Raw genomic sequence first — 72089 nt, 5'->3', positions numbered from 1 at the left:
GAGGGGCTATTGTAAGATGCAATAGACATTTACTTTATACTTAATAAATGGGATGTGTGGGGGCTTGAAAAAATGTTGTGCATAACACATTAATAAATCCATTGTTTTTGCTTGTTCTGTGCTACCCCTGGATAAATCTACTTGTATTTATTGGGTGTGTGGAAACTCAGGTCCTCTTTTGAAGCCCAGTCACAGGGCCCTTTGGGGGTAACAGCAGTGGTAAGAAAGTTAGATACTAACCCTGTTTCCATGTCAGTCTCAAAGCTGCCATAAAAGTATATTAAACCGGGTGTGTGTGATTCTTAAAATGGAAGGACTTTTACTATGGTTGTTATTATGTCAAACAAAATAAATGATTCATGCATTATACATTTAATTCTGGTATAAATGGGGAACTTCAGTTCATCAACTTTGAACAAGGAAGGTTCAGATAATAAGATAAAGTAAGACTATGTCCTGTGTTATCAGGAACAATATAATTACATATACATAAAATATTCTGTTAAATTAGCAACGCCCTAAATGTATAAACACAAGGGCACTTTGATTTTTTCTTTTATTTAGGAGCTGTAATCTTTTGTCTTGCTCTTTCTTTTTTTTTTTAATTCTTCCCCCTTTTCTCTTTTGTCTGGGACCATCATTCTTATCCGTTCTAAAAGACATGAACATATTTAAGCTTTTTGTGTGATTTATTTTAATCCGTTTCTGATAACAGGAAGCTATAATTTCTCGCCTTAGTCACTTGATTGAATCTGGGGTTCTGAACACTTCTTCATCATTTTCCTTAGTGAAAGCTATTAATTTTATGGTCAAGAAAGAAAGAAAATGAGAATGTCATTGCAAGTTGGAGAAAGAAAAACAAAGAATTACTAAAAATGCCTAAAATGGGTTTCCCTGAATTGCCTTAAATACTGCAGCATACCACAAGATTCCTGATCATATGTTATTACAGTCAAATATAATCATTACATATATATAGTAGAGTGTAAGTTAAATCATTGGTAGAGAAAAGTTTTAATTCAAAGGAAAACTATTTCCCCAGAATTAATACCTAACCAACAGTTTATATCATAATTAGTGGCCTATAAAAGTATCTTACCAAAATGGAACATATATATCAGTGAATATTGCCCTTTTATATCTTTTCCCTTGAGCCGCCATTTAGTGATGGGCTGTGTGCTCCCTCAGAGATCAGCTGACAGGAAATATTGCAGCTCTGACTGTAACAGGATGTAGTGTGGGAGTAAAAGGCTGGACTCTGTCCATCAATTGACTCATGGGGCCTAGCATGTGTGTGTGCCCTTGGTGTGTTTGTGTGCACTGTGAATCCTATGATCCCAGGAGGCGGCCCTTAATTTTTAAAATGGCAATTTTCTATTTAGGATTACCCAGTGGCACATACAACTATACTTTTTATGAAAACTGCAATAAAGCAGGGTTTCACAAATGAGCCAAAGTCGCCACCCGTGTAACCCGTGCTTGGCATTCTATACACTATAGCAAACAATGTAACTTTAGAATAAGCTCTCCTTATCTGTCTTATTGCATTGGGACTGGTAGATCCCACTAAAGAGAATATCTGCCCTATTGGATGATTGTAACGATTCCAGGCCATGCCAGGATGTAGGTATACAACTCTCATACACAGTTCCTTTAGGGATTGCAGTATGTCAGTTTTTAGCTTTTTATTTCAGCTTTTCCAAGTTTTTCTTAGAATGTTTATAGTAGCCAGCCTGCCCTTAGGGGTTCTGCCTGTGGGGGATACCAGGGTTGGGCAATGCTTATACTAGTTGCAAGCTGTGTTCAGCTTCAGCTGGACGGCCTTTGTGATCTTCCCTGTATAAAAAGAAAAACAACATGGGTTTCTTGGTAGCCCATTACAGCCTTGAATTGTGATGATACCAATAACAGTTAATTCTAGGATAGGACGTCACCCTGAATGTTTGGGGAGCCCTAAAATAATGTCTTGGTGGAGGCAATAACCCCTAGTTAAAACACTGGTTAGAATTACTTTCAGATTGTACAGAACAGAGATGTTTGTACAGAAATACAAGCAGCTGATTGGTTGCAGTGGCTTCTATGCCTGTGTTTTATTTCATTACCCCATACATTCCCTCAATTGTTTCTATTTTTGTAGAAATAGACAAACCAATATTAATATTATATATGTAACTAAAGGATTCATAATTTGCTTAAAACACCTTTGGCATTTGTCAGTAAAATTTTTTATTAAATAATTTATTGTATAATTTACTGGTTAAACCTGCTAAACTTTCATACCACGGAAACAAGAAAATATATAATTGGGAAAATAAATGTTTTTCGAATTGTCATGTAACTAGCAGGACTACATAGTTATTGGGGGGTTTTAATGGACTTTCTGAACATAATTGGAATCAATTAAAATCAGACACTAATCGTTTTTTACATTGTCATTTAAAATTGGACAGAAGTAGTCTCTAATATGAATAGAGCCGCGGCAATTGCTAGTCCATTCTAAAGAGGCAAGCATGCCCTGATATTGCTTAACTTAACTTAATGGAAAGGATTAATCTTTACTTAATTAATTTGCAGAAAGCCTTGTGCCCAAGGCAAGTATTTTTAATGAAAAAATAAACAAGCCAGAATTGCCAACACACAGGCTTTAAGGTTTTCTGTTCAAGTACCAAACAGGTCCCCTCTTATTAACTTAGGGCTCCCTATGACATTTATACACCACCTGGGTTTTTTAGGGGTGGAACTTAATTACAAACTAAATAGATATCGTCAGGGCCTTTATTTATAATATCAATGGTGACTGCCTCATTGGTTGCTATAGATTTCTGCTACTTGGCAAACAGTTTCTTTTATCACATATGATGAGACCAAAATCAGTTCTGGTCTCCAGTGCTCAAACGGGACATTATTGAGTTAGAGAGGGTCCAGAGAAGGGCAACTAAGCTGGTAAAGGGTATGGAAAGTCTCAGTTAGGAAGAAAGACTGGCCAAGTTGGGTCTGTTTACACTGGACATAAACAGATAAATTACTTAAGGTAATCCCGTAAATTAACTAATGTCTAGAACATTCAAGGGCTACGGCTAAAGGTAATAACCTCACCGAATAAATCGATAAGGTCTGTGTGTACAAACCCCGAACCTGACACAGTGCCTAGTAATTCCAAGAGCCCAGGATATGTTGAAAGCAAGTAGAGATCAAAATCAAGAAAGCTCACCCGAGTCCTAAAATGGCCGGGTGCTCAGGGCCCCGAACCCGTAGCTGAGGGGAAGAAACTGTAGTCAAAACGAAGAAAGCACCGAGTAATCCGGACACCGAAGCTTTGCTAAAACAAAATCTTTATTCGTCCATTTAAAAGCAAGACGCCTAACGCGTACTCATAACTCAAGTTAAAATTGAGTGTTTCGAGTTTTCGAACCATAACTTGAATTTGAGTTTTTTAAGCTCAAAAAACTCGAATCAAGAAAAAAACATCAAACTTGACCCTTGATAAATCACCTCCTAACTGTAGATATCACGATCGCTTAATTCACTAGTTATCACCATAGATATAATATTAGAATTGGGTCGTCTTACTTAATCCCTTCTGCCATTGATACAACTCACCTACACAGCAAGGGGATGCCCTCAAAAGTATGACAAGGTTTGGGGAAGATGGGTTAAAGCTATGGAATAACACCACATGATCCTATCCCTGGGAATAACACCATATGATCCTATCCCTGGGAATAACACCGCAGGATCCCATCCCTGGGAATAACACCACAGGAGCCTATCCCTGGGAATAACACCACAGGAGCTTATCCCTGGGAATAACACCACAGGATCCTATCCCTGGGAATAACACCACAGGATCCTATCCCTGGGAATAACACCACATGATCCTATCCCTGGGAATAACACCACATAATCCTATCCCTGGGAATAACGCCACATTATCCTATCCCTGGGAATAACACCACATGAGCCTATCCCTGGGAATAACGCTACACATGATCCTATCCCTGGGAATTTGAACCTCCACCAGGAATCCCTAAATCCTCCCCTTCTTTAACAGAAGTCTGAACATTATTTCTAGTAGTATATTACTGATTGTCTAAACCAATGAACCGTATATTTCCTGACATGAAAAGAACTACGCTTGTAGAACCAATGTCAAAAGGTTTTATGTTGTTTTATGTTACAAATGCATAAATAAACACCTTTAAAAAAAAAGAATTGGGTCGTCTGTCAGCCGTCTGTCGTGTTAACCAACCCTACAGATACGCTGACTAACCTCATAAAAATATTACAAGAATTTGAAAATATCTCATATTACACAATAAATGAGATCAACAGACCTTAAAACCTCAATTTAAAATTAGATTGGCGAAATAACATATTTCTTATCTAGATATGAGACTAACAAAAGATCCTGCAAAACTATTTCAATGTGATTTCTACCCTTTGTTACAATACATTAGTGAAGAGCTAACTAAATGGAAATCTCTGTATATCTGTATGAATTCAGCTATAAAAATGTTACTATTGCCTAAACGGTTGTATGTTTTTCGCTGCATTCCTATTACTATTCCATCTGGTTTTTTCACAAGATTAAGAATGCACGTAATTAATTTATCTGGAAAAGAAAGGTCCCCAAAGTCTCAAATAATACACTTCAAAGAAATAAAAATGCAGCAGGACTTGGAGCACCGGACATTCAAAAAATAAAGCCAATATATTTAATCAAACACCAGATTTATTAGCTCCACTTCTTCGGAAAAGATGGTAAGAAAGAGAATACTTTAAACAAAACCATTCGGCCGTATGGCGATTATGGCGAGCATATCTGGACACATGGAAAACAAGCTCACCTAATGCTGATATGAGAGTTGACTCTGCCGGACCGCGTCCGTAAAATAATCCTAAGGGCTAAGAATCTATTCAATGATGGTACAAATGCTAGTTAGGCTTTGAAAATATTATAAATTGTGTTTTTTGGTGACTACCCCTTTATTTCCTACTAGACAATCTTCCGTCTAGAACCCTCTCCTCCCTACTTTTCCCTGACATAATAACCCAATCCAACAATCATAAGCAGCTTTGACAACGGACAGTTTTTTATTTCTTTTTCTCTGCATTCTTATGTAAAAGGCAATGGGCGCAACACAAAGCTCCCCAAATCTACCTCGTTATGACTAATATGCCTGTTATTATCTCTGAAATCCTACTTATTTTTACATTCAGTGTAAGTTGGATTGAATATAAAACCCAATAAAAATTTCAAAAATTAAAAAAAAGAAAGAGAATACTTAATTGAAAACACTTTCACCAAACATCATTCTTTGGTCAAAAGAAGAAGTTAAGAAAAACCTTCTCGTGGATTTACCCACAACAGTGAAGACGGCAATAAAAACCTTGGGAGACCATGTAGAAAATGAATTAAACTCTCCTTTTCCTTCAACATTGGCATCTATCTCAGTCTTGGAATCTACATCAAACACAAACCTCACAACATGGGATAAAAAAAGGTTCACTAAGGGGTATATTCATCATGCTGTGTAAAAAGTAGAGTGAAGCATTACTGGTGATGTTGCTCAGGGCAACCAATCAGTAATTAGATTTCAACAGTTAAAAAACCAAAGCAAACATGTGATTGGCTGCTATGTTTCACTCCACTTTTTCCACAGCATGATTCCACAGCATGATAAATATACCCCTTAGATACAAAAATGATCAACTCAAATCAGTTAGGTGTCTCAGAGAAGAAATAAAGATACATAAAAGAGATGTTTGCAAATATTTACATATACGAAACTATCTAACATCTGTTCCACAATATATAATAAGAACATTATCTGAATTTGAAAAGATACTCACAGTTTTAACATTACCAAAGGTCTGGCAAAGTTCTACAATGTTTTAATAGATGCAAAAGATGCATTAATATAACACAATGGCAAAAGGTGATTTTGAGAACACAACAATTTTCCAAATGCATCACAAATCATGAAAATGACTATAAATGTTATATCATTGGTACCTAGCCCCCTCAAAACTATCCAAAATATACCCTGGAACTTCAAATCTTTGTTGGAGATGTGGCAAAGACATAGGAGATATGTTCCATATTTGGTGGACTTGTGGAAGTTGGAAGTATACACATTTGGATTTCTGACTTATCTCTAATTACAGTGTTTATTCAAAACAATTTTCATCTGATTCTAGAAGCAATGATACTAAATATATATATAATAAACAAAAACATTGGAAATACAGATTTGAAATTTGAAATACTTGCAGACTTCTAATTGCCAGAAACTGGAAAAAACAAGATGTACCACATATCACACAAATAATCCAAGTAGTTACCAACAATTTAGAATACAAACTAGCGACAGAAGTTCGCCGTCCGAATGCCAGATTTTACGCCGTTATTTGACATAAGTTCTGGCAGAAGAAAAAATGTGTAAAAAAATTATGCCGTGTAAAAAAATTATGTGTGGCGAATTTAGTTGCCGTTTTTACACAGCATATTAAATCTGCTCCAATAGAAAAAAAGCTATAAGACTAACTTAAAAAACAGTGGGGGTCATTTATAAAGTTTGCATAGTGCATATTTTGTCACATATAGCTGTTTTGCGCATGTTTTCCCCAAATGATCATATTTTGCACAGTCTTTCCTTTCTTTGCGAATCGCTGTGAAATGAGCATTGCTCATAAAAACTTGCAAATTCGTAATTTGGGAATAGTTTTTACCACCACCGAGGTTGTGGAACAGTTCGGACACACATAAATATTGGCACTGAGAACAAAAATTCACAATTATGTTTGCACATTAAATGCACCAATCATGTCCAGGTTTATAAATATAAATAGGCACGGCAGATATGTTCACTGTGCGAATAATTCTGCACTGCGTGAGCTTTATAGATGAGCCCCAGTGATATTAAACTGGCCTGTCTATACTTCTTTAATTTGAAAAGTAGCTACTTTAGAAAGCTTGTTATCCTTTTTCCCTTTATTTACTTTTTATTTGTTATGCTTTTAATGTCATAGTGTATTGTGAAAAATATCTTTTTGTCATGGAAATTGTTTGTTTTTAAAAAACAAAAAGGATTGAACAAAAAAAAGAAGTCTTTATTAGCTGGAGCCTCGGTACACACAGATGAAAGATAACAGTTTAGAGTCTTCGCTTTTTACCCTATTCTCAACAATCGACTCACCTCCCTCTGGTAATATGGGTCTCACCCCTGTTTCTCTACTATTTACAGAAAAAAATATCTTTGAATCCATTTCACTTCTTGCTGCAATGTTCTTTTTATACTCTATTTTAAAGCTTACCAAACATAAAGGTTTTACTTTGTGATGTCTTTCTTGCTTACAAGGGGAATATACTGACATTTTAAAGATGTTCCATTTTCCTTCTGTGTTTAACCCCATGAAAAGCCTTTCCCAGTTGACACATTGCAGAGATGCCCTTATACTGGCAAAGTCTGCACGTCTAAAATTGAGCATTTAAGTTACTCCCTTATAGAGCTGTCTCTGCAGCATTATCTCAAAGGAGACCATGTTATTATCACTGTTCCTAGTAGGTTCTTGAATAAAAAGTTGTCATTTAGTATTTTTACAATATATTGTAAATATATTTTCTGACTCCACCCATTACCCCAGTCAATGTCTGGATCATTGAGGACCCCATAATAACAACTTGACCTAGCTGCGAGGCCACTAATAATAGTAATAGTAGCTGGGCTTCATTAACTGGGAGATCTGCAGCATACACCAATGATAATCTTCTTTGTCACCTTATGTCCAGCTGCAATTTCTACCATAAGGCCCCCCCCACAGGGTCATCTCTGGTCACTTCTTAAGTTCATGGCTTTAATTCTGACTTTACATAAACCCATTGCCTATGTTCCTTCTGAGAAAAGGAATGTAACCATCTAAGTTTACTACCCAGTCACATGTTTCATCCCACCAGGTAATACTGATTTTATCACAATTTTCCATACATACAATCAACACCAGCTCTCCCATTTTACCTGACAAACTCTGTGCATTTGCAAGCAGACAGTGGAAGCTACTACTGTTCCCTCTGATATTTACATTATTCAAGGTAAACTAATAAGTCATATTTGTAATTTCTCTTTATAACAGTGGGTTCTCCTTAACAGGTATACTATATGCACATCCCATGACCCCTTTCTACACTAGCTTTCACCTCCAATAATTTAGGTAGTAGTGGGAAGTAAAATTCAAAGAGGTGAACAGCCTTACTTGTTTCGTGCCTCATGGGGCACTTACTCCTAGGCCTATGAGTAAGTGCCCCACAAGGCATGAAACGCGTTAGGCTGTTTTCCTTGTCTAAATAAATTACTTTTTGAATTTTACTTCCCACTACTGCCCAAATTATTGACTTTTGCATTCTACTCACTCAAATTCTGCTAATAGTATTGGGGGGGGTTTCAGCAAATAGCACCATCTATTATTTATTACAGACTTTACTATTGTTTATTGAATTTTTTGATGTAGAGCATATATACCATTGACATTTCATATGTTTCACCCCTCCCTTGCCTAGTTTAAACACTTCTCCAATCTTAGCCAATCTTTCCCCTAACACAGCACCCCTTCCAAGGTGCAATTCATCATGGCTATATAGATTGCACCCCAGAAAAAATCAGCCCGGTGCCCTAGGAACCCAAATCCAAATCCTACACCAAAACAATGCTATAGAATCAAAATATAAATCTCTTCACTTTGCCAAACTGCGGCTTGAACCAAATAAGTTTGAATACACTAACATTAGCACAGAATTCTCAGAGCTTTACATTTTCTAGACAATTTGTTCCAAGGAGTACAATGATCAGGAGCATATTTTTAAAGGTAACAAAAAAGTCTAAACGTAGAAATAAGCATCATTATTAGAAGTGTATAGGAAATTTTGAATACAAAGTATAAATATTGCCCGTCCCTTATTTTTCACCAATTATTCCTTGACCTTATTTAGCACTGTGGGTTTACTGACAGGTTTATTATTTAAATAATGTAGTATGCTAAACTAATTCATACTTCATCGTATATTTATTATTAGTGACATTTTTTACACTGCATGACTGACAGTCAATTACCATTATACTTATAATGAAGCAGTTCCCAGCCTCGGGCTTTGCTGCAAATCATATTGATTGCTATTAGGTTTACACATTATTTTCCAGGCATAATATACTATGGGAAGGGAGATAGAGGCAGCACAACACTAATTACAATAATTCCTCCCACTTATGGATTATAACTGCATTTTGTGGGTTGCTATAAACTTTGGTACACAAATTCAGAAGAAAAAAACTCAACCAATTGTTTCAGTAATACTAAACTTAATCAGATATTCAGTACAGTAAATAGATAGAAAGGGTTCTTTTGTGAGAAAGGAACTTGCTCCATACAGTATCTATAAAACAAAATGACAAAAAAAAAACTCACTGCACTCACTGCCTGTAAGTGAAAACTAGGAATATTATACCACAATAGATAAGTCCTCTCAGAACAGGTGTCCTGTCAAATACAGTTTCCTTGGACACTGCCTAGGCTATACCCATGGTCTGTCTCTCAGTGCCATAGCTAAGGAAACAAATAAAAGTGCCCATTCATATTAAAAACTGGTATAGGTATAAACACTAGAAAGATAAGAGGAGGCTTTTAAATCTGTTATTGTCCATACACAAACTGAAGGTAGGGTCTGTAATTTATGACAAATTAAAAGCCCAGTGCAGAGTGCCAGTCTTACTGATGCAAGGGAACGCTGAACTTAATGCTTGCAGGGTTGGACTGGATAAAAACATGGTGGGACCTGGTCCTAGTGGGCTCCATGGTCCCACTGCAGTGTGCGCCACATGGCAGCCCAGGAGGGGGTCTAACACCCCAGTCCAACCTTGAACTGTTTTGTAAAGGATACTCTTGCACTTCTGTTGGGCAGGCTTAAAGTGTTCTAGATGATGTCAATATACTGCCAACAGCAGACTGGGCCACGGGGGCACCAGGAGAAAATCCAATGGGACCAGAACTCATGGGCCCCACCACAACCAGGCCACTGCTCACCCTGCAGGGAGATCCAATTACAGCAGCCACAATCAGCATCAAGGGAGTTAGTGGTGCGACTGGTGTGAGAGGTAAGTGCTTGGAGGTATGTATTTGGAAGCGGTGGTGCACGTTGGAGGGAAGTGGTGTGGATTAGGGAATGATTCCTGCTGGAGCCTCCATGGCTTGGGTGGAGGGCCCTTGATCTGGCAGCCACCTTGGGCCCTGGACACCCCAGTCCTACACTTCCTACTGCCTGTGCCTCTTGTGTGCTCTAAAGAGCAACTCCTTATGCAGTCAGCAAATTTCAGTGGGCTGGGGTGTAAAATGAAAAACAATAACATGGCTGCATTTTAGGGCTGATGGTCTAACTGGAGTGCTAGAGCCCCTCTACAGCTACAAAAACCTTTCATGTGCAGTCCTAGCTAAGCTACTGAAATCCTTACATGCATAAATTCCCCCAGAGAACGCTACCTGCAGCACTTAATGTTGTCCATTTCCATAACCAGCAGGCACTCAGATGAACAATAACACTCTATTAGCAAAAAATAGCACATTTACAATTTCGGTGATCTATGGGAGCAACATCTATACTCATAAAATAAAACTGTTTCTAAATGTAAAAAAAAAAAATAACCTTTTGGTTCTAAAATAGAGTATTCCAGCTTTTACAATGTAAGAGTAGTTGGACCCTGTATATATAAATACAACTTTATATACTGATCACTCCATCGGAGTTGTGATAAATCTGGTTGATGTATAGTCATGATATTCCATCTGCTTCCAAGCCATCCTTTCCTTTTTTAACTTTTCTTTCTTTGTTCTTCTCATAGCCAGTAGATGGCAGCATGGATCTGCACGAATATCTGACCTACTAAAGTGCCGAACACTGAATGGAAAAGTTATAGAATGTTCAAACAACTTTTATTAACTCTCTCCAACACACATCCATTCCCAGACGCTTTCAATTTATACTACCCAAGATGCTTCCACTTAATCCCATCATAATACACTCAACTGTAATTTAATTACAGTTCGTCACGTAGTATGCATTGCATTCGAATATGAGAGGTGGATGGCTTAACTATTACAGCTACCACTAAGGTTTCAATGTATTCCAGTTGGTTTTACTATTATAGCATTTTCTAATTCAAATCTTCAATCTGGGTTTGAATGACATGGGCATGACCATGATATGATATGGGCATAACCTGCCAAGGACAACACAGGGCCATAGGCCCATTTTGTTGGGTGGGTAATGTTCTGTGTAACCTTGCAGGCAAGAATTATTTAAGGATGATAGATTATTTAAGGATGGTCTGCCAATCATTCTTTATTATTTTATGCATAGAACGGAACTACATTTTTCTGGTATTTTCCTTTATTTGCCCCTTCTTTTATATCATTCTACATCCTTCCATCCTTTGAACTTTGCAGGTATGGCATTTACTGTATATAAAATTATTCATAACTGCTTTACAGACTTTAGAGATAGGGAAATATAATTTTACACTCTTTTATGTTATTGCTCACTTTTCTGCTGTAAAAAAATAGGCTGCTCTATTATGATATGAGAACACAAAGAGCCACTGACTCTTGGACTTCTGGACTAGTATCACATAAATAAGACTTCACCTCTAGCTGGCTGAGAATGGAAATTATTGTTAATGGTATAAAATATATATACAGGTATGGGGTCTGTTATCAAGAATGTTCCAATGATTTCTTTTTTCTCTGTAATAATAAAACAGTACCTTGTACTTGATCCCAACTAAGATATAATTACCCCTTATTGGGGCAGAACAGCCCTATTGGGTTTATTTAATGGTTAAATGATTCCCTTTTCTCTGTAATAATAAAACAGTACCTGTACTTGATCCCAACTAAGATATAATTACCCCTTATTGGGGGCAGAACAGCCCTATTGGGTTTATTTAATGGTTAAATGATTCCCTTTTCTCTGTAATAATAAAACAGTACCTGTACTTGATCCCAACTAAGATATAATGACCCCTTATTGGGGGCAGAACAGCCCTATTGGGTTTCTTTAATGGTTAAATGATTCCCTTTTCTCTGTAATAATAAAACAGTACCTGTACTTGATCCCAACTAAGATATAATTACCCCTTATTGGGGGCAGAACAGCCCTATTGGGTTTATTTAATGGTTAAATGATTCCCTTTTCTCTGTAATAATAAAACAGTACCTGTACTTGATCCCAACTAAGATATAATTACCCCTTATTGGGGGCAGAACAGCCTTATTGGGTTTATTTAATGGTTAAATGATTCCCTTTTCTCTGTAATAATAAAACAGTACCTGTACTTGGTCCCAACTAAGATATAATTACCCCTTATTGGGGGCAGAACAGCCCTATTGGGTTTATTTAATGGTTAAATGATTCCCTTTTCTCTGTAATAATAAAACAGTACCTGTACTTGATCCCAACTAAGATATAATTACCCCTTATTGGGGGCAGAACAGCCCTATTGGGTTTATTTAATGGTTAAATGATTCCCTTTTCTCTGTAATAATAAAACAGTACCTGTACTTGATCCCAACTAAGATATAATTAATCCTTACTGGGGGCAGAACAATCCTATTGGAGTTAAATTAGCTTTTAGTAGACTTTAGGTATGGAGATCCAAATTACAGAAAGATCCTTTATCTGGAAAAACCCAGATCCCAAGTATTCTGGTTAACAGGTCCCATACCTGTATTATATATATATTAGACACAGCGATCCACCTCGACACTTCTCCCTTGTTTTCGTCGTTTGCTTCTAGCCTCTCCTTATCTCTGCATTATGACTTTTTAACCATTTTTACCCAGGAAATATAGGAACTTTGCTCTCGGCAGCAATGTGTGATAGATTACCAGTGGTTGCAAAAAGCCACCCCTATGTAACTTTAAGGGGCAAATGTATCAATGGTACAATTTGTATTGTTCTGCACCAATAATCCTGATTCTTTTATATAAAAGAAGTGAATTTTTCACTAATTATTATGCACAAATGCTTTCTGAAAGCTTGCAAAATCATGTAGTAAATTGGAGTGACCACATTTTTTGTGGTCCTTTCACTTCGATGTATTCCTTTTTTGACATTTTTTGGGGGGAGCTAATCAGGGTCATCTGGAGTGTCTGGGGCCCACTGGGGCTGTGAGTGTCCCGCTGGCCCAGTCTGACCCTGGACTTACTCAAGCTATTAAAGTGATGTAAAAATCACGATTCGAGGTACAGCGTATTTGTGGTTTGTTTGCACAATTTTGCAGCCATGCTTTTTTAATAGGATTTTTCCCTTTTCCTACTTCTCTCTAACTAATCACTCTCCACCACTTTTTTCAAGACTTTTTTTTGTTTGTCTTCCAACATTTTTGCTTTTCAGCCTCTTTGCCCACTCCCAATAGTTTCTTCCTTTGCCCCCATATCTACACTATGCTCTCATATTCTCTCTTTCTTATCTTTTGCACCCTCTGCCTTCATTCCAGTGGCATCACCTATGGAGATCCAACTCCCTTCCCTCCGCCAGGCAGGACAGCAGAACATGTAGGCAGCAGTCCAAATCATTTAGATGTAAGTCTGTAATTGGGAATAAAATAGAACATTCTGGATAGCTGTCTAGTTAATGAACAAGTGTGTAGTAAAAACATAAAAAATAGAAACATTTTTCATGTAAAGGAAAAATTATTCATATTATTCACTTTTATTATTTTCTCCCAAGCGTATGTCATTATCACTGATACATCTCTGCACAGAGGCAAGATATGTAGAAAATCATGAGCTTAGTGGCACAAGGACCAAGTTATAAAGTATTTTCATTTATGTCCTGACTATATTAAGGTCTATGGTACAAAGGGTAATTTAAATCTTTCCATAGCAAAGCTTAAGAAACACATTGCCCCATTGCTATTTCCCCTCTTGTGCCTGCCATACCATAAGGGCCATTCATCAGATTTTTTTTTTTGGATATTTAGCACTAAAAGACGAAGAAAAGTTGAGACTTTTTCTTGATTTACCATGCCACAAATGGGTAAAAATCTGAATCTGCCAATTTGCCCACTAAAACTTGCCAAGATCATGTAGAAGTCAATGGCACATGTCTCCTCCCTGTTGGATCTTTCTTTTGTTTCAAAACGTTAGAAGTTTCAGATTTTTGACACCGTTTTTTTTGTGTGACAATTCAAAAAAATTGTTTGGTAAGTCAAAAAATTCAGAATTTTTGTGACTTTTCTCCGCCTTTCCCCCCACATGCAGATTTTTTAGTAAATGCCAGACATTTGTGGAAACGAATTTATTCGAATATTAAAATGAGAAAAGTTTTAGTAATTCTGCCTCTAAGCAATTATCAGACTTTCTTATGGGAAATGGTGGCAGTCAATGTCTCAACCAGAACACCCCAGTGGTGAAACCACCTCCTGTTCTGTAGCCCAACTGGTGGCTTAATTCTAATGGGATCATCTCAGCCTCAAATTCAAAGGTGTAAAAAAGCTCCCAAACTCTACAGTTAATTTTTGTCTTCTGCATCACAAATTTATTTCTTCTGTTTGGTCTTTTAGGGATTTAGTTTGACCACTAAGCTATGGTTCCCAATGTAACCTTTCAGCATTTCAGACAGTTTTCCTGTTGGTTGTTGAGTTCAAAAACATATCCTATTGCATGTATTGAAAATTATGATTTAATAGGTATCACTGAGACCTGGTGGGATGATAAATGCGACTGGGCTGCGAATTTAAATGGTTATACACTTTTTAGGAGGGACAGAGAGATTAAAAAGGGTGGAGGGGTTTGTCTTTACGTAAAGTCAGACTTAAAGCCATGTAATAAAGACATTACCAATGAAAACGTTGAATCTCTTTGGGTAGAAATTTCTGTAGGGCTGAAGGTCACAAAGAAAATGATCATTGGTGTATGCTATAAACCACCCCGTATAGATGAGGGGGATGAGGCCCAACTATTGTTGCAAATGGAGGAGGCTTCAAAACTAGGTCAAGTTGTTGTTATGGGGGACTTTAATTATCCGGACATTGACTGGAGTAATGGGGTGGCTAAGTCAGAAAAAGCTAGTAGGTTTGTAAATATGCTAAATGACAACTTTTTATTTCAGGCAGTTCAAGAACCCACTAGGAATGACGCTATTTTGGACCTGGTAATATCTAATAATAATGAACTCATCTCTAACATTTGTGTGGGTGAGCATTTGGGGAACAGTGATCACAACATGGTCTCCTTTGAGATTATGCTGCAGAGACAGCTCTATAAGGGAGTAACTAATACGCTCAATTTTAGACGTGCAGACTTTGCCAGTATAAGGGCATCTCTGCAATGTGTCAACTGGGAAAGGCTTTTCATGGGGTTAGACACAGAAGGAAAATGGAACATCTTTAAAACATTGCTTTGTAGGTATACACAACAGTATATCCCCCTTGTAAGCAAGGAGAGGCAGCTCAAAGCAAAACCTTTATGGCTGAATAAAAGTGTTAGGGTCGAGGTTGGTAAGAAAAAACGTGCTTTTAGGGCATTCAAGTTAGCTGGGACAGCAGAAACTTTCATCAGGTACAAGGAAGCAAATAAAGCATGCAAAAAAGCTATCAAGCAAGCTAAAATAGAAATGGAAAGGGATATTGCAGCTAGGAGTAAAAAGAATCCTAAATTATTTTTTAATTATGTGAATAGTAAAAAAATGAAGCAAGAAGGGGTGGGAACTTTATTATCACGGGGGGGTAAGTTGGTTGATGAGAACGGGGAAAAAGCTGAAATTTTGAACTCTTATTTTTCATCTGTCTATACATCTGAGGAGCCAGATAATGAAGGCTTCCCTTGTAATATGCCCAGTTCTAGTAATTTAGCTACTGGCACATGGGTCACTCGGGAGGAAATTCAAAAGAGACTTGAACATGTAAAGGTAAACAAAGGTCCAGGGCCGGATGGGATTCATCCCAGGGTATTAAATGAGCTGAGCGCTGTGATTGCCAAACCTCTTCACTTAATTTTTCAGGATTCATTGAGGTCTGGCATGGTGCCAAGAGACTGGCGGATTGCTAATGTGGTGCCGTTATTTAAAAAGGGATCCCGTTCTCAGCCTGAAAACTATAGGCCTGTTAGTCTGACATCAGTAGTAGGAAAACTTTTGGAAGGGGTAATAAGGGATAGGGTACTTGAATACATTGCAGTTCACAATACTATTAGTTTGTGCCAGCATGGTTTTATGCGTAACAGATCTTGCCAGACTAATTTAGTCGCCTTTTATGAGGAGGTGAGCAGGAACCTTGATGCTGGAATGGCAGTTGATGTCATCTACTTGGACTTTGCTAAAGCATTTGATACAGTACCTCACAGAAGGTTAATTATCAAATTAAGGAATATTGGCCTAGAACATAATATTTGTAATTGGATAGAGAACTGGCTGAAGGATAGAGTACAAAGAGTGGTTGTAAATGGAACATTTTCTAATTGGACCAGTGTGGTTAGTGGAGTACCGCAGGGGTCAGTCCTTGGGCCTTTGCTTTTTAACTTGTTTATTAATGACCTGGAGGTGGGCATAGACAGTACTGTTTCTATTTTTGCTGATGACACTAAATTGTGCAAAACTATAAGTTCCATGCAGGATGCTGCCGCTTTGCAGAGCGATTTGACAAAATTAGATAACTGGGCAGCAAACTGGAAAATGAGGTTCAATGTTGATAAGTGCAAAGTTATGCACTTTGGTAGAAATAATATAAACGCGAACTATCTACTGAATGGTAGTGTGTTGGGGGTTTCCTTAATGGAGAAGGATCTAGGGGTTTTTGTTGATAACAAGTTGTCTAATGCCAGGCAGTGTCATTCTGTGGCTACTAAAGCAAATAAAGTACTGTCTTGTATAAAAAAGGGCATTGACTCAAGGGATGAGAACATAATTTTGCCCCTTTATAGGTCCCTGGTAAGGCCTCACCTTGAGTATGCAGTGCAGTTTTGGGCTCCAGTCCTTAAGAAGGATATTAATGAGCTGGAGAGAGTGCAGAGATGTGCAACTAAACTGGTTAAGGGGATGGAAGATTTAAACTATGAGGTGAGACTGTCGAGGTTGGGGTTGTTCTCTCTGGAAAAGAGGCGCTTGCGAGGGGACATGATTACTCTGTACAAGTACATTAGAGGGGATTATAGGCAGTTGGGGGATGTTCTTTTTTCCCATAAAAACAATCAGCGCACCAGAGGTCACCCCTTTAGATTAGAGGAAAGGAGCTTCCATTTGAAGCAGCGTAGGTGGTTTTTCACGGTGAGGGCAGTGAGGTTATGGAATGCCCTTCCTAGTGATGTGGTAATGGTAGATTCTGTTAATGCCTTTAAGAGGGGCCTGGATGAGTTCTTGATCAATCAGAATATCCAAGGCTATTGTGATACTAATTTCTACAGTTAGTACTAGTGGTTGTATATATAGTTTATGTATGTGAGTGTATAGATTGGTAGGTGTGGGTTAAGTGTGCTGGGTTTACTTGGATGGGTTGAACTTGATGGACACTGGTCTTTTTTCAACCCTATGTAACTATGTAACTATGTAACTATGACATGAAAACAAGTGAGCTGGTAGCTTGGTCTTGATCTGTATGTTGCTGTTATGTTTCCACCCAAACAAATGCATAGTCTTCATGATTTTGTAAGTAATAATATGGTTTGGAATCGTTCCCTAAGCCCCGCCCCCTGTTCCCCTGCTGATCTGGCTGACTACTTTGAGACTCAAATAACATGTAACAGTAGTCGACTGCCTTCAGCCTGCATCCTCCCAATCCCACACTTCCTTGCACATGTGATGTCAATAAGGAAAGGAACATCACTGTGCAATGCATTGTGGGTTATGTAGTTCCTGCATGCTGTTACAATTTGTAACATCAATGTTTTAGTCCCTCCTCCCCTGCCAATGATGCAGAGAGAAGAACTGTTTTGCAGCTGGATTTCAGAACATAAAAGTGGTATTTATTCATACTCTTTGAAGGAACCAATTATGTGATAGGGATATTAAGGCTGTCTGTGTGGTGCACATTGTGTAGCACGTTGATCTAGACAGAATATAGATTCATGTCCGCTTGTCTTCATAAAATCATTTGATAGCTGTTGGGAGTGGTTGGGTCATTTATAGAAAGGTAAGTTTAACCGAGTCTTGGTTTGTTTCAGTTTCAGTAACTCATAGGAACAAATCAGTTGTAGGCTTTCAATAAAATATGTGATGGAGGCCAATGCAAGGAAATATATTTTTGAATGCACTGAATTATTGAACCACAGTCAACGTTACTCATGTTGATGTCTAACAGTAGTTTAAGGAATAGTGTTTTCCCATCTCAGTTTCTACCTGGTCAGGGCTTCTGTAGCCAATTTCTTTTTTTTTTTTGCACAAATGCATCTACTCTAAAAAGGTAGTGAGTATCTTAATGGATTTTTAGATTTTACTTTCATATTCTGGCATTCCATGTAATGGCATTTCCCAAACATCTAAATATAGTTTTGGCAGCAACCATCTCATTACATAGCAGAGGGTTTTTATTTTATAGTTCTGCAGACAGACTCCAGGAACATTTGACCCCTGATTATCTCAACTTAAGCATAACAATCGCTGCATTCTGAAAAGGTTATCTGTTATCTGCTACCCTCTGTAGGCTCAGTAGCCCAATTGGTATTTATATTGTGGTCTCTGTGGCTATATGGTAGCATATATGTATTTAAAGGAGAAGGAAAGGCTAATAAAGAGTTAATCTTAACCTGCAGGCATACCTTCAGTTCTCTCAATAGTGCCCTTAAGTCTCCCCATAGTTCTCTCAATAGTTCCCTTAAGTCTCCCCATAGTTCTCTCAATAGTGCCCTTAAGTCTCCCCATAGTTCTCTCAATAGTTCCCTTAAGTTTCCCCATAGTTCTCTCAATAGTGCCCTTAAGTCTCCCCATAGTTCTCCCATTCAGATGATCAGAAGCCTGGAAGAAAGAACGCTGAGCTGTGTAATGAAAGTTCCCATAATGCCTCACTCCTACACCAAGAGCAAGACCGGTGTACATGCTCAATTAGTAAGACTATGAGGAAGCTTCCTGTTGATTGGCTTAGATCCACATTCCTAAGGGTGGGGGGAGTGAGTTCTTAGCATTCTTGAGGGAGGGGGGAGCAGCAGAGGGGAGAGAAGAGAGAGCTGCATGTCTCTGGCACAGAAAGATAAAGAGACAACAAATCCTGTTTCTTTTGAAAGAGGACTCAGTACAGCATTTCTGTGAGTGCTTATGGCTGTATTTACATAGACCTTTCTGATAAAGCTTACTTAGTTTTTACCTTTCCTTCTCCTTTAAAGTATATTCTATCCTCTCAAGCAAAGACACCGTTTTTAGCAGGGAAAAGTAAAATTTACATGAAAAACGCTTTTTCATATATCAGGAAGGCAGATTTATTAACATTCTGAGTTTTATGGTTTTAGAAAACAAAAATTTCCGCTGCAAATTTTATTGCCAATGGCGAAGCGCAGATATTCGCAGCAAATCCGTGCCTGCCCAATTATTTTGCCCATCAATTCATCAATGGGTGAAAAGTAGAGTTCACCATTTTATAAATACGCCTCTTAATATCCCAGGATATAGGAATGAATATGAAGTTGGTGAGTTTTTCTGTAGTGAGCTCTTATTTCCAATCTGCCCCTGGGTGAAGCCTATATTCAGCTTTAGCTTCTATTTCAGGAGGCAAGCTGAGAAAGAGAGCTTCAGATTCAGCTGGATTAACCTCAAGCTCACACCATTATAATGTGATTAATTATAGTATGATGTAATTAGTCTTCTAATAGGAAGAAGAAAGTTATCAGCATTCATGCTGCATTTTTCATTTACCCCTCCTACCCCTACTTTGCTGATAATTAAGATGGTCAAGGGCCTTAATGGTTAATAATGAATAAGGAGCAGGAAAGTGCATGTATAGAATTACTTAATTATTGTTAAGGAATTATAGAAATAGGAGACTTTTTTTTTTGGTATTTTAAAATATATTTTTACTTAGTATTATTGGTCCATTAAGCTGATCTTCAGATAAGGACAGATTTGTAAAAGAAAATTTCCCACCTACTCACCATAATGTATATTTATAAGGTATCTTAAAAGTATTTGCCCAATGCTTTTACATTGCCTATCTGATCCCCCATGTTCCTCTATGAGGGGGCGCCCATATTTGTGCAGTAGGGGTCTATTAGCATTAGAAGCTATAACTGACAGGCTGAAAAGGGACAGTCAGGTTTGCAAAACAGTCAGGTTTAGGGACTTCACGTAAGGGTGAAGACACAGATCTACTAGAAGCAGCTACTTTTTCATGGCTACTAAACTCCAGACAATACCCTGCCATAGACAATACTGAGAATTGCCTCTGCTAAAACACACATAGACACAATTATCCACAAATGATCAGCATTGTCTATTTAAGTAGCCACGACAAGTAGCTGCTACTAGTAGCTTCGTGTGTCTTCACCCTAACAATAACTTACTAAAGTAAAGGTCCCCATACACAGGCCGATTGTAGCTGCCGATATCGGTCCCTTGGACCGATTCAGCAGCTTATCGGCCCCTGTAGGGGCAGGAACGAGGGGAATGTCCGACCGATATCTGGCCTGAAATTGGGTTAGTAAATTCAGTCGGATCGGGGACCGCATCGGCTCGTTGATGCGGTCCCCGAACCGACTGCCTCATTGCCGCCAATATAATTAGATTGTTTGGCCCCAGGGCCAAATGATCGAATTATTATTTTTTGGCGATCACTCCAAGCGAGCGAATCTCAGCGTGTATGGGGACCTGAATTTCCCTATGAGTGAAAAACAATCAACATGACCTTTACAGAACTTTTTATGCACATTAATATTTTGAAGAGTAGTTTTTTAGAGTCAGTATCGCTATAAGACAAAATTTATTACAAACAGTAATCCTGCCCTGGGGAACCCACGTGGTCTATCAACCCGGCACAGTCTCTCAAAGTGCCACACTTCACTTTGGATGGACAAAGCAATTGCTCAGTTCAGCCCCTGGCAACACGTCCCTTTTTCAAAGAGCTCTTTTAAACCCAGGTAGAACTACCTGCCCCAAAGTACCTCTGCTTTTGGATAGGCAATTGCTCCCATATAGCAGGCTCACAAAAAACACCTGTCCACAGGGGACACACAAGGATGGCAACAGGCATTCACAGCTGCATTGGATGCAGAACAATCTCTCTCTATGGCTGGAGCTCAAAACTGCCCCACTGCCTCTCTGGTTACTGGCAGCTCCTTAACTTTCCATGCTGCACTTTCACTCTCTCTCTCTGCTGCTCTCTCCTTCTGGGGATCTGTCTGAGACTGGCTGCTGCAACAGAGGCACCTTTATAACCTCTGCTGGCCCGCCCCATGGTTTTGGCTCCAAGGTAAAGAACTCCCTGGGTCCGTCTCTTCTCCCAGAGGTGTACCGGGGCTTCCAGCTAATATGATAGCTCTCCAGCCTGTAACCAGGCTGAATAATGTCACAGCATACTTCCCAACCGTCACAATTTTAACAGCTCAGCCTGCAGTCCTGGATTCTTATTGAAAAGACACTCATTTCCCTTTGATATCCTGCACTGAATGCCAAAAAAATGCAAAGTTTCTCAAACGTAATTAAATAAGTAGGCTTTTAGCAGAGATCCCTGAAAAATCAATAGACAACACCTGCACTTAGATTGTAACTAATAACTAATCTGATCATCTGGTTATTAGCTTCACTTCCTATATCTTTATTTGATTCTACAAAAAATTGTATCAAGTTTGGGTGTGGAGTGACTTTACAGTAGTACCTTGTGTACTGTTGTTAGATTAAGAATCATTTTAACATCCTATTGATTTGAAATATTACAGAAATTATTCACGCCTTGAAGCAGCTAGTTGAGATTTCACAACTGTATGACTAACGTGATATACTCAAATCCAATCAAAATTGACAGCCCCATTCCTTAAATAAAAGATAAGGTCAATATAATGAGCCAAGGAGAACTCAACGGCATTCCAAAGCAAATCAAATTAGGACTATAAGCCGTCAGACCAAGGTCTGCATTAATGGGCCAAAGTGGTCCTCCATCTGATGGGTAAATCAAACCTGCCCAACCGACTTCTTGATGTTGGCAGATAAGCTGCAGAATCAGTCTGAAGGACCCAAATAGGCAGCTTATATCTGCCCGTATATGGCCACCTTAAGATTCTAGACGCACTGTAGTTTGGTCAAAAAAAGTTTTTATTTTTCTGTTTTATTTTTCCTGAAATGTTTGATAATTTTTTTCTTCTGTATGCAAGTCAGATTGAATAGTCAACAGGAATAGGTAAAATGAACAATAGAAGCTTTACCTTGACATTCTTCATATTATAAAATAAAATGACGTGTAAATAGTTTGAGAGAGAAAAGAATAGGAAAATAAAAAAGAGAGCTTGGTGTTGATTTACTTTATTCTAAGTGCCGCCTAGGTGACCTCGGTTATAATTTATGTGCTACAAGCTTTTGGCAGCTGTCAAGTTAATACTAAGGTAACATTCTGTATGAGAATAGAACAATCAGGAAGCTAGTGGAATTATATTTTCCTTTTATGAGTGGAATGTAGGAACACTGGATATAAAGACAAAGCCAATGTGCTCTTCTCCTAGTGAGATTGTTTATATAACCAGACAGCTTTATAGTAATGTTTTGACAATGTAAAGTACAAACCAGTCACATAGACATATGTATAGACAACTGTAGTGGTGAAGAGTTTACATGTTTCTTAACCATCTGTCCAAGGAGGCACCTCAGTGACTTGAAAACCTTTAAAATCTGTTTTTCAGTCAGTCCTTTCAACGACTTTTGTATTTTTTACTTTATCATTGAGATATTGTTTGAATTTTTATCGTCTTTCTTGCCAATAAAGGTCAAAACGCATTCACAAGTTCTTCTTTCTTTCTCTGCCTTTCTCAAGAATGTCAGTGTCCATAAAAATAAACAGTGTGTGGTGCGACATTCTGAAAAGATCAATATCCAGCAGTATGTCTCATTCAGAGGTTTCCTTCTTGGTAGCGCTAATGAATCACTAGTTAGTGTAGGGCTAAGACACCGACTTCAATAGTGATTGGTTAAAGAAATTCAAGGGCAAAGTGCAATGAACACCGTAGGCTATCATCAAGGAAATAATCCTTTACAAGAACAAGATGTACAGCAATGAATACCGTGCAGCCCTAGCTGCAAAAATTACATTAACAAATTGTTGAATTTCGTGTGTCTTTTTCTATCATTAAAAAAGGTTTGTATGTTAATATGTATACTGGTATGGGACTTGTCATCCAGAATGCTCAGGACCTGGGGTTTTCTGTATAGTGATGAGCAAATTTTTAACGTGGGGCATGGATTTGCAGTGAATTTCTGCATTTTGGCATTGGAGAATTGTTTCGCAAAACTTTTGTGAAAATTTTCAGTGGAAAAAATCATCACTCGTCAAAAAAAGTCTCTGTTGCCTCAAAAAAAGTTGTGGTTGTGTTAAAATAGGTGCAGATGCTTCAAAGTTGGGTGCGGTAGCGTCAAAATGGTCGTGGGTACAACAAATTGGCCACGGGCATGTCAAAATGGGCACAGTTGTGTCAATAATGGGCATGGTCGCATAAAGAAATATATATAGAATCGCCGTTTTGTGAATTCTTCTGTCGTTTTGTGAATTTTTCACCGAAGAGACACATAAAAAAATAATTTACACATTAAATAACCCCAATAGGATTGTTTTGCCCCCAATAAGGATTAACTATATCTTAGTTAGGATCAAGTACAGGTACTGTTTTATTATTACAGAGAAAAGGGAATCATTTAACCATTAAATAAACCCAATAGGATTGTTCTGCCCCCAATAAGGGGTAATTATATCTTAGTTGGGATCAAGTACAGGTACTGTTTTATTATTACAGAGAAAAGGGAATCATTTAACCATTAAATAAACCCAATAGGGCTGTTCTGCCCCCAATAAGGGGTAATTATATCTTAGTTGGGATCAAGTACAGGTACTGTTTTATTATTACAGAGAAAAGGGAATCATTTAACCATTAAATAACCCCAATAGGATTGTTCTGCCCCCAATAAGGGGTAATTATATCTTAGTTGGGATCAAGTACAGGTACTGTTTTATTATTACAGAGAAAAGGGAATCATTTAACCATTAAATAAACCCAATAGGGCTGTTCTGCCCCCAATAAGGGGTAATTATATCTTAGTTGGGATCAAGTACAAGGCACTGTTTTATTATTACAGAGAAAAGGGAATCATTTAACCATTAAATAAACCCAATAGGGCTGTTCTGCCCCCAATAAGGGGTAATTATATCTTAGTTGGGATCAAGTACAGCTACTGTTTTATTATTACAGAGAAAAGGGAATCATTTAACCATTAAATAAACCCAATAGGGCTGTTCTGCCCCCAATAAGGGGTAATTATATCTTAGTTGGGATCAAGTACAGGTACTGTTTTATTATTACAGAGAAAAGGGAATCATTTAACCATTAAATAAACCCAATAGGGCTGTTCTGCCCCAATAAGGGGTAATTATATCTTAGTTGGGATCAAGTACAGGTACTGTTTTATTATTACAGAGAAAAGGGAATCATTTAACCATTGAATAAACCCAATAGGACTGTTCTGGCCCCAATAAGGGGTAATTATATCTTAGTTGGGATCAAGTACAGGTACTGTTTTATTATTACAGAGAAAAGGGAATCATTTAACCATTAAATAAACCCAATAGGGCTGTTCTGCCCCTAATAAGGATTAACTATCGTTGGGATCAAGTACAAAAAACTGTTTGAAAAAAAGGAAATCATTTTTTTTTTTATTTGAATTTTCATGATTAAAATGGAGTTTATAGGAGATGACCTCTCTGTAATACAGAGATTTCTGGATAATGAGTTTCCACATAACAGACCCCATACCTGCGTGAATAAAATTGACAGAATCATTATGAAAATAGGCAATAGGCATTAACTGTTAGAAGGCAAGATAAAATGCATTCTAATTAATGGGCATGTTCTGACATTTTTTTAATTATGGCCCTCAAGAGAGAAAAGGGATTATTTACAACTGTTGAGTGTAGAAGTCATGGCTTTAATGGTCAGACGATTGCAGCTTTTAACATTGCATACAAATTGTGCAACTACTTTTGCTCATCTGTGCGAGCATCATGCAGCCATTTCCAGATGGGGCCTATTATGGCCAATACGGGTATTGTTTATATGTTGATAATATTAGAACTTAGTCCAGTTCCAAGAAAATTGCACTGTTCACCATGTCCTCATGCTTCTTCTTCCATCGGAAACTCCCATGAGTTCATTCTTAAAGTTTAATGAAAATCAATCCGCTATTACACAACTGCCATGTCAAGAATTCCAGCCAGTCTAAAAGCACAGAGCTGCTCTAGAATTCTTTCTGGCAAAGAGCTGCTCTAGAATTCTTTCTGGCACAGAGCTGCTCTAGAATTCTTTCTGGTGGTCTTCCATCTGTAAAGATTAAGATCACATTTCTTTTCAGAGCACTTGTTTGAAGTTGGGCAGCATTTTCATGATGGCAGATAATGTGGAACTGATAATTCAAGTACAACACAGATCTGAAACCTGGAGTGCCAATTATATTGAAGATTGTTCGGCATGGAGACACAGTTGACTAAAATAGTGAAGATGTGTTGCACTGGATTTATGATGCTGTAGGCATCTTTAAAACCTGTTCTGTCTGCGCCTGCTTTATTAATAAGCTCATTACAAATTTCTGCTTTCATTACTTCTGTATACTCAGCGCCAGATTTCTTGCAAAGGCACCTATGCATGCCGCCCCTAAATTTGTGCCACCCTAGGGCCGGGCCTTTGTGGCCTCACCACAAATCTGGGCCTGTGTATACTCACGCACTGAAAGTGTAACACAACAAGATAATGCATATAAAAATGATTCAAGGAGTACCTAATATCTTTTAGAGTAATTTCTTCCTTGAACAAGAATGAGAAGGAAATTTTGATCTTACTTTAGGTCTTTCAGTCCTAATTATAGGGCTACATTTCTGGACCAAGGAGGAAGCTGCATTCAGAGTTAGTGATGAGCGAATCTGTCCCATTTCGCTTTGCCGACATATTTGCGAATCTTTCAAAAGATTCGTGAAACGGCAAAAATGTGCACAACTATCCCCCTTATGATGCCCGCGACTATCCTTTTGTAGCCCGCGTCAATTTTTTTTCTGCGAGACTATTCTTTTGACGCCCGCGATTATTTTTTTGACGCGCAACAATTTTTTTGACACGCGACTATTCTTTTGACACCCGCAACTATTCTTTTGATGCACGCGACTATTCTTTTGATGCCCGCGACTATTCTTTTGACGCAGCCGACAATTTCTGGACGTGCAGCGAATTTTTCTGTTTTGCCAAACAATCCACCAATGGCAAAATGTGGAAATCCATGCCTGGCCCATCGCTATTCAGAGTGTCTGATTCATGGTATCTAAGGGGTTAAGCAAGCTTCTTAGTTGAATTAAGGATTGTGGCAGGTAGCAATCAGGAACAAAACAGACAGTCAGGAACTGGTAGAACATAGTGATGAGTGAAATATTTTGGCCGGTATGGATTTACTAGGAAATTTTCCCAATCATTTTTCCGTGAAGCTGGCGCACAAATGTCGCAACAAAAATTTGCAGAGTGAGGAAAAAGTTGCGGTCGCAAAAAAAGGTATGCGCAAAAAAAGTGTCTCTGGGTCAGATTTACTCATCACTAGTTGAACAAGCCACAATAGTCACACAAAAGCCACAATAGTAATATTTACAGAGAAAGACCTATATTCAGGAATTGAACCCAGGTCTTTGGATCCTAATTCTTTTGAATTTTTATCACAAGTGATGACATCACGCTTCTACTTGATTACATCACCACGCTGCTACTGTGTCCCACGTATGAGGAATGGCCTCTGCCATCTTGGATGTGGCACAGAAGAATAGAGGAGCACCATGAGGTGCTCCTGACAAGTCTATGCTGTCTATCAGTAAGTCGAAAATGATAGCCTAGGGTACATTGACCATGTATTTCAACTAGGGTTATCATCTCACCCCTTTAAAAGAGAACACTTATTAAATACACATGCTGCAGGTTGAATACATGACTGCACACAAATGCTTGATCCATGCCTCCAACTTGCAGCATGTGTATTCAATAAGTGTTCTCTTTTAAAGGGGTGAGATGATAACCCTAATGTCAACAGCTATTAATAGGTGATGGCTGGAAATTCCCAATGCAGGAATCATCTCTGCTGCTATAATACAATAAGATTTGAACAGTCACCTACAGGTTAGAAAACAAAAGCAAAGATCTGATTGGTTGCTTTTGTATAAAACAAGTATCATAACTATTACCCACGATCATTTGTCTTAAATTGGTCCAGGATTATCAAAAAAGATCAGATTATCTGCATAACCATAGAAAATGTCAGTCTCCAGTACGGCACACAAAAACGAGTTTATACACCTCTTTCTTACAGAGAGGAGCCTCTCGCCAATAGTTAGATAGAAATTCCTGCCATTTATACACAGCATTATCACTATATATTAAAGTCTACTATACAGTATATAAAGTCTACGCCTGTTGTTGTTAATGCTTTATAAAGGAACACCTTACATTTGTGGTGCCATATAAACAAATAAATGCTATACCAGAGCAAACAACTTTTTGATTTTGCAATATTTCCACAAACCAATCAAGCAGACCGAACGGGAAACTTGTTTGGTTGTTACAAGTGCATCCGATAGCATTTAGTGTTATTTCTAATATGATTATTTTGTTAATTGCAGTAATCACATCAGCGTGATGTAAAAAGGCCCTGCAGTTAATTACAGAGGAAATAAGTATGCTTAATTACATTTCCTCAGATTTTAACTGTTTAAGTTCCTGGAATATTTCTTGCATCTTAATGGAGTGTATTAGGCTTTCTTCAAAAAGTAACTAAGAATTTATAACTAGTTTGAGAATGCTAAAACATGGCATTCAACTATTTTCTATAGGGGTCATTAACTATGTGCAGGCAGGGCCCTCACTGTGAAAAACCCCTACAATGCTTCAAATGGAAGTTCTGTAACTCTAATATAAAGGGGGGGCCCCTGGTGCGCTGATCATTTTTATGGGGGAAAAAAAATATCCCCCATCTGCCTATAATCCCCTCTTGTACTTGTACAGAGTAATCATGTCCCCTCGCAAGCACTTTGACAGTCTCACCTCATAGTTTAAATCTTCCATCCCCTTAACCAGTTTAATTGCAGTCTCTGCACTCTCTCCAGCTCATTAATATCCTTCTTAAGCACTGGAGCCCAAAACTGCACTGCATACTCAAGGTGAGGCCTTACCAGGGACCTATAAAGAGGCAAAATTATGTTTTCACCCCTTAAATCAATGCCCTTTTTAATACAAGCAGCACTTTATTTGCTTTAGTAGCCACCGAATGACACTGCCTGGAATTAGACAACTTTAGATCCTCCTCAATTAAAGATAACCCCAACACACTACCATTTAGTGTATAACTCGCGTTTATATTATTTCTAATAAAGTACATAACTTTGCACTCTTTAACATTGAACCTCATTTTCCATTTTTCTGCCCAGTTTTCCAATTTTGCCAAATCGCTCTGCAAAGTGGCAGCATCCTGCATGGAACTTAGTTTTGCACAATTTAATATTGGCACCATAAATAGAAACAGTACTGTTTATGCCCACCTCCAGGTCATTAATAAACAAGTTAAAAAGCAAAGGACCAAGGACTGACCCCTGCGGTACTCCACTAACCACACTGGTCCAATTAGAAAATGTTCCATTTACCCCCACTCTTTGTACTCTATCCTTCAGCCAGTTCTCTATCCAATTACAAATATTATGTTTTAGGCCAATATTTCTGTAAGGTACTGTTTTAAACGCTTTAGCAAAGTCCAAGTAGATGACAACCACTGCCATTCCAGCATCAAGGTTCCTGCTCACCTCCTCATAAAAGGCGACTAAATTAGTCTGGCAAGATCTGTTACGCATAAAACCATGCTGGCACAAACTTATAGTATTGTGAACTGCAATGTATTCAAGTACCCTATCCCCTATTTTCTGTGTGGCCTCGCCCTGCCTCTTTGACTAAGAATCTGAATCTCCCCTTGTTGCTTCAGTGAATTCCTGTGTAGGACTCGGCTTCTCCCTGACCTGGCTTTCAATCTGTTTCACTGGTTATGGCCCTATGGCCTGGCTCTGACTCTGTTTCAGCCTAACCCCCTTGCACAGCAATAACCGGCATCTGCTTTACCAAACAATTAAGCTACTGTCTGTTGCTGTATTAAACTGAACTGTGGTTCTACTTGTTCTGAGCTGCAGCCCAGCTCCCCCTTTCTCCCTATTACGCTGCAGCTCTGTGTAACGGGTGCCTTCCCTGCAGACATTAACATGGGGGAATTCCTTATTGTTTAAAGTGCAAGTTGCTCACTGTTACCAGCAACTGGGATCCTCAGCTATAATTCTAACAAAATTGAGTGTTTTAGTTATATATATAGAGCTGTCCCTGCAGCATTATCTCAAAGGAGACCATGATCTTCCATTACTTTGTGTCATTCAGATGCACAATTTAAATGTGCCATTTTACTAAGGCAGTCAGTAAGGACAGGGCTGATGCTATGGGCTACACCTTTTGCATCCCTTAGTGCCCTAACACTTTTGTCTGGGCTGCATGTAAATGACCATTTATTTCTCTCTTGTTACATTTTCATAAAAGTAAATACTGCTTCTTAACTAGTACGACACATTATACCAAGACACATTGACTGGCCTGCTTATTAGAATGACCTGCTTAGGCAACCTGACTGGCTACGTGGCACCCCCTCCCCAATGCGCAGATTGGGAAAAGCGCTTACATGCACAGGTACAACAGAGCATGCTCATGTGCGTTTCCTACAGGGGTAGGTAAATAACTGGGGAACAAGTTCCCGGATAAGCATTAAGCAACAAAAGAGGTATGCCCTGCACATGTGCCTCTTCTGCCTACCCCTAGTTCTGGCCCAGTTCCATCCCATTAATTCATTTGTCTATGCACTATGGGGTTGATTCACTAAAGGTCGATAAAATGAGCGCTATTTATGGAATGAGGGAAAAATTGTATTGCTTCTTATTTTTTGCGACTTAACGCTCGATTCACTAAAAGGACAGGCGTCATAATTAAGACGCAATGTTCTTTTGCGTTATTTAACTCGCAGTGATCGTTTTTATTGCGTTATTTCCCACTGCGTGCGATATATTTCGCCACTTGCTATATTATTACGCACATAATCATTACTTTTGGAGAACTACTGTCCTGAAAATGACCATTTCCCTGCAAACTGGAGGCTGCATCACTCTAGGGCCAACACATACTTGTAAAAATCCCACTGCAAAGTCCATATTGTGTTGCCAAAAGCTCACAAACCGCAATTTTCGTTAAGTACCGCCTGCCCCAAGTAGGTGTTAATATTCGCACAGACTAATGCGATATTTAGTGCGTTTAATGCTTCATATGTGTTTGGGAATCATGCGTTATTATTATTTTTATGCGAGAATTAGCGCAATGCGAGGTAAATAACACATTGAGATATGCGATGCGATATGCGTCTTAACGCGACTTTGCTGAATCTGGACTTAATTATTGCATGCTTTTTAACGCAAAAAAGCATGCGATAAGTGTTATGGCAATTTAGTGAATCAGCCCATATATCTCTTTTCAGATCAAAATTGTGGTTTTCATGTTTTTTCCACAATGTTTTTTTTTTAAATAAATGACTAAACATCTGTAGTTTTTGTGGAAATAAGTTTAGTCGTGGTTTCAAGAACTCTAGAACTACAAAATTGTGAATGCTGATAAAGCTGCCCTTTATCGTTTTACCATAAAAACTTCCATCTGTTTATTCTTTCTTAAACAAATAAATACAAGTAAGACAGTAACCCCAAATATAAATAAGCCCTTCTTCCTGGCATTGTGAAGTGAAAATATCCGGACATTTCAATATCTAGATGTCTGCGCAATAGTCTGTGTAAAATAAGAGCAAGATACAGTTAACATTTTATAGATTTATTTTTCAGGGAAAGGAAAAGTGTTATGGGGCGCGGCGATGTAGTCAGCTCTACTGAACTGATTCAGTTTTAATTTAGAACAAATGAATAGTGAAAAGGCAGGAATAACACATAGCCATTAGACACTGATTAAACTCAGCCAGAGATGCATGCATTATTCTAAACTTATTAACTTCCAGACAGTGTTTAAAATTCTATAAATGAAATCTGCTCATCCTGATGCTAAAATGTTATTACTTGATATTTCAGAAGCAGAAACAAATATTTTCTCTTGGTAAAACTAATAGTATCTGCAGGTTGCTAAATCCAGAATAGCAGTTATTCGTTTGTCAGGCTCTGGGCTGAACAGAGTTAAAGCACGTGGGGCAGGTTCAGCGTCGGACTGGGCTGCCGGGGCACTGAGGAAAAACCGGTGGGCCCGGTGGCCCAGACCCGAACCTCCCAGCACGCTCCTGTGATTCCCTGGTCTCCCTCCCCTAATGTGCCGCAGGTGAGTTTCACTTAGGCATGCTCGGGGTAAGTGATCAGAGCGTGTTGGGGGCTCCTGGGGGGTAGTGAAGGTGGCGGGGGCCATGAGGGGTGCAGGGTCCCCTAAGGCAGACCTTGGGCAGGTTTAGCATGCTGAGTATTCAAGCAACACAATGCACAATTTACCTCGATCCGACTAAATCTTTAAACCTGCCCGATCGATATCTGGGCAATTTCAGGCCAGATATCGGTCGGGCAGGCCAGTCGTTGCTGCCCCTACATGGGCCGATAAGCTGCCGAATCGGTCTAAGACACCGATATCGTCAGCTACAATCGGCCTGTGTATGCCCACCTTTAGATAGTAGTATGTATTCTTCCTTTGATAAATTCATTTTAAGGGCTGCAGCTAGTTGGTCTCTTGTATCAATGTCTACTCCTCACTTCTGAGCCTATTCAATAGCCAGTACAAAGGACTTTACCAAAGTAAGTTGATCATCAGTGATTTGAGAACACAGGAACTTAGGGAGAGATTTATTAGCTTTTGAGTTTGATTTTTTTTTATAATTCAAATTATTATTATAACTTGACTGTCCGTGTTTATTAAGTGCAAAAACCCAAACACTCAAATGTAAAAATTCACTATCTAAAAGGTAGGTAGTTTCTATAAAAGTCAATGGGAGATGTCCTAGGCAAAGTCAAGCCATATTTGGAAACCCACATTTTTTGAGTATTCAAGTTTTTTTATTCAAATGAGTTTTCCTTATTCAGCATGAATGGAGTGAACCCCCAATAATGGCAGTGCCAGAAGGAATCTATAAAATTCCATTGAACACAGATTTGTTGAATAGTGTACACGTTGCTGCTAAAGCGAATTTTATAGCACTTTATTTCATATTAGATCCAAGTTCAGACTTTCATAAAGATACATTCATTTAACAAATCTCCCCATGCAAGGATACACAGGGGATTAAGCAGAACAAAATCTGTCCTTGCAGATGGCTGATGGCAGACATGTATGGTTAAATGAACATTTAATGAATCTAGCATATAATCTGTACAAATCTGGGAGCATCTGCAAATTTCTGGTGACCAAAGTTCCTATGGTAAATGTTTGCATTTATCTTTAAGACATTTTTACACATATATGTCAAAGACCATATTTTCCCCTGCATGTTATAGATTCAGCATATTATGCAGCTCACTTACACCTGTGAACACCTTTAGATTCAGATTTTTTTTCAAAAATAGTGACTTCTTTTCATTACTCGTATGATATAAAGCTTTGCATTATTTGCTGGTGCTATATACATAAATTATGATACAGGTGTTCTACTGAAATCCTGTATGTATGTATGTATGTATGTATGTATGTATAACTTTATTTATAAAGCGCCACAAGGGTACGCAGTGCTGTACAATCTTACAGAATACAAAATTACACACAGGGAGGACAAGTGATATAATAAATAAATACAATAAATATATATATACAGGTATCGGACCCCTTATCTGGAAACCTGTTATCCAGAAAGCTCCGAATTACGGAAAGCCTGTCTCCCATAGACTCCATTTTAATCAAATAATTCAGAATTTTAAAACTGATTTCCTTTTTCTCTGTAATAATAAAACAGTACCTTGTAATTGATCCCAACTAAGATATAATTAATCCTTATTGAATGCAAAACAATCCTATTGGGTTTATGTAATATTTTATTGATTTTTTAGCAGACTTAAGGTATGGAGATCCAAATTACGGAAAGACCCCTTATCCGGAATACTCTTGGTCCCGAGCATTCTGGATAATGGGTCCTATACCTGTATATATATATAAGTGCCATGTGGTATGAGACACAGTAGGAAGGAGGTCCCTGCCCCGTAGAGCCTGTAGGGCCAGAATCCCTATAAGATTTGAAATAAAGGCACTTATTTACATGCTCCGACCGAAATTCTATATTTGCCAGGCTCCCAGACTTGTGCATAGAAACAATACTAAACATTTCTGAATATATATAACTTATATATATACAGCCAGGAAGTCACTGCTGATGTTGGTGCACATGTTGATGCAAGTGTAAAGACCACTAATGCCAGTGACTGGTAGTTTTGTTGATTGATCAGCCTTACTCTGGTTACTATGCTTGCTAGATGCTCTTGTTACTTACTGTTGAGCTGGTCTAATCCAGGTATTGATCCTTGCCTTGCTGATCCTGCTTGTATGATACCTGCCCTAATCTATTGCTTTGGAATTTCCATTTGCATACTTATTTAGCTTATGTGTACTAGTGTCTTCCTTCTGCCTTGCTTACTTTGTCTGGTTAACAATGCTTGTTCCACCTTGGTCTTCACTAGACCTTTAAAAGGGGCCAGGGGCCCATGGTAGACAGCAGTCACCCCTAACTTGGACTTGGGGACATCATGTGCTGAAACTGGGCCATCCATAAACTGTACATTTTACACTTCCTAAAGTTTGTTCCACTGGACCAGGGACCCTAGCATACGCCATGGAAATCAGCCCCATCCTTATCCCCATTATTCCTCCCCCACCAAACTTTTCTGTTGACATTATGCGTTCAAGCAGATAGCATTCTTCTGGCAACTGCCAAACCCAGACTGCCAGATGGAACAATGACATTTTTTTACTTTCTGAGGATGCATTTCCACTGCTCTCGTGAGGTGACCTTTACACTACCCTAGCCAATGTTTGCCATTATACATGCAGATATTAGGTTTGTTTGCCCATAAAAACCCAACCTTCTCTATGAATATTTCTTGTTATAACATTCCTTCTAGATACAGTTTGGAATTCAACAGCTTGGATGTCATTTTAGACTACATATCTTCATTCTTTTAGGTATACAGCATAGACTAAGTAAGATAATCATCTACCATCAAAATGGTTCTTTATAGAATTAGAACCACAGCCCTAATGACAACCCCAGTCTAAACGGAAAAAAATCGTTTTCAAACATTTATAAATTGTATGCTAATGCCATAGAACTTTCATACAGTACCTAGAAGAGTGTTGCAGCTTTCCTTCTGCAGTACTATACATAGCTAAGATATTTTTACACATTTTAACAGAAATATATACACACATTTACCACTTCATATAACTGTCAATGTACAAGAACTGTACCAATTTAAACAAAATAACAGCTAAAGCAACTTTTAATGACTGGAAGTGGCTAGAGCTCCATGTTATAAATCCTATATATATATATTTATTGGTATATCATTAACTGACAGGATATGGGGCTTTTTTTCCTTATGTTTTCTGTGCACATTTTAACCTCATCTTTATTAAATGGGTTCTAAACATTAATACAGGTATGGGATCCCTTATCCGGAAACCCGTTATCCAGAAAGCTCCGAATTACGGAAAGGCCATCTCCCATAGACTCCATTTTAATAAAATAATTCCGAATTTAGAACTGATTTCCTTTTTCTCTGTAGTAATAAAACAGTACCTTGTATTTGATCCCAACTAAGATATAAATAAGCATTATTGGATGCAAAACAATCCTGCTGGGTTTAATTAATGTTTAAATTATTTTTTAGTAGACTTATGGTATGAAGATCCAAATTACGGAAAGACCCCTTTGCCGGAATACCCTTGGTCCCGAGCATTCTGGATAACGTGTCCTATACCTGTATTACATTTTGCAGAGCGGCTTTTCAATGTACATTAAATAAAAAATACAATTATTTGTAAATAACCAATAAAGAAATGTAATTGCATGTAGTATGTGTCTTTACCACTACAGGTACCATCATACCAAATATTGTCAAATTAGTCAGTTCTTCTCCAGAGAAGGCTCAGTTTCCCGCAGTTTCTTGAATTCATCTGTAACTTTTTTTTTACAGGTCTGTTATTTAGAGAACATGCAAGGCATTGTGGGAACTGGAGTTTTTGCTGGAGGAGTGCAGACTGCTACAACAATGTTTCAATAGTGCATGCAGTCAGAACCACCACTTCAGGGACTCACAAAGAATAGACATTGCTCTTTATAGCAATTATATACATATATATATATATATATATATAAAAATAACTTTAGAATCACTAAAACTGTGTCTAAAATATAATGTACGTAACAGAACCACACTAGAGTTAATCAGTACTGTTGGGCAAATAGCTTTAGGGTTCAAGTTTCTGAAGAATCAGTAGCTTCTGAGTCTGAAATTGATTTATTGATGAACAGCCTGCAGGATGTGTAATTACTTTTATGTTATTTGACAATGACATTGGCTCTTTTTAACCTTCTCCATTAAACTTTAAGTATTTGGTACTAAAAAAACCTTTAATCAGCTCTCCTTGGAATATCACAAAATGCCAGTAAAAACAAAACTATCTAGTAGTGTCTTATTCCCTTTGTTGTGTTTGGAACAAAAAGCCATTTTACACTTCCATTTTGAGAGCCATTTTGATTTTCTTATTATTTTCTTGACTTGATAATGATATAATTAAGATCCACTGAGGGCAAGTACAAACTCCCCATATGTCACGCTATAGAAAAAGTGCAATCAAAAATAGGAAGAGTCAGTTCAGTCAACTGTATTCTTTATTATTGTAGATACAATCAGTTCGCCTATAGGTTATGGTGAGTACAGTGTTGGAAACATCACATTTTAATTGATTACGACATGCACATTATTTTTTTGTTCTGATTTAAGAGAAGCTGGAGATTTAGGAGAATCGCAAGAGTTCTCTGTGCCATCAAGATCTAGGGGGGGGGGGGGGGGACCCAGATACGATTTCCATGCCTTCATATATTCAAGAGTTTAAATATAGTTATAGACATGTCCATCACTTGGAGCATTAATAATTAAAGATCCACAGAACCATGGAATAGAGTTCAATAGTAAAAAAAACACCCCAGAGATGTCTATAATAGGAGATGACAAAAAAAAACAGGGGACATGTAAATAGAGGGCAAATGTATATACATGTACATCACATATGCAACACACCAATATACATATATATTGCACCGTCCCTTGTTCACTCCACTGATATCAAATTACCTGTGAGACGATAAACAATTTACTAATGGAACAGTAAATAATTTTACATGTAAACATATATGTACATCACATTTTAAAATCAACTGGCCATTGGAAATAGGGGAACCTAACAGGCTATCATCTGTACTTGGTTAAATTAAAGGCAAGGTGACACAATATGTATATATATGCACTTGACAGTTACACAGTCAGCATGGGCTTATACAGCTCCAAATGTAATTTTCAAAAAGTTGTAAGGGCCCCCCAAAATGCTGGTAATCTGCAATAATTAACCCCTGAATATCCCCAGTAGAATAGTCACATGGACCTGATGGGCATTTGCCCAATATACAGTATGTCCCCTGGCCAGGAAACCAGTCACCCAAATACCTGTTATTACTACATTGACAAGTTCTGGACAATAGCAGATCTATGGGAGGCTCCAACAAAGGGGACATTTTTAACTATAGTGATCGTTTTTAGCCCAGGACCATTAGGCCATGCCCACCCCTCATTTAAAATACAGACCGGAATCATAGAAGATCTATGGGAAGCTCCAATAAAGGGAACATTTTTAAAGATAATGATGATGAAAGTGATGAGTGAATTTTTTGGCCAGGCATGGATTCACTGTGAAATTCCACATTTTGCCATTGCCAAATTTTTTTGAGAAGTCCCCAAAAATTTAACAAATGAGGAAAAAGTTGCAGTCACGTCAAATACATCCGATCGCATGCCAAAAAAGTAAAAAAAAAGTCAAGCGGTAACCACATTTCGCAATTTTTTTTTGCCTACCAGCAGCCAGAGCTGCAGCACAGAAATACTGAGACCAAGGTAAAATTGCAGCTGCTATCTTAAACAAACAGAGGGAACTTCTAGAGTGTTTTACTCAGGTATGGTAATGCTTTCTACAGATTAAACTTTATTCTATGCATGTTAGACCTTGTCACCAGCAGCTCAGTCAAGCCCTACTCTGATATCATTTTTCCAAGACAATGGGCCTGATTCACTAAAGTGCGATAAAAATTATTGCACGCTTTTTTGCGGTAAAAAAGACGCGATAATTAGCGCGCGATTCACCGTAGTATTATCGCGTGCGTTAAGTCGCCATTTTCGCATGCGGTATTTCTCGCGCTAGTTTTACCGCATGCGTTAATTTCTGCGCTGAAAAGAATACGATTGCATGATTCACTATAACTTAGGCGCGCTAAATATCGCATTCGGCTATGCGAAAATTAACACCTACTACAGGCAGGCGATAATTATAGAAAAGTACAGTAAATGAGCCTTTGGCAATAAAATATGGACTTACAGTGTTATTTATTGAAGTCTGTGTTTCCCCTAGAGTGACGCAGCCGCCAGCTTGCAGCGAAATGTTCATTTTTTATACAGTAATTTTCCGCAAGTATTGGCGTGTATGGCTAACATGGCGTGCGTTCATTTGCGCGACTATTTATATTTGGCTACAAGTGATGAAATGTTTCAGCAGGCATGGATTTGCAGCAAATTTTTGGATGTGCGTTGAATTTTTCCGCGGCGGATTTTATGGCAAAACGCATGAAAAAATTCGCCACGCAAAAATTCACCGCACATCCAAAAATTTATACAAGCGTCAAAAAATAATAGTCACGGGCAACAATTTTTTTGCCCGCACAACATTTTTGCCGTTTCGTGGATCTTTTGAGAGATTTGCTAATTTTCACTAATGATAACCAGAACACATTTGCTCATCACTAGTGGCTACTATTTATAAGCATCTACTATTTATATGATACCATTTATATGCTACCATTTATATGTGGCTAATATTTATATACACCATTTATATGCGGCGACAATTTTTATACACTATTTCTAAGCTACCATTCATATGCGGCGACTATTCGCGTGCGTAATTTAGCACATGTACTGGCAAATACCGCATTGAAATAGTCTTTGCGAGTTAAATAACGCATGCAATATCGCGCGTAAAATAGCACGAGTATGCTTATAGTGAATCGTGCGAAAAGTCGCCAAAATTTAGAAGCGGTAAAATTTTTAGCGCACGTTATTTCGCACTTTAGTGAATCGGGCCCAATGTTCTTTAAAATATATATATATGTATTATAGATAAGGAAAAAAATCCTTATTTAACATCATGGCAAAGACACTCAAGAACCTTTTACACAGTGTATAGCTAATTGTTTTTATTATAAGTATTCCTTGGATAGGAAAATATACATAGACATGGGATTTGTTGCTGAATGTATTGACTAATTTCCCAGTAGATTACAAAATTAACATATGCCAGATCTGTAACTTTGATTGTTGGTTTCATCTTTGCATAATTGTGTTATGGGTTTAAATACCACCAAGTCGTCTTGTAATGACTGATATAAGTAATATTCTCTGTCTCATATTCTAAAAAAGACTGTGTATCATAGTTACATAGTTACATAGTTACATAGGGTTGAAAAAAGACCATTGTCCATCAAGTTCAACCCATCCGAGTAAACCCAGCACACAACCTATACTAACCAATCTATACACTCACATACATAAACTATATATATATACAATCAGTAATACTAACTGTAGATATTAGTATCACAATAGCCTTGGATATTCTGCTTGTTCAAAAACTCATCCAGGCCCCTCTTTCCACTATGATAGACAAGGACATGGGCCGCTATTATTTTGAAATGTAGCAATGATATTTAGTACATTTAGGGGCTGATTTACTAATCCACGAATCCGAATGGGAAAAATTCGGATTTAGAAACGAACATTTTGCGACTTTTTCGTATTTTTTGCGATTTTTTTCGTCGCCGTTACGACTTTTTCGTAAATTGTCGCAACTTTTTCGTAGCCGTCACGACTTGTGCAAATTGTCGTGACTTTTTCGTAGCCGTTACGATTTGCTTGTATATTGTCTTGACTTTTTCGTATTGAGCTCTCGTAAACGGCAGGCAAAACTTTCAGACTTGCATGATTTTGGAAGCCTCCCATAGGACTCAATGGCACTCTGCAGTTCCAACCCAGCCCAAGGAAAGTCTCCCATAGGGCTCAATGGCACTCTGCAGCTCCAACCTGGCCCAAGGAAAGTCTCCCATAGGGCTCAATGGCACTCTGCAGCTCCAACCTGGCCCAAGGAAAGTCTCCCATAGGGCTCAATGGTACTCTGCAGCTCCAACCCGGCCCAAGGAAAGTCTCCCATAGGGCTCAATGGCACTCTGCAGCTCCAACCCGGCCCAAGGAAAGTCTCCCATAGGGCTCAATGGCACTCTGCAGCTCCAACCCGGCCCAAGGAAAGTCTCCCATAGGGCTCAATGGCACTCTGCAGCTCCAACCCAGCCCAAGGAAAGTCCCCCATATGACTCAATGGCACTCTGCAGCTCCAACCTGGCCCAAGGAAAGTCTCCCATAGGGCTCAATGGCACGCTGCAGCTCCAACCCGGCCCAAGGAAAGTCTCCCATAGGGCTCAATGGCACTCTGCATCTCCAACCTGGCCCAAGGAAAGTCTCCCATAGGGCTCAATGGCACTCTGCAGCTCCAACCCGGCCCAAGGAAAGTCTCCCATAGGACTCAATGGCACTCTGCAGCTCCAACCCGGCCCAAGGAAAGTCTCCCATAGGGCTCAATGGCACTCTGCAGCTCCAACCTGGCCCAAGGAAAGTCTCCCATAGGGCTCAATGGCACTCTGCAGCTCCAACCGGCCCAAGGAAAGTCTCCCATAGGGCTCAAAGGCACTCTGCAGCTCCAACCTGGCCCAAGGAAAGTCTCCCATAGAGCTCAATGGCACTCTGCAGCTCCAACCTGGCCCAAGGAAAGTCTCCCATAGGGCTCAATGGTACTCTGCAGCTCCAACCCGGCCCAAGGAAAGTCTCCCATAGGGCTCAATGGCACTCTGCAGCTCCAACCCGGCCCAAGGAAAGTCTCCCATAGGGCTCAATGGCACTCTGCAGCTCCAACCCGGCCCAAGGAAAGTCTCCCATAGGGCTCAATGGCACTCTGCAGCTCCAACCCAGCCCAAGGAAAGTCCCCCATATGACTCAATGGCACTCTGCAGCTCCAACCTGGCCCAAGGAAAGTCTCCCATAGGGCTCAATGGCACGCTGCAGCTCCAACCCGGCCCAAGGAAAGTCTCCCATAGGGCTCAATGGCACTCTGCATCTCCAACCTGGCCCAAGGAAAGTCTCCCATAGGGCTCAATGGCACTCTGCAGCTCCAACCCGGCCCAAGGAAAGTCTCCCATAGGACTCAATGGCACTCTGCAGCTCCAACCCGGCCCAAGGAAAGTCTCCCATAGGGCTCAATGGCACTCTGCAGCTCCAACCCGGCCCAAGGAAAGTCTCCCATAGGGCTCAATGGCACTCTGCAGCTCCAACCTGGCCCAAGGAAAGTCACAATACTGAAGCTTGAATGAATCCGAAACTTTCGTACTTGGCGCAATGGATACGAAAAATTTACAAAAAAGTCGTAACGGCTACGAAAAAGTTGCGACAATTTACGAAAAAATCGCAAAATACCGATCATTACGAAAAAACGCATTCGGACGCTTTTCGGACGTTCGTGGATTAGTAAATGTGCCCCTTAGTATAACTGCCACAATAAAATGTCAATGTAATGAACTGTGTTATGGCACTTTACAAAAAACAATACATTAACAGAACAAAATGAGAACAATGCAAAACTCAAAAATACATTTACATTCAAGATTAGGGGGCCGATTCGGATTTGGAAAAATTCGGATTGGATACGATAATTTCTGAAGATCGCAAGTATCACGAAAATGCTTACAAAAAAATCTTATTAGTCACGATAATATCGTATTGGCGATCTGAAACTCACGAAATTTTCATACCAAATGATTGTAAACAAAAGCAGAACCTTTCAGAATTTTTTGCGCAAGCGTACGAAAAAGTTGTGCGGGTGTACGAAAAGGTTGTGCAAGTGCGAAAAAATCTACAAAAATATGCTTGAAAACAGTGTCTTAATAATAAATCTCCCCCTAAGATTTAGAAATAGTATTTCACCGTAGCAGACATATTCCCAAGTATTAGGACACATATACAGTACTTCTGTAGAGATGAAGAATAAAAGTTAAAGAAATGTATACATACTTAGCTCTTAAATCAAACACATGAACATATTAGTTGTATTAACATATCTCTTTAAATTCAAGTTCAGTCTGCAGAGTTCTGTGTGCTGTTACCACCATCTAATGCCATTCATTTAAAGGATACCCCCACCAAAAAAAACCAGTACCTAAGCAACAGTTTATATCATATTAAGTGGCATATTCAAGAATCTTATCAAAATGTAATACATATTAATAAATATTGCCTTTACATCTTTTTCCTTGAGCCACCATTTTGTAATGTTTGTGTGCTCCTCCCTCAGAGATCACCTGACAGGAAATAATGCAGCTCTAACTGTAACAGGAAGTGTGGGAGTAAAAGGCAGAACTTTATGCATTAATTGGCTGAGGGGGCCTAGCATGTATGTGTGCCCTTGGTTTGTTTGTGTGCACTGTAAATCTTATGATCCCAGGGGGCGGCCCTTGGTACTTAAAATTCTATTTATTACCCAATGGCACCTACAACTAAAAAATATATATTTTTATGAAAATTGTTTATTTCTAATGGTTTAGATGAAGCAGGGTTTAATGTATGAGACCTACATTGCTTGGAACCTCAGGAAAAACAGAAAACAAACATTTGTAATACTGCAGAAGTTGCAATAGAACAACAAAACACAACAAACATGAAACTTCCAGATACAGCAGATGTTACAGTATTTGTAATTAGTTTGGTTTATTGACTCTAATTTGCTATCTAACAGCTTAAATAAAGCTAAAATATGTATATAATAGAAAAAGCAGCAACTTCATAATAGTTTTCACCTGGGATACAGGTTCATCTGGCCTTGCATGCAATAGAGACTGTGCCAAAATCAGATGCAGTTATTTAAATTGAAATAATATTTGTTTTGGGACTCACCAGATGTGTTTAAATAGTAAGTAATTCAGCAGTATGGCAGATGGCATAAGCCTCCATACTATTAAATACCTCAGTACTAGCGATGAGCAAATCTGTCCCATTTCACTTCGCCATAAAATTTACAAAACGACAAGAAAATTGCCACAACCGCGTCTATTTTGATGCGACTGTCCCCAATTTGACGCGCCCACGATTATTTTTGGACTGTGGTGAATTTTCGTGGAAGCTTTGTTAAACAATTCACCGATGGCGAAATACAGAAATTTGCTGTGAATCCATGTTTGGTAAAAAAAAGTCACTCATCACTACTCAATACATTTATAGCTAAACCTCTGTTTATCATTTTTGTATTCAAGTGTGTGGTTACTGTATAAAGTTAAGCCTAGACTACTTTTACCTGGATAGAAAATCTACTAAATTCTGTATTGGTAATAGGAATGTAGGGAGTGTGGGAATTTGTGAAAGAATCGTACCCTTGGGTTATCAAAAGGTATCACCGATATACTGTATATACTCGAGTATAAGCCGATCTGAATATAAGCCGAGGTACCTAATTTTACCTAAGAAAACTGGAAAAACATATTGACTCGAGTATAAGCCTAGGGTGGGAAATGCAGCCGCTACTGCTAAGTTTTAACAATCAAAATAAATACCAATAAAATTATATTAATTGAGGCATCAGTGGTGTATATGTTTTTCAATATTTATTTCAAAGAAAAACAGTAAACTAGCTCTGTAAGCAGAGAAGAGGGTCAACAAAAACAATATGAGTACTACCCTACGCTCATTGCACATTGGCAAACTGGCAGCAGACCCAGTCCCGGAGGGATGTAAGGGGAAATAAGTATTGCTAGTGGGAGCCTAGGCCAGGGCACTGGAGGGTCTGGTTGCGGGGGGCCTAATTTGCACACAAAGGAGAGAGGGTGCTAGTCTAGAGGGACCCATGGAACCCGACTCAAGTATAAGCCGAGGGTAACTATTTTCAGCACATTTTGGGTGCTGAAAAACTAGGCTTATACTTGAGTATATACAGTAATCGGATTACAGCCAATGTACCATATATACCATAAACCCTTGGATCCACAGGGATTAAGCACAAAGAGGCTTATTTGTCAGCATTCTTATTCAAATGGTTATAGAAGTTTTTTGAAACCACAGAAAACTTTTCTCTAAAACCACGAATGCCAAGTGATTTATTAAATCAGCTTTTTAAAAAAACCACAAACAAAAAAAGAAAACAACTTTGGCAAAAACATGAAAATGCTATTCCAGTTGTGCCATTGAATTCTACATGTCCTCGACAGTTTTTAGATGGTGTATATTTATTTTGGATTTGTCACATAATAAACGTGTTTCAGCACAAGTGCCCCATGTAATGTCAGTAATGATAGGTAAGACAGGTGAGAGACCACTCAAGGTACACCATTGGGTTATGCAAGAATCCTGATACTGCTGACATTTGCGCACAACATATTGTTTTGAAGGTCTCAAAGACCTGATATTTCAAGTGAAAAAAGTGCTTGCTTATTTGAGTTTCTTATGCAGGAGAATGTTTGGGAGGTCTTCTGCCTTTATTAGCAATATATACATGGGGTAAGATGAGCTCTTCTTCTCCTTGACCCATTAATGGTTAGATGACCCCACCAATCCCTTACTCACAGCAGTGATCCCCAACCAGAGGCTCGAGACCAACATGTTGCTCCCAGTGGCCTCAAAGCAGGTACTTATTTTTAAATCTCTGGCTTGAAGACAAGTTTTGAAAACACAGAGACACAGTTTTACTCCAAGCAGAAGCTCCTGCAGACTAGAATTCCACATGGGACTACCAAATAGCCAATCACAGTCCTTCTTTGGCTTCCCAAATAATGTTTTTATGCTTGTGTGGCTCGCTAACACTTTTTACATTTGCATGTGGCTCACAAGTAAAAAAGGTTGTGGATCCCTGCTTTACAGCAACACACCAACTCCTTTTGTGATTCAGTTATAATCTGAATCAATAGCAGCCAATGAACATTCCCCCTGTTTCTATGGAAGGATAAGCATCATAGATGTCATTTAAAATGTCCCATATAGTAAATAATCAATATTTGTTCAAAAGCTAGAACCTCTGGTTACCCTCTAACAGGGTCAGACTGTGGGGTGCAGGGCCCACCGGGGCTGCCACCCCAGGGTCCTACAGGTACCCCCTGCCGTCCACGTCCCCGCACCGCTTAGGGGCCCCCACTAAGCCTCCCTAACCCCCCCGCAGGGGCCCCTACCCGACAACTTCCCCTGAGTGTGTCAGTTTAATGCAGAGGGAGTGGGGGGGGGGGGGACCCTGCCCTCTAAATGCATAGATGTGCTTACACATCTTTGCACTTTTTCACACAGATGTCTTTATGATATGAAACCATCAGACTAATGTGAGCTGAGACTTTTGCAGAATGACTGAATGCATTGCTGTAATGCTGTTTAAATTTGTATCTGAAATGATATTTAGAAAAACAGTAAATATTAATGAATGATGAACTCTTTAAATATTTCTGCTAAATTCTCCAAGCCAACATATAACCACTTTAATGTATCCCAGTAATTGAAAGGATCCTTGCACTTTTCCTGTATTTATTCAAATCGTATGGGAGAATGCTGCATGAGTTGACAAGCCCAGGAAAGAATACATTTGCTTGGGCATAAATTTACTGACTGGGGATTTATAGATGTCAGTGTGGCTTTCACTTCTGACATATCTTTAGTGTTATGAATATGTGAGTTTGAAATGTTATATTGACATGTTAGGTCACTCTACACGGATCATTTGCCAAGTGCAGGGCATGGTGCAAAGTGCAAAAAATGGGCAGAAGCTGCCATTCTGTACAAGTATTACCTTTTTGTTCTATACAAGTAATATGTGTATGGAATCTATTATCCAAAATGCTTGAGACCAGGGTTTTTGCAGATAAGGGGTCTTTTTAAATGCAAATAATATGTCTTAGGTCTCCTTTAAAACATTTAAACCTTAAAGGGATTCTGTCTTGATTTTTATGGTGTACTTTTTAATTTTAAATTACACTGTTCAAATTGCAAATAATTCACTCTACCATTTAAAATTGAATTCTGGGACCAGCAAATGTATTTTATTTACCTGTAATATAGGTGTGTAGGTGCCATCCCAGTGCATTGTGCCTGAGTCTGAGCTTTCAGAAGGAGCCAGCTCTACACATTAGAACTGCTTTGAGCTAACCTATTGTTTCTCCTACTCCCATGTAACTGGAGGAGTCCCAAGGCGGACTTGGATTTCTTACTATTGAGTGCTGTTCTGATACCTACTGGGAGCTGCTATCTTGCTGCCTTCCCATTGTGAGTTTTTGATTACATTTTTTGGGGTGGTTTTTATCCTTTTCCTCAAAATAACTGGCTCTGGCTCTTTCTTGCTCTTTCTTGCTCTTTCTCTCTCTATGTGCAAGATTTGTACCAGAGTCAGTTATTTTGTTAGATTTTGTTTGTGCATCAGCTATTTGAATTAGGTCTATTATATCTGATAGAAATGGGAGCCCCCTCTAAATGTTATTAGCTAGCTGTCAAAAAATACCTGGCCCCCAAATTCTGCATGAAGAGAGAATGAAGAGAGACAGGTTGCTGAGGGGGGGTAGTTAAGAGTAACTGATTATTTCAGAAACTATACAAAATGTTTCTAGAATCTTCATTTTGTGATATCTTCTTCTAATTTGCTCTCTATGTAAAAGATTAAATTCTGCCATTGGCCATGGACAAGGCTCCATTGCAGACTGTGCAACTTAGGGGGTGGTAGAGAAGAAGCCTACATATTCCCCCCACCCTAATTCTTATGAATATATCACTGCTGACTGTATAAATACTGCATTAAATGAGGCATGTTGAGGTCTCTCCTGTATTCTGAAGTGCAGGACACATCCCGCAAACCTTGCACCTTGGCCTGAATTTTGTAAATGATCCCTAAAATGTTTTGCACCAATCACTGCAATGAGATTTGTTAACATACATAGACCACTGATTAGGTTACTGAACCAACAGGCCCCTGGCAGTATTGGTACATGGCATGGCACGGTGCATTAAAATACAGGTATGGGACCTGTTATCCAGAATCCTGGGGACCTGGGTGTTTTCTGGATAAGGGATCTCTCTGTAATTTAGATCTCCGTACTTTATCTACTTATTATTAGTTATTAATTAAACCCAATAGAATTGTTTTGGCACCAATAAGGATTAATTATGTCTTGTTGGGATCAAGAACAAGGTACTGTTTTATTATTACAGAAAAAAGGGAATCATTTAACCATTAAATAAACCCAATAGGGCTGTTCTGCCCCAATAAGGGGTAATTATATCTTAGTTGGGATCAAGTACAGGTACTGTTTTATTATTACAGAGAAAAGGGAATCATTTAACCATTAAATAAACCCAATAGGGCTGTTCTGCCCCAATAAGGGGTAATTATATCTTAGTTGGGATCAAGAACAAGGCACTGGTTTATTATTACAGAGAAAGGAAAATTAATTATAAAAATTAGAATAATTGAATTGAATTGGAGTCTATAGGAGATAGCCTTCCATAATTTGGATTTTATATAAAGGGTTTCAGGATAACAAATCCCTTACCTGTATCTATTTAATATTCTAGAAATTTATTGACTCAGGCTCTGAGCTTTACTATGCTAGAAAGCTGGCACAATGAAGTTTCACTGCGTGTATTTATTTTGGAATCTTTAAATTAATATGTTACGGTGATTCTTTATTTAAAAAGATAAAGAAGATCAAATATTGCTGTACCGTTATATTTAATGCATTATGCATCAAAGTCTGTATTACAGTGAATGCAATTATACACAAAGCACATAGCAAAGGATAGAATAACGAATAGATGAGAGGATTGAATATTAGTAGCTGAACTGAAAATGATGAGAAAATTAATTTACTGGAAGTCTGTATGTATAAAAGAAATAGCCTGGCAGAAAGAGATAATTTAAACAAACCAAATCTGCTATGAAATATGAAGCTGACTCATTCAAATAGAAATAACCACTTTTTAATTGAGAAAAGCTGAAAAATTCAGTTCACTCTGTGCTAGTTATATGAGACAATACATTCCATATTTTAAAAAAATCTAATAAAGAGATTTATTATGCATTTGTTATTGACACTGCCATTATGTGTACAACAAAACTGTCACAGTGATTTCTAGGGGAGGCTCATTTGCACTGAAACAAACCTCTGCTTAGAATTGTTCTTGAGAGAAGCTGCTAGATTCTCATTGAGACTCGTACAGAATGCAAAATGGTTACTTAGCGCGACAGAGAACTCTAGGACACTGTATTTATTTTTTCATAACACATTATAAGGACCTTCTTTTAAAGTAATAATAGCTATTTACCGTTTAACCCCATCATATACATGTCCAGAAGTGTGACTGTGTTGTTGTTCAATAAAAAAAATAATTAATAATTATTTTTGAATCTCTGTATTAGATATATTAGTGCCGTAAGTCAGCTAGACTAATTCTGAGTTGCAGTAAAATGAATTTAGGTGAAACTCTATGTACCTGTCTCAGCCCACTCCTTGTGAATACAGTGCTGCCAAACACAGGTAATGCTGTATTCTTATGGGAAGTGCAGTTCCAGACTTGAACACAAGGTCCTGCAACCTACAGGCGCTAATGGCAAGTCAGGGTAAAGTGTAAAAAACATGCAACATACACATCTTGTGCTTGCTTTTTGCACCACTATCCATACATAGTGATGAGTGAATCTGCAATTTGTTGTGCTCGCAAAAAAAAAAAAATTTTTTCTGCATCCTTTCTGCTGAAAAATCTTCCAATGACAGACCCCGGAAATTCGCTGTGAATCCATGCCTGTCGAAAAATTTTGCTCATCACTATCCATAAAGGCCCTTATCAGGTAGAGGATATACTCATATAATGGCACCCCTTTTTACTTTATTTCCTCCTTTTTGGGCTCAGCTGCAACCTTAGTTGTGGTAGTGCTAAAATTGCCACAGTTGCGCAAGCTGTACCCATTCATTAAAGGTACATGCTTTCAAAACCACCAGTGCCCTGTCTTTTTTGACAAATCTTTGGATTTGCGGCAAATTTCTGTGTTTCCTCATTGACGGATTTTTTAGCGAAACTGGCGATGAAATTTGCAGCGGAAAAATTTCACCGCGTGTCCAAAAATTGACGCCCGTGTCAAAAGAATTGTTGCAAGTGGCAAAGGAATTGTCTCTCATGACAAGAATTGTCATAAGCGTCAAAAGAATTGTTTCACATCAAAAAGAATCGTCTCTCATCACAAGAATTGTTGAGCGTCGAAAGAATTGTCTCACTCGTCAAAAGAATTGTCACACGTTAAAAAGAATTGTCTTGTTCATCAAAAGAATTGTCTTCCCCATTAAAAGAATTGCTGCACAGAAAAAAAATTGTCGCATGCGTCATTTTTTTGACGCACAACATTTTTTCGCCGTTTTGCGAATCTTTTGAAAGATTCGCTAATTTTTTGTGAAGCGAAACGGGACAGATTCGCTCATCACTAATCACAAGTCCTGCAATTGTTATTGGTGAACCCTGGAACTGCCACCGTGTGGCAGTAGTTCCAGTGTTCCAACGTGGGCAGTTTCAATAAATGCAATGAATGCATGAAAACTTACATTTACACAGCAAAGTGATTACATTTGGGCCTGTCTGATATACGTTGCCTTGACTCTGGCCTACCACCTTAAAAGCCCCTTTTATAATCTACCACTTAATCCTCTATGAATGTAATTTCTTTGTTGCATTGGAATTATTGATGGTATTTAATAATACTAAAATGAATAATTTAGAAAGCAACAATAATAATGATGATAATAGATATAATAACATCACATTTATTAAGCTACACTGTTATATAACAATGAAAATAGCTAACAAATTAACAATTGCTCTTTCAGATGATAGGGGTGAATATTAAAGAATACAAAGGATAATTAAACACATTTGAATCATGAATAAGAAAGATATATTCAAGGCAAAGAATAAAAAAATTTTACTCAATGATGCTTGTGGAATTAACAATCCTGCATGGATTCCGTTCAACTGAAACACATTATTCTCCATGCAAGGGATAGACCCAATGGAAAGTACATAAAAAAAAACTCAAACTGCCACCTGTATGCAGGAGTAACCTGCAACAAACTCAAAAATTTGCCGCAAAAAATAATCACCAAGACAAAAAAAGTAGCTCGAGACAAAAAAAGTCACTGTTTCAAAATGGCGCAGAGACAAAAAAGTTGCGGCAAAAAAACGCCCATTGACTTTCATTTCTTTAATAAGAAAAAAAAGTAGTTTTCTAAATTTTTTGGTGATGGAAATGGGACAGATTTGCTCAGCACTACATCCTATAACAGAAATAGTGAGTGAAGTTGTAACGTCTTGTGTTTAGTCAAATATTTAGACATTTAGATAGAAGATACATGTTACTTTAACACAAAGGACAGGGTCATGTAATAAAAGGCACTAAGTTTGCCAAGGAGCAGTAACCCATTGCTAATTAGCAGCAACCCATAGCTACCAATCAGCAGTGAGAATTCACTGGTCATCTGTTTAAATGCAAACACCTTATTGGTTGCTATGGCTTACTGCTACTGGGCAAACTTTCTAAGTTACATGGAATCTGTTATCCAGAAGCTTAAAATAATGGGAAGGCCATCTCCCACACAGAGGAAGACATCTCCCATACAGAAAAGGAGGTCAGGGGCTGACGAGAACTCAACAGGACAAATCCTTACTAGATAGATTAGTATTTTTTAAATGAATATTAACATACATCTGTCTTGATAGTATAGGGCAGAGGTCCCCAACCTTTCTTACTCGTGAGCCACAGTCAAATGTAAAAAGACTTGGAGAGCAACACAAGCACCAAAGTTCATGGAGGAGCCAAATAAGGGCTGTGCCACGTGTGGCATCAGCCTTATCTATCATCTATCTTTCATGTATTTATCTATCTCTCTGTGTATTACTTATCAATAAATCTATCTATAAGTCATCTTTTTGTGTGTCTTAGTCAGACACACAGTTAGATCAGTTTAAATATAGCAAGACTCTACAAAAGCTTATGTGCTTGTCTAAATAATGAGACAGAATAGCTCTGGGCTAGCTAAAAATATAAATAACTTGCAGGGACATAGAAGGAAATCACAACCAGAGCTGTCATAGCATGTTCTATTTTAGAATATCTGTTCATTAACCTGTAGGTGTATGTTTTGCATTAAATGCCAACTGTTATTAACCAGCAGATTAAGTCAATGCAAGGCAGAAATAAAATCATCTATTAAGTCTTTAAATATCACTTTAGCTGACGTCAGAGTCATTGACTTTTACAAAGCAGGTGTCAGGACATGCACAGATTTCACAAGCAATCATTTATATACAGTGAGAAAAATCCATGTCTCAGCACTGGTTATGAGACCTCTAGAGAAACACTCTGTCTGTTTAACTCGTTTGAACTTATATTGTTAAATGGTAATCCTGCACTGACCATCAGGTGAGATAAATGTAGAAACAACAAAGTGCACTTGGCAGTAATTAGTACTAAAGTGGGAGGACAACAGGCAGCAATACACGCTTATTCCTAAAGCCCAGATAGTAATGAGACTGAATTGCTCTTTTATAGGTGTAAAAATAATCAAAGATCTGGACATTATTCCAAATGAAACAGATGGAGTCATATCATTTAAGATCTATGTGTCCCAAAACTCTTTCGGAACATCTTGGCATAACTAAAATGACAGCGGGTTATGACTTGGGCAACAGACACTTTATTCTTTTAGGTACAATAATTGATCTTTTCTGCAGCTGTAGCCTTTTTTAATGAACTATTCGTATGTCTCTCATTATATTTCACAGGGCTTATTCACTTTACACTTAGTTATCTTTTTTGACTTTACAACAACAGCATTAGCTTAAAGGAGAAGGAAAGGCTATATCACTGGGGGTTCCAAATGTTAGGTACCCCCAAGTAATTGTAATCACTTACCTGAAACCCACTGGGGTATAGGCAAGTAAGCATTCCTCTTTCTTATGTCTCCTTTCTTCAGAATCCTGGGGCCGACCATCACTGGGGGGGTGCCTAACATTTTGGTACCCTCCAGTGATTAAGCCTTTCCTTCTCCTTTTAGTTTTATCATGGGCTTTTAGCAATAAAGCTTATAAAGTGTGCCTATTCAGGTGCATAATTTAATATCTTGGGGACCCCCCTTGAATCCTATTAACTGCTAATAAGTAAAAGTAGGGAAGCATTTGAAAAGTTAAGTTATAGTATATTTTAATCATGAGTAGATTAAAGTCTGTATTCTTCTCACTGAATACTCCAATAAACCTGCATGGAGGCAGGTTTTTTTTTGTATTTTGCACTTAACATGTCTACAGCCGGAATCCCCCGCTTTTAGGAATATGCACTCCAAGTTAACGTTACAATAGACTTTATTTTGGATAGCACAACCAATTTTTTCTTTTTGCATTAGATTAAAGTGATATTTTTGAGGCAAGATGGAATGTTTCTTGAATTTAGGCAAGTTGGAATTGCTACATTTAATACACAATACAATATTTCAATGTTCTGTCCAAGATTAGTACAATATTCCTCTACTGCATTAAAGGAGACATATCATTTTAAAATTAAGAATGTACCAGTGAATTATACTCCTCTAAATATAGAAGGACTGTGCTTAAAAATGTTGTGTTTCGGACTTATTTATTTAGAAATTCCAGCAAAACCCCACTAGTCCCGCCCATCTGTTCCACTTCCTGCTGGCTGAATTCTCTGGATGTGCAGGGGGGCCGGCAGCTCTCAGTACACTGCACTGTAGGATAGGAACCAATCAGCAGCTAGGCTGACCTGATAGGGAACTGAAGCATGTCTTTGCTTGTGTGAGTGCAGGGCAGTGATTGGCTCTCTCCCTCCTAATGTGCTTCTGGCAGGGACTGTTAGGACACACCCACTCTTCATTTGAAGCACAGACAGAGAACTGAAATGATCTATAGGGAGCTCCAATAAAGGGGCCATTTTTACAGATAGGATTAATATTTAACCCAAAGTGAAACCAACACCATATATTATTCATAATTGCCTACAAAATTAGGAATGAAAATCTGCATAGTCCTACAAAATTAGGTTTTTTTTCCATTTATCCAATATGTCTCCTTTAAAACAGAGTTTTTAAAAGCATATGGATGATCCTCTTCAGTAACTCAGCTCATCTTTCCCATGGATGCACATACATTGTATGATTTCTCTAGGGTATATTAGCCCTACCTTGTGAATTTCAATGTCTGCAATAAATGAACTTGTACCAGTTAAAAATCAGAAGTGCTACTAGTATTCTGACAATATTTTTTATAAAATATAATGATAAATAATAATAAAAAAACATACTGAACAGAAACTAAATCATTATCCTTCTTGTCCTTTTGTTGTAACGAAATGAATCCATTAAACACCAAGGGGCCCATTCACTAACCATTGGATTTTTTTTCTTGAGTCAGATTTTTTTTTTTATTTTAAAAAGTTGAAGTTTTCAGAGCAGCAACTTGAAATATTAGAATTTTTGCGTTTTTCTCACAATGACTTTTCCTTCCGGATTTTTGTTAGTAAATGTTAGACATTTGAGAAAATGAATTTAGTTGTGTTTGAAAATTTCAAAAAATTACAAATTATAATATTTTAGTAAATGTGCCCCGAAATTTTTGAAAGCTAGCAATACTCTATGACAGTGCTGTCCAACTTCTACGGTGCCGAGGGCCGGAATTTCTCTAGCATACATGGTGGAGGGCCGCTAATGGAAGCCAGTTTTGACCACTCCCCTTTTTGAAACCACACCCACTTCAAACCACACCTATTTTATCACAATGGTGGTAGCACAGCAAAATCCCAAATGCTTGGTCCTTACTGTGGGGATATCAACCATCATTCATATGTGAAAGAATTATGTCATATTAAGATATACCCTTAAATTCCATATGCCTCCTCCTCCCCTGTGGATAGCAGAGCAACCCCCAGTACATAATAACACACCTTAGGGACCATTTAATGACTATTTCCAACTGCTAACAAACTCCAACAACAAACCCCTTCCAGGTTCACCTCCCACAAGCAGCATAGGGCAAGCAGAGTATGGCACACACAGGCAGCACTCTGCCTGCCCTACCCTGCCTGTGTGTGCCATACTCTGCCTGCCCTACCCTGCCTGTGTGTGCCATACTCTGCCTTCCCTATGCTGCCTCTGTGTGCCATACTCTGCCTTCCCTATGCTGCCTCTGTGTGCCATACTCTGCCTGCCCTACCCTTCCTGTGTGTGCCATACCCTCCCTGACCTATGCTGCCTGTGTGTGCCATACTCTACCTTCCCTATGCTGGCTGTATGTGCCATACTCTGCCTACAGTACCTATGTCTGAGGTGTGAAGAAGTGAACAATGGGAGTGATTACAGTCTGAGCCTGAGGTGTGAACACTGCAGGGGGTGAACAATGCAGGTATTAAAAGGTGTGAAAAACACAGGGGATTACATTTTTAAACAATACAGAGGGATTACAGCCTGAATCTGAGGTGAGAACCATGCAGGGAGCCAGTTAATCACAGTACTGATATAATTTAATGCTTACTCAAAGGTAAGCCATCAAAGCAGCCAGACAGGTGGGGGGCCACACAGAGGGGGGTAGCGGGCCGCATCAATTACTGATAAAACACTATAGACTCTTATGATTAAATGAGCAAATGTTGTTATCTAAAATAATATTAAGGAGCTAAGTGGCAGGTTTATTAACATTTTAATTCCAGTTTTTACCACAATTCTAGGTTTTATTGCACAAAAACTGTCAAATTAGAGTTTCCAAAGCTAGAATGTTTTAAAAAATTAATTAAGTATTATTAAAGATTAATTAAGTATAACAAACTCAACGGTAGTGATGAGTGAATTTTTTCGCCAGGAATTGTTTTGTGAAACTTCTGTGAAAATTACGGGAAAATGCGTTACGCAGAAATTTTTTGTTGCGCATGAAATTGAGTGCGGTCGCGTCAAAAAGTGCGGGCGACAAAAAAATAGACGCGGGCAACAAAAAATAGACACGGGCGACAATAAAGATGCGAGCGACAAAAAAAACGAGAGTTTGGCAAATTTTTCGCAGTTTCGCTAATTTTCTTGCCGTTTTGCGAATTTTATAGTGAAACGGGACAGATTCGCTCATCACTACGGTTCATCAACGGTAAAAATTCAGCATCTAAAAGTTGTCAAGTTCATGTTGAAGTCAATTGTAGCAAAATTCAAGCAATTCTAGTTTTTTGGTAGAAAATGATAAGTAGAATGTGACTGTGCTGTGTTTGATTTTTTTAAATGATCTAGTTTTCGAGATTTTTTTTTTTTTTTTAAATGAGCACATATTTGAGTTTTTGATTTTCCGAAATGGAAAAAAAAATGAAATATTCACCCATTGGAATTTTTGATTAATATGACTTTGCATGTTTTTGTGCCCTATGCATTTTTTGACTTCAATGAAAAACCCAAATCAGCATATATCATTTAAAGAGAAACTAAACCCTGAAAGATAAGGGGAGTGGGCGGAAAAGGATACTGCTTGTCTTTATGTTTAATGTTTATGTTAAGTTTAATAGGAGTTTACTGGTCATTTTCTTGCCATTCCCCACCCCTTTTAATTTCCTGGGGATTAATCTGCCTTTCCCTACCCAGGGGCGTATATGTACCCTGGGAGGCAGGTTTTATATACTTTATTTTATTTAAAAAAGAAAAAAATGCCCCCAACCTCCAAGATGGATATCCATAGGAAAGCCGGTGGCGGAGTTGGGGGAGTGAGGGGTAGGGGGTCGGGGTAGCGCTGCACACAACATCACTTCCATGACCTAGGTGTGTGCGTGACTTCACATGCATGAGGTAGGGGGCATATTTAGCTCCAGTGCCCAGGGTGTCACCAGACCTAACTACACCCTTGTCCCCATTCGGTTTAAATCACATTTCCAAACCCTCCTGGCATGACTTTATTTATTTAATGAAGAATTTCCGCCTTCCCAGTAGCTTTTTTCCTCAGAAAGCTCTCTCTAGTTTTCAGCTGTTGACTTTATTTATTTATTTTGAAATCCTTGTAGCTCTGAATAGAATTCTCTCAGCTAAGTGGTACATTGGAGATAAAAACAAGCAAACATGTTGCGTGTATACATGTAGTTTGTCAATAAGGTATATCTCAAATATGTCCTATTGTTGCTTTCTGTGCAGTTGCCAGTAAGTTTATATTTAAAAAGGGGATTTTTTGCAAATTAATAAAGCCTTTTAATGAAAAACATATAATTCATTACAATATGCGCCAATGGAATAACCCCAAAATAAAACACTGCTCTTTTGTATACAACAGTCTAACCCTCTGGTTTGCATGGGCCACTCTTCTGTCCTAAACAGTTAGAACCCTCATTTGTTTTCCAGGTATGTATTCTATAAGGGAGCACAAAGAACATCACAATATGGTGACTCAACATAAAAAATGTGAAATGGAACTAATTCTTGGTTTATATAATGCATTTTGATCAATTTCTTACATATGGCCCATATTAGTATATTAATTAACCGTTCTTTACATATTATTTCAATATATATATATGTACAGTATATATTCCCTTGTGTCTCAACCCTTTCTCATTGTAGATTGTAAGCTCTTTTGGGCAGGGCCCTCTTCACCTCTTGTATCGGTTATTGATTGCTTTATATGTTACTCTGTATGTCCAATGTATGAAACCCACTTATTGTACAGCGCTGCAGGATATGTTGGCGCTTTATAAATGAATGTTAATAATAATAATATTAATTTAACAAAGGCAAATAGGTGGTCTACATTTTGCTATGTTTTTGGAAAACTAAAAGAGGCAGAAATCTATTTCTTGGAAATGGGTTTTTTTTGTTTGTTTTTATTTAGCTTAAGGCAATAAATTAAATGAAGAAAACTGTATTAGAAAGAAGCAACTGCACTGCTTGTTCACCTGCAAACTGATAAAGAGTTTATTAGAAAACAAAGAAAAAAGAAATAAAATCTTTGCACTGACTTTTTTAAAGGAGAAGGAAATTTATTTTGGCATTTTACTGCCAATAGATTCACCACATTAGTGCCACGTAGAACGCTATATTTATTCTACAGAAAGCTTTACTACCTGAGTAGCTCCCTCCATTAGTTTAAGATTGCAGCTGCCATTTTAAGTAGCTTCCTGCTACAGCTCTTGCCATTGTAGCTCAGATTACACATTCCTATGGGTGGGGGGGGATTGAGTTTTATGAATTCTTATGGGAGGGGGATTAGAGAGGAGGAAAGAGCTGTGTAGACTCTGACCCTGGGAATGAAGGATGTTTTTGAGAGAGGAGGAAGTCAGGTCCCCAAGAACATGTTTACAAAAAATGAGACAAGAAATCCTGTGTTTGTTTTGATAGAGGACTCAGTGCAGTATTTCTGTGAGTGCTTGTGGCTGTATTTACATAGACCTTTCTGATAAAGCTTACTTAGTTTTTACCTTTCCTTCTCCTTTAAAAATGGTGTGCCTTTGTAGGTTTCATCAGTGAGATCTTAGGGAGGAACAGGTTCATTGTCTTATTCAATATTTGAATCCATTACAACCAATTCATATTTCTGATTTCATATTCTCAGTGATCTGCATCATTTCTTCAGTTCTAATAAAGATGATCAAATGGCAGAGATACATTTGTGCTCAGAAAATCCCTTAAACTTTAATTTGACTGGTCTCAGAACTATACTTAAAAGGTAAAATGAACTTGGTGCTACAAAAGAATAAAATATATATTCTATTCATTTTCAAGCCATCTAGTTAACCCAGTTTTGCAATGCAGAAAGGCTGAGGTGGATGCTTAATAGAATTTCATTTCCATCTTGTACTGTGTTCTTGCCTGGTTCTAAATAACTAAAGGAAAGAAAGTACCCGTCTAATTATAAAAAAGTTCCATTTCATTTATGCATTAGAAACACATTATCTGTGATATTTTAACTCTTGCAGAGGAAATGTTGGTTTCTCTACAACAGCATCCCCCAACCTTTTTACTCATGAACAACATTTAATTATAAAAAATGTTGTGGAGCAACACAAGCAACACAAGCATGAACATTCCTAGGGGGTGCCAAAAAAGGGCTGTGATTGTTTTTTTTTGGTAGCCCCTATGTGGACTGGCAGCCTACAGGAGGCTCTATTTGGCAGTACACATTATTTTATGCCTCCTAAATATGCCTTCAAGTCAGAAATTAAAAAATGACCACCTGCTTTGAGGCCACTGGGAGCAACATCCAAGGGATTGGGGAGCAACATGTTGCTTGCGAGCCACTGGTTGGGGATCACTGCTCTACAATAAAGCATTACTTTGAAATTTATAAGACCTGTCCGTGTGGCTTGTGAAATATGTTGGCAACCTATGAAATATCAAGCACTGCACCCAGGTTTAGTGCTATCTCTCTTCTATCTATCTATCTATCTATCTATCTATCTATCTATCATCTATCTATCTATCTATCATCTATCTATCTATCATCTATCTATCTATCCATCTATCTATCTATCTATCTATCTATCATCTATCTATCTATCTATCTATCTATCTATCTATCTATCTATCTATCTATCATCTATCTATCTATCTATCTATCTATCTATCTATCTATCTATCTCTCTTCTATCTATCTATCATCTATGTATCTATGTATCTATCTATCTATCTATCTATCTATCTATCTATCATCTATGTATCTATCTATGTATCTATCATCTATGTATCTATCTGTCTGTCTGTCTATCCATACATAAACATAAGACATTAAAACTCACAAACCGGTTCCCTATTTCCATAAAGAGGGCAATCATTTGAGTGTTATAACTAGTGATAAGTGAATCTGTCCTGTTTTGCTTCCCCCCAAAACTTGCGAATCTTTCAAAAGATTTGCGAAACGGGGAAAATGTCACGTGTCAAAAAAATTATCATGCACGACAATACATTTGACACTCGACAATTCTTTTGATGAAAGAGACAATTCTTTTTGGCGCAAGACAATACATTTGACGCGCAAGTCAATTCTTTTTTGATGCGAAACGATTCTTTTGACGCGTGCAACAATTCTTTTGACACTTGCGACAATTCTTTTGATGCTCGAAACAATTCTTTTGATGCTCACAACCATTCTTTTGGCTCGGGCGACAATTTTTCCGTGTTTCCATGCCTGCCCAATTATTTCGTCCATCACTGGTTATAACCTTGGACAAGCAAGTCTCGGGTAAAACACAAACTGAGGAAACGCCTGAGGAAATACCAGAGTCATTAATGAATCAGATAAAAGTGAGTGTAGGACTGGCCAGACTGGGGATGACTTTGACGTAGTTGGCAAGCTTCAAAGTATTGCAAAAACAAACCCTGTTTTGCTTAAAGGGGAGAGCATTTTATAATAGCTTAATGCACAGAATGTCTTAAAATCATTTTTGGTGAGCACAGCTTTCCCTTATATGCATATGATTTTAGTGGGGAGACGTGTTAATTCTAATTTTCAGTCCTAGCAGGTGACAGCAGGGAAACAACAACTATAGGGCTCATGTATTTACACAAGTGCAATTGTGGTCCCAGCAATTTCCCCACAGTCATTTGCACGTAAAACCACTTTCATCAGAAGGTACTTGGGTCAAAATGTGCTCCTTGCACTTCCATATTGTTGCGCCACTCAGTTCTTCCCGTCTCCCATTTCAAATTGAGTGCTGCTCCAACTATTACCTCAAGGCAAACCCTGGAGCTAACACCACCTCCTTACCAGGCAGTAGTTCCAGGGATCCCTTAGCACCCTGGGCCAATTGCAGGACGTTAGTTGCAGAGAAAGAATAGGGTAAATGCTTTTCCCTAGCCATGGTGCCATTTCCTAAGTCCTTCATTCATCTGGCAGAAACCTCACTGGAAACAGAAAAAATTATGGCCCAGTACTAAAGAAGATGCTAAAACCTTGCTTAATATAATCCACATACATAAAACCAATGGAACTCCCCCATAGGCATATTTTGATAAATATTTTCCTTTTTCTTAAAAAAAAAAATGATACCATTTGTAGTACGAGTTGATAATGAATAGAAAGTCTTTTTCTCGGCTAGCTTCTGTCTGTGATAGTGCAGGCTATTTCAGTGTCAGTAGTCATTTATTCCTGTAGCTTTAAGCATTCATATAACATCTGTTACTGTAGCTTCTCTGGAAAACATCCCTCCAGGGGTTCTTCATGAGAGGATACAGAAGGATTCTATCACACATATGAGCTGATTAGAAAAGTAGTGGATTACAACACAGCACATCTTGTACCGACTAATTAAAAAGTACTTCAGCAGCAGGATATAACCAGAAGATGTTGCATGAAAGAATCACCAGTTGTTTTCTTATTAAAGGTGATGCCTCATTTAGCAACACAGATAGAAGTGCCACTTAAGTGAAATTATTTATCTGAGTATGGCGTGTTCTCAACACCAGCTTTGCTATTTTTTATTTTAATTAAAGAAATATATTTGACATGAAACCACACCCCAGTTTATAAAACTTGATCCAGTGATTCCCAACCAGTTGCCCATGACCACATGTAGCTCACCTTCCCCTTTGATGATGCTCCCAGTGGCTTCAAAGTAGGTGCCCAGTTTTACATTTCTGGCTTGGAGGCAAGAAACACCATGTTACTCCAAGCAGAGCTACCTGCAGACCACATCCACGTATGGCTACCAAATAGCCAATTACAGCCCTTATTTCCTTTCTCAAGGACCTTTTTTCATGCTTGTGTGGTTCACCAACACTATATCTAAGTGTGGCTCATAAGTAAAAAGGTTGGCGATCCCTGATTTAATGTAAAGAACAAAAAAGTTTACTTGGGGCAAGGTGTAACGTGTGAAGATGCCCAACTTCTTGCGCTTCTATAATGGAATGCAAAGAGGTGTGTCTGCATTTGGTGGTGCTCCCTACAAAAAAAGTATTTTTACAAATCTTTGTAAACTGATTTTTTTTTTTTTGCTAAGGCTTTGCTTGATCTTCCCCATAAGCATCTGTTTTATGCTGACTAAATTATTAATGTATTTGCACCATTGATGAGCAATTTTGGGTTCACAGCAATTTTTTTAAAAATTAGTTGCACGTCAAAAAAAGGTCACAAAAATGGGCGTGGACATGCCGTGGTTGCATAAAATGGCCGTGGTCACAGCAAAATGAGCAAGGTCACGGCAAAAACTGACACGCAACAAAAAAAGACGCATGCGACAATAGAAAGACGAATGAAACTAAAAAAAGTCAAGCGACAAACGCGTCTCGTGAATTTTTATCTGTTTTGCTAATTTCCTTGCATTTTGCTAATTTTCAGCTGAAGCGAAACAGGACAGATTCTCTCATCACTAATTTGCCCTTATTTATTAAGAAGGGACAAGGTGCAAAGAGAAAAACATGGGCTCAAAGTGCTGTCTTTATTATATCTTCCACATTACTCCAGTACGATGGGTCCACAGTTCAAAGGGAAGGTAGAGTCTGTTAAAGGGACAGAACTTAACTGGACCAGAAGATGGAGCTGAGGCAATGTTCCCATATGGGTTTATTGCTCTTGTGTTTGTGTCTCTGCTCAACTGTAGAAAAAAAACTGTAAAAAAAAGGAAATTCAGTACACGTAAACTTTGTAATGTGTAAACTATTATACTGTGCCTATGTTCAAAATAACCATTTACTAATGGAATTCATCATACTTGATTTTCCACGATGCAAATGTCTTTCAATTAGTACTTTTAAATCAGTGTAATAGAGCCTCGCAGTGTGAGAGCCAATGTGCAATCAGTCTTTTAGAAAATGGCTGATTTAGCTGCATACCTAATGGTTTAGTTACAGAAGAATCAGAGTGCAATGACATTACCAGCATACTCCTATCTGTGTATCTGAGTAACTGATTAACTCAATAAACAATTTTCTTTTATGGCATGTGGAGGTAAGGGCATAAATATTATTTTGGAACAAGTTAGCTGTATTGGGTCTTTTCCCCAATTTTCTTTCATAACTTTTCTTTCTTCTTTTTTTAGCCTCCCATTACTTTTCCTGGTCTTCTTAATAGGAATATAGTGTATCTTAATTCCCCTTGGTTTTTTATTTTACATTTTGGAGTACACTGTATTACCTTTCAGCACTTGACATCTTGGCATATCTGGGACCAGCTGAATTTGCTCATCCCTAGCTACCAACATAAATGTACTTTGTCTTTTACATTTTTCTTTGGAACATAATACCCCATAAAATCCTCATTTGGGCTCTAAATTTCACAATAATTCCTTATCACACTTGGATTTTAATGCACATAAGCTTAATATATATTTTTTTTCAGTGAAATAGAGTAAGACAGTACTTGGGCGGCTGCATCAAAAAAAGTCGCGGTTGCATCAAAAAAGTCGAGCAGTAGCCATGTTTTGACAATTTTTAGTCGTTTTGACAATTTTTTCCACAGTTTCATGAATTTTTTGACAAAGCAAAACAGGACTGATTCTCTCATCGTTATTTACAAGCATTGCTTTGTGATGATAATAAAGGGATTAGCCTTACAATGTATAGTCACAGAGGGATATGTACTAGTTGCATTAGGGATACAGGCCTTTGGTAATAAGATATATACATATTTGTAAAATACTGAAGGAGCCCTAAAAGAGAGTCAGATACCGAACAACATCCTGTGTTTCTTTTGATAGAGGACTCAGTGCAGCATTTCTGTGTAGTGATGAGCGAATCTGTCCCGTTTTCCTTTGCTGAAAAATTTGCGAATCTTTCTAAAGATTCGTGAAACGGCAAAAAATTTGCGTAACGACAAAAATGTCGCACGGGAAAAAAAATTGCTGCCTGCGACTATTCTTGGAACAATTTTTGGACACCGACTATTCTTTTGATGCCTGCAACTATTCTTGCAACAATTTTTGTACACACGACTATCCTTTTGACGCGCGACTATTCTTGCGACAATTATTGGACACACAGCGAAATTTTCAGCGGGAAATTTTTTCACCCGACTTGCCAAACAATCCAATGGAAAAACGCGGAAATTCGCTGCAAATCCATGCCTGGTGAAACATTTCGCCAATCACTATTTCTGAGTGCTTATGGCTGTATTTACATAGACCTTTCTGATAAAGCTTACTTAGTTTTTATCTTTCCTTCTCCTTTAATGTCCTTTTCATGCAAGATGGTACTTTATTTGCTTTAGTAGCGACTGACTGATAGGGGATACATGGAGAGTTTTGCTGGATAAGGAGATCCACAGAATCAATTTGGGATATTGTCAGAGAATTTTTACACTTAGGAGTATATTTATCATGCTGTGGAAAAAGTGGAATGAAGCATTACCGGTGATGTTGTCCATGTCAACCAATCAGCAATTAGATTTCAACAGTTAGAAACCCAAAGCAAAGCATCTGATTGGCTGCTATGAGCAACATCACCAGTAAAGTGTTACTCCACTTTTTACACAGCATGATAAATATACCCCTTAGAAGTTTGATTTTTATGTTTTTTTATGTCTTGCTTGTAGGCTTTCTATGCACAGAGCATTTGAATAGACACTTTTTCCTTCATTATGCCACCTCGAACTATCAATCCATCTGGGTTCTCTGGCCTTAAGTTTTAACTGTTTTTTTCCCCAATTTTCTTAGAACAGTTACAAAGCAGAACTACACACAAGTGTCAATCTTTTCAATTGGTGAACTAAAAAGAAATTAAGATACAGGGAGAAGGCAGAACATTAGGCAAATGTTATATTATTATTATTATTATTATTATTATTATTATTATTATTATTTATGTTTAATGAGAATTTATTACTTATTATTTATGAGGCTTTTGTGTGTGAAATATGAATAATTGTGTATTCAGTCATTATGTGCCATCTGCGAAAGAAATGACTTGTTGTGCCAAAAATGCTGCAGTGTAGCTTTCATAAGGTGGATTACATCATGAGAAAAAATATTCATACAAATAAAATAATTATTTTGGCTTGTTCGTTCCATTTCCATCTGTTATCATTATGGCAGCACGTATAAAAATGAACCTGCATTTACAAACATACATACACTTAGCTTATTTTTAAGTTTTGAATGCTATTGAAATTTGTTGCAATGCTAATTCCCACCTGTGCATTTTAATTGATTTTCACCGTGTTTTTATACCATTTTGCAGAATTGATATCATCATGAAAACTTGCAGAAAACTGTTAAGAAATCTCCTAAATGTGCCATAACGCAAATACTCAGCATATTCACAACTTTTGTACAACCGCTCCTAATAGTAATAATAATTATAGTCTCAATGAGTTGAGATATTAAAAGTTTTCCTCCCCAAACATATTTCATAGCCATTCCTAAGCGGTCATTTCTTCTCTATTATATCACATGGCATGGATATTATCCCTAAGATAAGTACTTACAAAGGTTGTTACCATCATATTTTGATTCTTTTCTCCTCATTGTTACCAATAAATACCATGATGGATGGCTTCTCTGCCCTATCCAATAATCTAACCAATCACTTCACCACGTGCTAGACCCAAGGACTAAGCAAATTACTGTTTTGCATGTAAGTTTCGAAGCACAAGAAGAATCCTCCATGGCAGGGAAGGGACATCTGCCATTGACTTCTATATGATCTCAGCAAGTTTTAGCTGGCAAATTGTCGGATTCAGATTTGGACTCATAGCAAATCTCAGAAAAGTTGCCATTTTTTTTCTGTGCGCTAAAAATCCAAATCGTCTTGTAAATGGCCCCCTAAGTGTAAGATATTTGAAACATTAGCAAAGTGTTGTTGTAATGTATGTTTTAGTTAGGATTCTTCTCCCATCCTTCCCTCTATGTGTCTTGATTAGTGATGACTGAATCTGTCCTGTTTCGCCATAAAATTTGCAAAACAAGAAAATTCCCGAAACGGCAGAAAACCAGTAAATCGCATTTGTTGTGCAACTTTTTTGTCACCCACGTCTTATTTTTGCCATCTGTGTCGTTTTTGATGCGACCGCACCCAATTTGACGCCACCGCAACCAATTTGACACAAGTTACTTTTTTTGACGGAAATTTTTCCATGGTGAATTTTCAAGGATGTTTCTTAAAACAATTCACCAATGGTGAAATGCGGAAAATCACTGTGAATCCGTGCCTGGTAAAAAAATTCACTCATCACTAGTCTTGATCTGAAAATAAATCTTTGGGCCTCTGGACTCCCCTAACCTTACTCCAACTACATCTGCTCCATGTACTCCCTCTTCCCTTCCCCTTTAATTGTACATTGAAAACCACTGCAACACATAGGGGCTGATTTACTAATCCACGAATCCGAATCCCGAATGGGAAAAAATCGGATTGGAAACGAACATTTTGCGACTTTTTCGTATTTTTTGCGATTTTTCCGTCACCGTCTGGACTTTTTCGTGAATTCTCTGGACTTTTTCGTAGCCGTTACGACTTGCGCGAATTGTCGCGACTTTTTCGTATTGAGCACGAAAAAGTCGCGACGGCGGCGAAAAAAACGCAAAATACCGATCATTACGAAAAAACGCATTCGGACGCTTTCGATCCGTTCGTGGATTAGTAAATCGGCCCCATAGTATTTTGTAAGGTCTTGTTTTTTTTAATATATCTTATATAAAATAATGTATATTTATTTCAATAAAAATGTGTTTTATTGTAATAATATTATTACATTAATGCAGTACAAATTTGAATTAATTGCTTATAATAAAGTCTATGGGAGATGGCCTTCCTGTAATTCCTTTCTGGATAAAGGGTTTCCAAATATCTAATTTCTCAGCATATACAGGAATGGATTGGGGGTGCAGGGCCCACCGTGGCTGCCGTCCCAGTGGCCCCGCAACCCCCAAGGTGCCCCCGCCGGCCGCATCACCTGCATCCCCCACAGTGTCCCCCCTACTCCCCTGCAGGGGGCCCCACCACCGCCAGACATCCTCCCCTGAGCATACGTAAGTGAAACGTGTCAGGGGAGGACATCGGCGGCAGGGGTAGCAGCAACAGGGATTGTGTCTAGGCCACAGGGGCCCACTAAGGCCCAGTCTGACCCTGCATACATACTTTATTTCTAAATAACAGTCAGAGTTAAACATTCCTTCTCATGCAACGACCTACAATTACTACTTTGCAAATAACCTGTATGCTTTTATAGGGCCGGATTACATTTATTCAGAAAGTGACTGAAGAATTCTTTATACTACTGTACATTGAAAAAAAAATCTTTCTAATGCAAATATACAATAATATATGGTTAGTGTTTCATAATTTATTGCATTCATAATTCATTACAGTGCACACTTAACACTACAAAAAGCCAAGTAAGCATTCTCTGGTCACACAAAATGTTTCTGCAGATCACACAGTTACCAGCGCTTTGAATGATTCATTGACATTCTTTTAGGATAATTAAAAATAAATGTCACTCAAAGGTTAAATTAATAATAGCATAATGGCAAGCTACAGTTGATTTAATGCGAGCGCCACTCTGTTTCATAAAAAAAGTACAAACGCGCAGGATCCGAAGAATTGTAATGATGCATAATATATGCTCACACTAGTGATAATATGACTTTGCTTTAAAGGAAAAGGAAAGGCATTTTATTGCCAATAGATTTGCCACATTAGTGCCACCTAGAACAATATATTTATTCTGCAGAAAGCATTACCATACCTGAGTATAGAGCCCTAGAAGCTTTCTCTGTTTGTTTAAGACAGCAGCTGCCATTTTAGTTTGGTCTTCATAGCTTCCTGCTGCAGTGAGTTTTATGAATTATTATGGGAGGGGGAACAGGAGAGAGGAGAGAGCTGTGTAGACTCTGGTCCTGGGAATGAAGGATTTTTCTGAGAGAGGAAGTCAGATACCGGAGACTCAGTGCAGCGTTTCTGTGAGTGCTTATGGCTGTATTTACATAGGCCTTTCTGATAAAGCTTACTTAGTTTTTACCTTTCCTTCTCCTTTAAATTACAATTACCATGTGACGCTAATGTGTTATATTGCTTAAACATTATTTCCTGGATACAGTTTCAGCACAAGAAAGTTGTATTGCACATTTTTTCTGAAAATATCAGATCATGTTGATCCCATTCCTCTGTGTAGAATGGTCTTCTAGGTTTTGATATCATTTATGCCATTACATAAGCAGTTGTATAAATAGGACTAGTAATCGATTCTCTGCTCTTTGCCAACAAACTGGTGAAACTGGTGGCCATCAAGGAAACATATTAGTAGAAATCCTAGATTTGCTAATTGCTGGTTCCTCTCTACCTTAGAAACCCTAATGACCTCCCCCAATGACAATAGAAACATATTTTAGTGCTATCAGTTAACTTGCTCATATAGCCGAATGCCAAACTTGTTGTTATCCAGAACACCTTTGATATATTTCCTACAGGGGAAGTAGGAAAATATTTGGGAATATTTTGGAAAAAAAATTGCGAATCTTTCAAAAGCTTCGCGAAACAGGGAAAATGTTGCGTGTCAAAAAATTGTCGTGCACAACAATTCTTTCGATGAGAGGCAATTCTTTTTGACGCGAGAGACAATTCTTTTCTTGAGAGGCAATTCTTTTTGACGTGAGAGACAATCCTTTTGAAGAAAGGCAATTCTTTTTGACGCAAGAGACAATTTTTTTTGCCGAAAGACAAATTTTTTGACCCGGGACAATACGTTTAATGCGCGACAATACGTTCCTCGGCAAATTTTGTCACCCATTTCATGAAAAAATCTGCGAAACGCGGTGAAATGGCGAAACATGGAAATTCACCGCGAATCCATGCCTGACAAATTTTTTCACCCATCACTAGTGATGAGCAATATCTGTTCTATTTCGCTTTGGCGTTAAATTTGAGAAATGTTGAAAAATCCACTAAATTTTTTGTCGCCTGCGTCTTTTTTTGCTGCCCAATTTGACGCACAACCAATTTTTCCACTACAAATGTTTGTGGGAGTTTTGCGAAACAATTCACCAATGGCAAAATGCGGAAATTCGATGCGAATCCATGCCTGCGGAAAAAAATTGCTCATCACTAGTTGTGTTTAGCATTTCGTTTGTTATACCCTTTTCCTTTTTGTACTCCTGCTTTACTGCCAGGATGCAATTATTTTCATTTCCCCACCCCTATGACTTTATAATAGAAAGAATAGAATCATTCTTCTACTCCTCTGGAATTATCATTAGCAGTGTGACCACAAACAAAGAAATCAGTGTTACAATTACTTGTTTGTACTTTGCTCCAAGAAAGAGCAGCTACCTCTTTACTAGACATAATTGATAAAATAAATTCTTACGCTCTTTAATTTTACCCACAACCCCTTAACGTATTTTGAAGTCCTTCTGGAATAAAGAAATACTGTAGATAATGAACCAATCTGGATATGGCTTCAGTGTTTACAAAAATGTTTTTTTTTTTTTTTATATAATTGAATGCAGAATTCCAAGCTGCCTGGTTTATTGTGTCTTTTAATTCTGCAGTTTTCCTATTTTTAACTTTGGACTGGACAAAGTAGGCCAGTCATTTTAATTGACAGGTTTTATCTCTAAGTGTGTTAAAAACCATAAATAATTTAACTCTTTGCTTGAGGGTATAAAATTGACTTTCTAGGAGCAAGTCTAATTCAGATATTGATTTTAATATTGTTTTTTTGTTTGTTTTTTTCTCAAAATTACATATATACGTTAAGATTCATTTAAACATTTGTACAGACACTACTGAAAAAAAAGCCAATTTTCCCCTAAAAATGAGTCACTGTGCATGACTCACTATGAAAAGGAATGACATGTCCTTTTATCATTTTTGACAGAACTTTCATGTGGAAATGGAACCAAACCATAGCGCATTCCAATGATACACCTGTTATATATATTGCTGTTGATGAAAACCCATATACAGTCTGAATCTATATGTGCCTGTATCTTACCCAATAACTTAGATTGTAAGCTCTACGGGGCAGGGACCTCCTTCCTACTGTGTCTCATACCACATGACACTTATTCCCTGTGCATTTATATATATTTATTTATTATAACACTTGTGAGTAATTTTGTATTTTGTAAGATTGTACAGCGCTGCGTACCCTTGTGACGCTTTATAAAGTTATACATACATACAATTACAGTATAGTTGATAGACTGTTTGTACTAAACAGCAGAAAGTGAAACTTTTGGGGTTCTGCATGCTAAAGTGTGATGTGAAGCTTTTTTGGGGGGGAAAGTCTTGTTGTCATGTGTTCAAATATTACAGGTATGGGATCCCCTATCCAGAAACCAAAAAGCTCCAAATTATTGGAAGGCCATCTCTCATAAAGTCTATTTTAAGCAAATTATTCTATTTTGTTCTCTGTAATAATAAAACAGTACAGGTATCAAAACCCATTATCCAGAAAGTTCTGATTTACGGAAAGGCCATCTCTCATAAACTTCATTTTAATCAAATAATTAACATTTTAAAAAATGATTTCCTTTTTCTCTGTAATAATAAAACAGTACAGGTATAGGACCCATTATCCAGAATGCTCGGGACCAAGGGTATTCCGGATAAGGGGTCTTTCCATAATTTAGATCTCCATACCTTAAGTCTACTAAAAATCAATAAACTATTAGTTAAACCCAATAGGATTGTTTTGCCTCCAATAAGGATTATTTATATCTTAGTTGGGATCAATTACAAGGTACTGTTTATATTACTTCAGAGAAAAAAGGAAATCAGTTTTAAAAATTTGAATTATTTGATTAAAATGGAGTCTATGGGAGACAAGCTTTCCATAATTTGGAGCTTTCTGGATAATGGGTTTCCAGATAAGGTATCTCATACCCGTACCTTGTACTTGATCCCAGCTAAGATATAATTAATCCTTATTGGAGGCAAACCTATCCTATTGGGTTTAATGACTGTTTAAATAATGTTTTTAGCAGACTTTAGGTAGGAGATCCGAATTACGGAAAGACCCCTTATCCGGAAAACCTCAGGTCCCGAGCATTCTGGATAATGGGTCCCATACCTGTACCTTGTATTTGATCCTAACTCAGCTGCTCAAATCCATATTGGGGGCAAAGCAATCCTGTTGGGTTTATTTAATGTTTAAATGATTTGTAGCAAACGTAAGGTATGGAGTCCAAGTGTATGGTGTTGGAAGGTTACAGTCTGTGCTCCTAAATCACTGGATCACGTTGAGTAGCAGAGCTCAGATGGGATTCAGGCAGCTTTGTCCTCCAGCAGCTGTAATCACCTGGGCTTCTGCGCAGCCTGTCAGCCTGGGACTTTCCTACCAAACAGCAGGCAGCCTTCCCCTGCTCCCTTTCTGGCTAGCACTGATAAGCTCTTTTACAGGTGCTAGTGTAAAAGTGGTGTAGGGACCCATAGGGTTAAGCTCCCTATGGTGTTATACCTTATCTTTTCCTTATCTGTGCTGTTATAGGGCAGAGCCCTCTACACTCAGGTTACAGTTATTAAGCTATTCCCAATAGTGTCTTCCTCTCTGGCTGCTGTTGTCTCTGGGCTTCACGTCATTGAGCCTGAGGCATAAGGCCCCAGTAAAGAGAACCAGCCATTTCTAAAGTCGGGGACAGGGCCCCGTGAATGAGAACAAGCCAGCACAGTCAGTTTTATTAATAGCACCCTCTAGGAGTGGTGAGTATAGTCAGCTTATTTAGCAAGGGCAGTTAATAGCCCCATCCAGGAGTTGTAAAAGGGTTTAGCCTACCCCGGCTCTGTTGTCGTTCTTTAGGGACCGGTTTTAGATGCAGGTACCAGGTTAGGTGCTGTGCCACTGGACCACAGTCAGCCGGAACACCCCCTACTGAAAGGTCTTCATCTCAGGTATTCAGCTAATACCCTGCACATCCTCCAAGTGGGTTATACTGTTCCTAGAGTGTCACATCTGCTATATTCCATTGTGACCAATTCCTATACTGCTGTGACTGTGAGTATAAACCCTGCTGCACTATTCAACTTGTACTTTGTTTAATAAACCAGTTATAATTGCATCACAAGAATCCTCTGGCATCCATCCTTTACTACCTGCACCACACACCTCAGCTAGTTGTAGTTCAACTACACCCTCGCTCCATATTAATTCTCCCATATAGCGGAGGCTCCCTCCTTTGTATTAAGTGTCGCATGTAACCCATGCTCTCCATTATACTACTAGCCTGGATTTGTCCTTAAATAGGTCAAATAGGTGTTACAGTGGGATAGCAGGATGAGCTTCTCTCTGTAGCAGATTCTCCTGGGTCAGGATCCCTGCAGGTCTCTCTCTCCCCTCTGGCAGCTCTTCCATTCACAGCAGGTACAGCAGGTAGGCAGCAGGCAGCAGGCAGCAGTTTCTCCCTGGCACACACTTCTCTCCCCTTTTTATAGTCCAGGAGGGTGGTCCTCAAAACATTTTGTGCCTTTCCTTATCATTGGTGGATTCAAAGCCCCAGCCAGGTCCTCAGGTCTGCGGCATGCTGGGATATGTAGTCCTGTAAAATGTCTATGCAGCACGTTCATGTTTCTCGCTTTAGTTAGGGGTGTTACATCTAAAAAGCTCCAGAATCTGAATAAAAGATCTTATACCTTTACTTATATAGAAATAACAGTCACTGTACATTCTATTTTGGAAGCATGGTAGCTTAAGGGAAACTCTGATCTATTATATGACATGGTGCAAAGCAATACAGGAAGCAGATATTAGCTAAAATGGTATATTAAATGGTACATTAGAATGACCAATGGTAGGCAGTCTCATATAGTTATAAATCTCATTTATAAAATAAAAAAAATGCATTGCAGGCTACTCTGTTAAATTATTTGTTTGTTAAAAACACCCTTCCCATAGTTAAAATACAAGAAAATGGTCCTCACACCAGAGACCAGTGGAACTGCACACAAATACATTACTTCTCTGGTACATGTACAGGTATGGGACCCCTTATCCAGAAATCAGTTATGCAGAAAGCTCTGAAATACAGGAAGGCCATCTCCCATAGAGTCCATTTTGAGCAAATAATTCTATTTTTTGTAAATGGTTTCCGTTTTCAATGTCCCAAGTATTGGGGTACTAGATAATAAATCCTATGCCTGTATTAATAATTAAATAGACCACTTACAAGGATAGTAAAATGGCTGATGAAGCCATTAAAATAGTAATAATTGCTTACTGAATTTAAAAGGACAAAATTCTTTTTCCCAACCCCCCCTTTCCTTACTCCATCTTTCCTTACTCCTTAATATACCTTGCATGTCAAGGATTCAAGCTTTTTGTATAATCTTGAGATGCTAAGCACTATAATTAAACAAACAGTGAAATTAATTTGCTTTTGCGATACTAGAAAAAAAATAATCAAGGTAAAAAAGTAAATAAATGACTAATAAAGAGAGTTCCTGATTGTTTAAATGAAGCAGAACCGTTTGATTATTTTGCTTAACAGCATGTTTATCTCCTTTCAAAACAGCCCTT

The sequence above is a fragment of the Xenopus tropicalis genome, chromosome 3 (assembly GCF_000004195.4).
Source record: "Xenopus tropicalis strain Nigerian chromosome 3, UCB_Xtro_10.0, whole genome shotgun sequence".
Classification (NCBI taxonomy): Eukaryota; Metazoa; Chordata; class Amphibia; order Anura; family Pipidae; genus Xenopus; species Xenopus tropicalis.
Note: the sequence above shows the minus strand (reverse complement) of the source record.